We start from the raw sequence: 71,082 nt of genomic DNA on the forward strand, positions 1-71,082 counted from the left end.
CAGCATATTCCTCAGCAGTTCGGGCTCCATTCCCGAAGACCGAAAGGCAAGACAGAGTGCGCAGTACAAAAAACGTTGAAAGATGGCGCCAATTGTGGACGGAAGCAGAGGGATTGCTAGGATGTGAACTGATGCATTACGGGCATTGGGACAGGACCCAGAATGCCCCACCCCCTTCCTACAAGCCACAGCGCCAGAATGGGAAGAGGTGCTCTGTGGGATAGCTGCCCACAATGCACTGCTCTCAATGCCGCTGCAAGTGCTGCAAATGTGGACATGCCAGTGCACTTGCAGCTGTCAGTGTTGACAGACTGCAGCGTCCTCCCTAGCGCGCTCTACGAAGGCTGGTTTAACTCAAAGCACTCTACATTTGCAAATGTAGCCATGCCCAAGCTGTTTCTTTTGCTAAGCTATCTGCTGACTTTTTTTGTCCTACATCTGCCAAACCATCTTTTACTCTCTGTATTTGAAATCAGAGAACCTCTTAGCCCATTTGGCTCAGCTTCAGATCAGACCTTGCCACATGGCCCATTGTTTTGGGGGGTGACTTTTACTCTTTCCAGCTCAAGAGGCTTAACTGCTCCTTTCATTTAGGGTGAAAGAAGCGTCCTGTATTCATCCATCAGCTCTAAGCAGGTCTTTGAATATCTACAGGTAAAAGATCCATTTCATGGCAGCCATTAACACATTCCAACATAATACTGTATTATATAGAATAGAATAGTTTAGATTATGGTGACAACTTGCTTCTCACTTTCTCAGAGTGAGTTGGCCTGCTTTCTCATCTTCTGTTTCTAAATTTCTCTTCTTGTCAAGCTGACAGCGTCTTTGATGGAAGCTGTATTCAGAGTACACTTAGCCAAGCTATCACACATTTCTTCCTGAGTTTTCTCCCTGGCTTCCTGCCCATTTAAAATGTTGCAATAAGTATTGCTTTATTCCTCTCTTACAAAGCCAGTAAAAACCACTGAATAAATCTGGCCCACTTCAGAGATTTCCCACAGCGCTGCTGCTGACAACTTCCTTTTCCTCCCTGACTCTTTTTAACCTGTTTAGTTCTGTTTTGTTTAATTTTTAACTAGCTTTTCTTGATTGTTCACTTCTCAAATCAGAGAATAACCTAAATGATTGTTCCAAAGTTCCACACACACGATTTTTTACCTTAGTTTTAAAATGTACAGATAATTCTGCCAATAAAATTACTAGTTCCAACCTATCAATATTGTGTCTGAACCCATGATGGCAGAATGAAATCGAGTCCCATTTGGTTTTCCATCTTTCTGGGATGAAGATTTTTCTACCTCACTGGGAAGGAGAGTAATCTGGAGGTTTGAAAGAGGGGACCTGAGTGAAGACTCCTGGGTTCTATTCTAACACTAGGATGGTGGCTTAAAGGTTAGAGCAAGCAACAAAATTGAGACTCCTGAATTCTGTTCCTGGATCTAGTGGGTACATCACATAGGGATCTCCTGCATTCTAATCCTAGCTGTGCTTTTGACTCTCCATATGATCTTGGAGATAGGATGGAAGCTACCTAGAGACAAATTACTAGAAATGGGAAGTGAGAGCTGGGAAGAGGCCAGGAGGAAGAGAGAGGCAAAAAAGAATGCAGAAATTGTCCAGATGGAAGAAGGAAAGAAATTGGGGAATGCACTTTGTTGGTTGGGCATCCAAGATTGTCTAGAGTTGGTATAAAGAACAGGAGTACTTGTGGCACCACAAAGTACTCCTGTTCTTTTTGTGGATACAGACTAACACAGCTGCTACTCTGAAACCTAGAGTTGGTATGGAAATCATGTCTTGTTCTTCTTACTTTGTCCCAACAGGAAACATCATCCCATTCAGGCTGGCCAGTGGGGAGATTTGACATCAGTGCATCAGTTTCTGAAATGTTGATTTCCTTACAGATCACACAGAGAATTACAAAATAGGCCTTGTCTACAGTGGATATTTGCTTGGGTTACCAGTGCAAAACGCTAGTGTTGACAGGCAAAGCTGCTATTTGCATCACTGATGTTTACTTTGGTTTCAACAACCGAACAGCAAGGGAAGAGCTAAACTGCATAGGTGCACATCATCCTTAGAGTGATTTGGGCTGGGATTTGCACAGCCACAGCCACAGCCCACACTCATCATTTGCCACCAATGTCTACTGTGGGAATTTCAGCAAACATTCTTTTTGGTATCACTTGGAAGTCTGCTGGGCATGTTATCTGCAGGGAATTTATATCTGCCTGGAGAATGGGAATTATTCAGACAACTTATTTTAAAGGGCCAAATGGCTTATACAACTCCTGGATAAGCATTTGGTGCTTTCAGATCCCCGATTAACCCTATTGTGCAACTTAATGAGCAGCCAATGTGTTTCAGGGAAATAAAGAGTTCAGTGGAAACATTTTAGCCCTCCTGGCCAGCACTGGGAAATCTGAGAAACTCTACCTAGCCAAACTGGCACCTCAGCAAGGGGAAGTTTTCTGGGGTTGGCAAGGGCACCTCCTTCTGAACAAAAGTTGAAATATGTGTCGTGCAGACCCTTCCGTTAGACTCTAACTGCAAAACTAATTACTGGGGAGCTGGGAAGGGGAAGCTTTAAACAAAGAGCTAAATTGTGTCTTGGAAAGGCTGCGGGGGGGGGGGGGGGGGGGAAGGAACCTACAATTTGTAATGGAAGAGAAAAAAAGGCAGAGCAAAAATGTTGCTGCTCTCATCTTTCCTAGTTAACAAGCCAAGAAAGTCTCAGGAAGATGCTTGGTGCATCTGAGCTGCAAAAAACACACAATGCAAGAACAGACTCAAAATAAAGCAATACACTTTCACCCACAATTTTTTTTACCCCATACATTGAGAGGGAGAATTTAGACCCAAATCTATCCATATAGGTACTTATTCTGTTCCCATAGTATCTGAGCAACTCAGATTTTATTTTCACAACACCTCTGTGAGGTAGGAAAGCATTACACCTTTTTTTTACAAATGCCAAACAAAACCACAGTGATTTACTCAGGGACGCTGTGGCTGAAGAAGGAATTAAACCCAGATTTATTGAATCCTAGCCCAATGTCCTATCCATTAGATGATTTGTCTTACCCTAAAGTACACATGAGTACTCTCTCCCACTCTCATTTGTGTTCATGTGATGTCTCCCAAGCCATAAACATTCCAAGAAGCAGCAGTCCTGCAGTCTTACTCCAGCGCATGAGGGGCAACTGGAGACATGGCACTACCCAGCAGACAGTGATGAGCAGAACAAGAGTTTTGTCTGTTGTGGGCACAACCTGTCTCTCCCCTATTTGACAGAGATTCCTCTGAATGGCTTGCCAACTACAGAACCAGTTTCTCCTCCCTTGGTTTTCACACCTCAACTACTAGAACAGGGCCTCATCCTCCCTGATTGAACTACCCTCGTTATCTCTAGCTTGCTTGCTAGGATATATATACACCTGCCCCTGGAAATTTCCACTACATTCATCTGACGAAGTGGGTATTAACCCACGAAAGCTCATGATCCAAAACGTCTGTTAGTCTATAAGGTGCCACAGGATTCTCTGCTGATTCCTCATAATGTCTCTCCTTGATCTAAAGCTCAACACCTGGTTCCCATCAGACGTATTCTGTAGGGATGCGGGAATGCGAGCACATGGCATTTGTAGTGCCCAATCCCCTGGGGCCATGGTTTACATTAGGGAATTATATAGTTTTTGAGTTTTATAAGGCAAAAATTTAACAACCTACCTCACTCTATCCCCCCTCCCAGTCACTGACACCCCCTCCCCCATGTTTACACAGAGCAGCTGGGGAACCTTTCTTCCCAACAAACACCGCACAGCAGCATGGTCCGGAGCTCAGGAAAAAAGATCAGCCTCTCGGCCACTCTGGTGCGGCACGAAAGCCCAACGACAGCACCGGTCAGCGCCGCGCGCAGCAGCAGTACCTGGTGCAGTGAAGGAGCCGGGCCGGCCTCCTGTGGACTTCATCGCGACACCTCCCTCCCCTCGTTTCCCTCACCCCTACTCCCGCTCTTACCTCCCTCCACCTCCCCTTCATCTCCTCCTACTTTTCTTCCCTCTCCTCAACTTTCCCGCTATTTTGTGCACCGGCGCAGGCGCCCCAAACCAGCTCTCCGGGGAGGGGGGGGTTGGTTCTCTCTTTTTACGCATGCGTAATATACTCGCGGCAAGGTCTGGCGTTCTTTCTCTCTCTCTCTGCCGTATGCGTATTGCGGGAGTGTACGCCTCTGCGGTAGCGCATGCGCATTGGTGACACAGAGAGGGGGGAGGTGCGTATTTTCTCCTCAACGCATGCGTAATTATTGTCAAGCGGCTGAGGGGAGGGATGGAAGGAGAGGGATAGGCAAGCTGTCCTTGGCGCTTGCGCAACCTAGGATAGGCGGGGTGAGCCGGTAGCTGCTGTCCGGCGCTCGGCGCGTGCGCACTGGACGGCCACACGGGCCCAGGCGACGGAGGGAAGATGGCGGCGGTAGTACAGAATGTGGTGAAGCTGTGAGTGGTTCCCCCCTCCCCCGTTTTACTGCCCCCCCCGAACGCTCCGCGGAGCAACTGGGCTCCCTCCCCTCGGGAGAATCTAAGCGACCCGGAACGGCGGTGGCGCGGAGGGCTCCTGCTCTGGGGCTTTCATTGTTAGGCGCAAAGTTTCTCAGCCCGGCTCCTCAGGCGGAGTGGGGCTCCCGGCGCACAGTGGGCCCGGGAGCGGCCCCTGGGGGTGGGAATGAGGGGAGGAGGCCACCCTCACAGGATGGTCTCAGTGGGATCCCTGGGGGGTGGGAATGAGGGGAGGAGGCCATCCTCACAGGATGGTCTCGTGGGATCCTTGGTGGGTCGGAATGGGGGGAGCAAAGCCCCCATTTACACCATGAGGTAGGATTATCATTCTCCTCAGGCCATCACCAAGAATAGCAGGGAGATATTTCCCCCCCCCCCCCCGAACTGGGAAGAAGACAGTTCCATTTATAGATCTGCCGTGGGGAACAGGGTCCTCCACAAGGCTTAGGCTAGAATAGGGGTTGCAACTTCTCTTTCCAGGGATCTATATGGGAGCACAAACTATTGTTCCCGACCCAGGTGCCGAGAGCTGGAAAGGCTGCAGTTCCTTTGACCTTCTAAACCAGCAGCCCTGCCCCCTTTCCTAAATTTTAGGAATAAGGTAAGGTATGAGAGGGGTGGCTGCAAGACTGCCCTAAGGGTAAGGGCTACATCTTCCTAACCTCACCAAGGTGTGAAAAGGGCCAGTTCCCCAGATATTCTTGATAAACCTGGTGTGAAGGAGCAAAAGTACTGTTTTTAAAACTGGACTTGAAAAATCATGGTGATTCAGCCAGCCAGCATGCAGGGTTTAAATTGAAGAGGGTTTTGTGATAGGTAGGATAAAGATGGTATGCCTTGACAGAGCTGGTTGTGTGTAATTGTGATGACATTGCTTATAGCCTCTTGAGGTTATAAGCTTACAGTCTGCTTTGATTCTCCAGTACATCATAATAAAGGCTGTCATGTGGCAGACTGTGGTCAAGAAGCAGTATTTGGGGTTAAGTCCAGGTGTGTGATATGATTTCCATGCTTCTGATTGAGTTCCTCTTTCTTTCCTCTCTGGACATTGTCAAATCTTTGCTATCTCTAAACAAACTTGAGAAGAGCAAAAAAATGTTATCTGGAACACACTACACAGCAGGTATTCTTAATAATTCCTTGGGGAAAGGATAGTCTTAGCAACAAGGGCATCACTTTCTTTCTGCAAATCACACCATTTGAGCCTTGGGCAGAGGGAGAGAAGGGTGGTCTTGGACTCAAGGCAGTGCATTGGACCTCAGGTACCGTAGGGTGAATTCTTGTCTCAGTCATGCGTTTCTCACGGATCCCTGGGTAGGTCACTTAATATGCCTTGTGCTTCAGTTCTCCATTTGTAAAAAGCAGATTGTCCTTCCCTGTCTCTTACGGAGGTTGTGAGAATAAAATCCATTATTGATTGTGAGGTGCACAGGTACACAGTAATTAGGGGCTGTATAGGTCCCCAGATATCTATAAAGATACACTATCAGGTGTACAGGTATTGTAGAATAGTAGCCCAAAATATAGAATATATTTTATATAGTGTTTTTTATCACTAGATCTCAAAGCACTTTACAAAGGAAGTTAGTATCGTTATCCACAGCACTAAATGCTACACTGCACCAAAATGTTACTACAGTGTAATTGGATTATTACTGTAGAGTATTGTAGTAATATGCTTTTAAATAAGGGATTACTGAGCCAAACATCCTCCTAACCTTCCCTGTTCTTCTGATCTGTATGAGGCTTTTTGTACATTTTCTGTTCTTAGTTCAGTCTAAAAACAAATATAAGTATCAAGTTATCCACTTGTCACATGAGCATGGAATTTAATTACTTTTAATGAAAAGGGCAGTTGGGGGGGGTTGATTTTTGTAACATAAAATGTAAATGAACAGCTGTTTTTAAAGCCTAATGGTGGGTGTTTAATTACCACTGTGAGTGTTGGCTAAAGCTGTTTTAAAAATAGATATTTTTAATCATGGTTGGTATAGATTAGGTTAAATTTGAGAATGTGGACCCAGTGTGCTAGGCAGTGTATGTAGTCCCTGCCGTGAACACTTTATAATCCAATTAGATGAGACAAAGGGTGGGACAGGAAACAGAAGGAGGAACTAGGTTGCTAAAGGTCATGGAGCTAGGAAAAGAACTTGGGTCTCCTGGGTCCCAGTTCAGTTCCTTATCCACTGGACCATACTGCCTTTCCAGTAGCATTTTAATACCATTTTAGAAAACAGGTTTATAGACTTGAGGTCAGATCCCATTGTCAGTCATGCCAGGGTAAATCTTGAGTAACTCGATCAAAATCTGCAGTGTTGTATTTACTTGTGTATAACTGAAAGCAGAATATGTTCCTATATCCTGTAGAAAAATGGTTTATCTCAGTGGCTCCTGAATTCTTTCATGTTGTGACCACTTTTGGGCTCACATCTGTTAACATGACCCCCAAGGGCAATGGTGCAAATTCAGATACTACTTTTGGGGCTGAAGCAGACATTCTTACATCCAGCGCTGGTCCACCCCCAGGTCTCAGGGGGGAGTTGCCATTGCAGGCCAGAGTGCATGGATTGGGCATGCATGCCTCAGTGGGGGTTGGCAGCTCAGGCTCCTCCCCTTTCCTCCCTCCTCTGCACCACAGCTCCCTGTCATCCTGGGAGTGGTAGTGTCTCATTTCAGCACTGCCAGCCTTTGGATTTTGCTGCCAGTGGCAGGGACCAGCCTCCACATAGCCAGCTCTGTGCATCTCTGCCTTGCAATGGGACCATGAACAGTCTCCCTGTCTCCCCCTCCTTGTTGATATGAGGCTTCCAATGGCACTAGGAGGAGCTGCCATGGGGTCGAGCAGGAGGGCCCAGCAGGCAGTGCAGGACCTAGGACCAGCCAAGCTCCCTTCAGATCTCCTGCCTTTCCTCACCCTGCTGTTTACCCTCCTCTCTGCTGGCTTGATGTTTCAAGACACCCCTTCCCCTCCCCCGCCTTGGGAGTCATGACTCACAGTTTGGAAAATGAGTCTACATTGAGCAGGGAAATCATGTTGAACCTGTGTTAGCTCATTGGTAAAAGTGGATGGATCCAATAGGCTATTATTTTTCTCTAGTATGGACTGAACCATTGGGAAGGGATTAGGTTGGATATTGGCTGCAGAGCAAATTTCTGGTCTGCTTTTTCAGAATAGAAGCAAAGACACAGAATCTGTTCTTTTTTTCTCCTCTTGGATCAAGATAGTTTTGCATATGCAGGATTTAGCCAGAAATCCATACAGTTTTTAAAAATCTTTTGCTTTATTTGATATTTTGAGTCTATTTTGAGTCTGTGTTTAAATGCACAGCAATGACATATCAATACAATCAGCTTGTGCATTAAGCTCATACATCTAGGTTTTAATTGTATCTTAGAAATGTGCATTATTAGATTGAACTGTATAAAAGTATTGGTATGACTTTAATAAAAAACTAGGTTATATATTTTAAAAAGAGAATATCCAGCCATTTGTCTGAGGAAAAATTTTCACTCTTCCGTTAAGATGTGTTTCTCTCCTGGTTTTGATTCCTCCATCTCCTGATCTTTGGCCCACTCTACAGTCCAAACCATGTTATCTGCTAAGGGGAATCCTATTCTGTTTCTGGACACCTTTAGGAAAATTTTTCCATCCTGAAAACTGCTATAATATTTAATGCTTATATAGTGCCTTTAACCCAAGAGACTAAGGGCATGTCTACATTTGCCATTTAAAGCGGAAAAATTCCCTTTTTTGCTCAAAAACTGTGAGAGCGTCTACACTTGCCAATGAGTTTTTTTGCAGTGAAACTCAGAAGCTTCACCGGAAAAAGAAAACCACCTCCACGAGCGGCGTACAGCACTTACTGGTGATGCTTTTGGCGGTGATGTGAAAATGAAGACACATTCTTCCTGTTTACAGAGCTTTTAGCCTCCGGAGCATATCCCACAGTGCCTAGATGACCACTCTGGCCAGCATCTCTGCTGCTCTGATGGCAGGAAAACAGACATCCCCCCCGCAGCCTGTAAAGCCGAAGGAACTTTGAAACTTCCCCTCCTGTTTTCTTGGCAAGTGCTCACTTATCATCTGGCCAGGTGACAATGACTGCTCTAGGGACCAAAGATCCCATGCTTGGAGCAATGCTGAGCTACTGGAGCTGGTCAGTGTTTGGGGAGAGGAGGCTGTGAAGAGACTCAGGATGTCCTGCAATCACCGCCCCCTCCTATCTGTCAAAATGGAGAGAGCTGCACTGTGGGATAGCTGCCCTATGTGCGTGCTCTCGTGGGGGAAGTGCTGCAAATGTAAACACTCTCTGATGTCTGTGGAAGTAAGTACACAAACCAGGGCTTTTCTTTCACCAGTTCACTATCACCGGTGAAACTGTCAGTGCAAAAACTCTACAAGTGTAGACATAGCCTAAAGGTGTTTTACAAGGGAGGGTAGTTGGTGAAATTATCCCTGTTTCAAACATAGGGGAAAATGAGGCGCAGAGCTGTTAAGAGCACTCTGTGTGAGTAGCAGAACTGGGAATAGAGTCCAGGTCTTTTAACTCAGAGTCCAGGAGGGCTCTCTCCAGTGGCCTTGATTGCTTCTAGAGACTGAAGTGGAGAAGAGACTTGTTTTGACAATAGCATCATTTACTGATCAGTTATCAGTGCAAAAGATTGCTACATGCACTGATCGGGGAACTGTCCTAGCAAGTGGTTGAGTGTTTCATCTGTAGTATGGATATAGCTTAAACTCCTGTCTATGCTACAAATTTAGCTGTAAACGGGGATATGTGCAAATCTATAGCATAGCTGGGGACATGGCTAAAGCATAGTGAAATTTGGTCTGCTGCAACACAGAACTATGCTTTAACAGTGTTGGTTGACAACAGTACTGTAACTAGGACCTCCTTACTCCACTGAATTTTTAAAAACAGTGTGACCTATGCCACATACTGCTTTGTGGTGTTGAACTTACTAAGGGGTTGGCTACACTTGGAAATGTGCAGCGCTGGGAGTTACAGCTGTGGTCGTACAGCTGTATAGGAACAGCGCTGCAGTGTGGCCACACTGACAGCTACCAGCGCTGCAGTGTGGCCACATTTGCAGCATTTGCAGCGCTGTTGGGAGTGGTGCATTGTGGGCAGCTATCCCAGCGTTCAAGTGGCTGCAATGTGCTTTTCAAAAGAGGGGGGTGGGGTGTGACAGGGAGCTTGCGGGAGACAGAGAGAGTGGATTTTTGGAGCAGACACTGTGACAGCTCCCTGCCTTGCAATTCTGGCCATTTTCCCCACCAACTCTCTCAATCACTCTTAAATCAAAAAGGCTTCAGACCAAGAAGCAGCTTCTCTGAAGGACTCCTCCCCCCCTGTTTCTCTCCTCAAGCAAACACTCAGCTGTTCTCAGCTCCCTGCCGTGCACAAGTTCTAAGGGAATGGAAAATACACAACAGCTACCTTCAATCATTTTAAAAGTTTTGATCCTTCCCCCACCCCTCTCTTATTCACTAAATGCAAATTATGCACTCCTAAATAGCCTTCAGACCACATAAGCAGCTGCTCAACAGGGACTCCCCTCTCCCCTCAAATAAACAGCTGTGAACATTCCAAAGCAATTCCCCTGCCTCCGCTCGCTTGCTAGCAGGAGCAAAGAGCAGCTGTGTTTTGTTTTTTAGAGCTCGTCATTCAGCCATTCTTCCAGTTTGTTGCAGACAGGAATTCTGGGATACCTCTTAATACCCTGGAGGCCAATAACAGTGCTGTTGGTGTCTACACCTGATGAGCAGCGCTGCGTCACCAGCGCTGGGATTGCTACACCCCAATCAGACCAGGTGTACAGCCAGCACTGCAGCCAGGGAGTTGCAGCGCTGGCTGGGCTTTGTAAGTGTGTACACAGAGTGAGTTGCAGCGCTGTAACCCCTTCACCAGCGCTGCAATTCTCCAGTGTAGCCAAGCCCTAAGATTAGTGCTAACCTGACAATCAGAAACCCATAGGGAGAGTGGCTCTCTTAGTTGGTCCTGTGGATCATTTTATCCCTCACATAATCTTGTTTGTAAAAGCAGAGTTTGTAATCTTGTTTGGCTGTGAAATCTTTCTGTGCTGTGCATAAACAGTGAGGACGATGGATGAAACAGAATCTTTGTTGTGCAGGTGTGGAGCTAGGGAGGTTCCATTTCCATCTGAAATGATATTAATATCTTCTTATTTTTGGAAAGTTTCCCTCTCAGTTAATGGGGTTGGTTCTCCTTTAGCTTACATCAGTTTTCCTCCGTATAACTCCGCTGACTTCAGTGAGTTAATCTTGTTCTTCACTGGTGTTGGATCAGAACCGGGATTGAGATATTTAAATCTCAGCTCCCCCATCCCAAGCGTGTGCCTTTGTTCTGCATTGTGTCCAGCAAGATATTTTGCATGAAACATTATGTGAAAATTCTCATGTGTTGCCTGAAGGACACAAGCTCCCATGTGTCATGTCTTGTTGTTCATCCGGTTAAACTAGCAGCTTCCTTGCTGTGTATGTAATTACTGAGTTGTGTTATGGAGCCAGCCTGAGTGCCTTTCCTCTCTGACTCATGTTCTCTGGTTTGATGTGGTCATTTCAGCCAGTATTGAAGTGTCGGGGGTGTGTGTGTGTGTGTGTGTAAACAAAGGGATGTTGTGCTTATGTATTAATTTTTTTTTTCTTTTCTTTCCTTTCCTTTCCTGGCATCAGACACACAAAATTCTCTTCTTTAGCAAGCTGAAGCCACCAGATTCTCTGCTTTCCCTCTCCCTGCTACTTTGTGGCAAGATTTTACCATTGAAATTACTATAATTATAGCTCATTCAATTAAGTGAGTCTTTAGTGCTGCTGTAGCGCGCAAAAAAAAAAAAAAAATCCTTGAAGGGGGAAAAAAAAATTAGATTTAATCTGAGTCTTGTATTCTTCCTGTCAGTTCCTGACTTCCCTCTGATGTTTTTGCTAACCTGATTACCAAGCAGAATTGGATTTTTTGTTCTCTCTAGGATCTGTATATTGAAAATGTGCTTCAGAATAGCGTAACAATATAAAAAGACTCTAAGTAGGGGGATCATCAAATCAATGTTTTACTCAGAGGGTAAGGACATGAACATAGCATGTAGGTAGGTCACCTGAATTTTGAGTGTGGGGATGGAAATACAGCTCTTGGCATCACTCCAAAATGCTACTCCATATTTTTGTGGCAAATCTATGTCCATTATATTTTTATTGTTGTGTCTGTGTGGCAAACTTGAGATCATTCTGCCTTCACAGTAGCAGAAAGGGAGAACTCAAAGCCTCCTTTCAAGATACATGCCTCCAACTCTTGATCTAAATGAGAATCTCTGTTAGCACTGCAGGGTTTTTGACATATTTAAGGACTTCTGAATCTGTTCAGAGGTTCACATGCATTACAAATTCCTTACTCTGGAAAGCACTGCATAAAAGAATACCCCAAAAATGCAATTACCCCACTCATCAATTAAAGTCCAACTACTTCTTGGTTGGGTAATGACAGCCCCACTTCACAACAACTTAGGGCAGAAAATGAAGGAGTCCTATATCCAATTCAAATGGCACAATATACCGGAGTTATAATTTGCTTAAGGCCGTTGAGCAGGAAAAGGGCTGTGGGCTTTTTAATGACTGCGAGTGACTTACATTTCACCTGTTAATGGAAGGCAAGAGTTTAATTACCTTATTGGTATTTCCAGATGGTAAAAATTGTTTGGCGAAAAGGAGAGATGTGAGAATATTTTGAGGATAATGCCCCCCAAGAAATACATGCTATGTTTTTGTGTGTATAGGATATGTCAAGCAGGATGTGTGTCATTTTGCACATGCTGGATATCATCTTTTGGGTTCTTGTTCTGTGCAACTGTTAACATGTTCTCTATAGTAATATAGTAATTTTACTATCACTAACATTACTGTTAGCACATGATACAGAACCCTTCAATAACAAGCAGTGTCTCTTGGTTTCTTCCTGGCTACAACAAAGTTTTTTAAACTGGGGGTATAGCTGCTGGGGTGAAATAGAGGCAAGAGGGAAAAGTCTTAAAAGTCAGAGCAGAATAAGAATTACTAAATGCTGATTGGTTCCTTTACTCAGTTCCACTTAGGATACCCACCTTTTTAACACTTAGAAACCAGAAATTTGGTACAAAATGTAGTTGAAAACCCAAATATAAATCAAGGTAATGGTCTTGTATGAAATAGTGAATTATTTTTGGAGAATTGTAGCTTGGAACCCATCTGTTTTAAGACCTCTGTACATAGTGCATCATTCTGTGATATTTCGTGGAATGATATTTAGGGTGAAAGATTGGTTGCTCAGGGAGTTGGCAGCTGGGTAATAGAGGCTTTCAACTCTGCCATTTGACTCCAGCCGGGGTTAGCAATGCCTTAAAAAATCCGGTATGATGGCTGTCTGATAGACCTCCTAGCCAGTTCTCAGCAGGACAGATATCATTGATTGGCTCCCTTGCTAGTACTCTTGGCAGAAATGCCAAGGATTGAAAGAGCCATGGAGACTTATCTCCCTCCCCCAAGTTGAGCAGCGGTGATTGGCTCTGAGCAGCTTCCATTACTCATACTCTTGGTTAACAGGGCTTCAGATCCAAAGGGTGTCAACGTGGTCCTTTGTTCTCTGCTCTGTGTCCCCATCTGGTTCACTCATTATGTATCTTTTGACCTTTATCTCCATTCCTGTTTTTTCACTTGTCCCCTGTATTCAGTCAATTTCTGGGTCCCATGGGACTTCCCTCATCTAGAGGATGGGTCCTTTGTTCTTGGTGGGTTCTGTCCACTATTCCTGAGGATTCAAATAGACTGGTCTGGGGTTCTCTGCTCAGCATTCCTCTAGACCCTTCATTTTCACCCTGTGAGCTGCCTTTCTTACTTAGTACCCTGTAATCAAGTAAGTGCTGGGCTCTGTAGCATGTCCCTCATCTGACGGGGTGGGCCTTTTACTTAATCATGTTTATTATGGTAGTGCCTAAGGACCAACCAAGAATGGAGCCCTGTTGTGCTAGGCAGTGCACAAACATAGGGTACTATTTGTGGGTACTGGGACAAATGAGTCTAGACCTGTCCAGAATTAAAAGCACCCTCCCCATCCCTCCAAGGAGGGAGGAATCACTAGGCCGAGGCCACAAGTGCGTGCATGGGACTATGAAGGAGACAACAGGAATGGAAGTGAGGTCAGTGGTTAAAAATCAGGGAATCAGAGGGGGACACCAAGGAGAGAACCCCAAACAATGCCTGCTGCTCCTCAAAGGTGTGTAAGGAGGTAGTGGACACTCCCTAGAGGAACTGCGCTCAGAGACAATACAGAATAGCAGAGGGTTCCTGACTCAAAGAGCTTACAATCTAAATAGCTCAAACAGGGGAGGATGGGAAAGGGAGTATCACACACACAAGCAGAGGAATTGGTGTGATGTCAGCAAACAGCATGTTCCACGGTTTTTGGTAGGTGAGTTTGATTGTAGAGAGGGAGGGAGGGTCATCTAAATGAAAAGTGAAGGGACTGAGGGGTTCAGGGCAGGTGTGGAGTGAAGCTGAGAGAGTGGGCAGGGAAGGAGAGGGTTGGAGCCAACAGTGGCTCTGCCCACCATTCCAGGGTTTAAATAGGCTGGTTACTTGCACCAGCATTAAATCCACTCTCATGAGATTTAGAATGCTATGTAACTTGACAACTAACAACAATAATAATATTAAATAAAATAAAACACTAAAAATTGCTTTCCTAAAAATTAATAGGAAGCCTCTGTGGTTCATGCAGAACATTGTTTAGTGTAAACAGCTTTGAGAAAAATATGCCAAAAGCTTTCGGAGAACTGTCTGAAATCCTTACTTTGGAGGGATTGGTGTGTATCACAATTGGAGTAATTCCAGATCCCTGAAGAACCCAGCTTCCTGGAAGGTATCTGATCTGTATGGGTCATTGGTCCGTTCCCTAATGTTAATTCTAACTAAAAGTCTGATTGGGCATGTCTACGTGGTGGTGATGGAATGTCAGAGGGTGCAAAGTCTCGAGGTAGGTGTTTCTAAACAGAGTGTTCTGAGAAGTCCTCCACTAGGGATATAAATCCCCAAGAGCAAAATATATCACAATGGTTTGTTTATGTCAGTGGTCCCTAGTGCTTGGCTCCAGCCGTTCTGTTGTCTTCAGCGTTGGCTACAGATCTTTACAAAGGCATAGCTCCAATATTTATGTTGGTACATCCAATCCTGCCAGAGCGTCAGGAGAGTGTTAAAACAGATGTTAGAAAGTGCCAGGAAAGGCAAGCAGCAACAGCAGCTAGCCAGGGAATCCTAATAACTAATACACGGTGTCTGTTTCCTCAACCCACAGCCTTGGAGAGCAATATTACAAAGACGCAATGGAGCAGTGCCACAACTACAACGCCAGGCTGTGTGCTGAGAGGAGCGTCCGGCTGCCTTTCCTAGACTCGCAGACCGGAGTGGCACAGAGCAACTGCTACATATGGATGGAGAAGCGTCACAGAGGCCCAGGTAGGGCCTTTTCTGCTGTTATGGTACAATAGCGTATGCCAAACCCAGCACCAGACTTCCCCTCTGCCCCAGCTTACCCACTCCTGTGTAAACTAGCAGGCCAGCTCACCAACCAGTGTGTCAGTGAAGCTCCCTCCAGTGTCTCAGTATTTAATTTCCTTTTCCCAGGGATGCATTAATTTTTCAAACAGAGTTCAACATCAGTCAAGATAGGCCTGCCCCTCCTGAGGCATCTGCTGCTGCCTGCACAGGAGGGGTATCTAGCCAAGTCTTTCCCCTAGCTTGTGTGGCAAACATATCTAATAAGTCCTTTCCATGACCCATGGTCCTTTAGTTCTCCGTATGAAGAGAACTGCTTGTTTCTTGGCATTTTACCTCTCCAGCTGAGAGGCATCTGAAAAGTCACAGGTGGGGGCTAAGATGAAATCCCTTAAAGGGCCAATTCACCCTGTGGTACATGGGCATAACTCTTGCTGTGCTTTATAAGTGTTTAGGTGAGGAAGGAATGGGAAGGCTATTTGGTTTTGGTAAATGATGGAGAAGCTGATTGCCTCAAAGCAACAGGAGTACATTTGTTTTACAGTTCACTTATCATTCCTCAGCTGCTTCTGCACCTATCTTTCATCATGCACAGCGCTGAAGACATACCTGTTTATTGTCTTGCATAAATAAGTTCAGCAGCCTTCTGTATTCAATGGAGTATAGTGGTTAGAGCAGGGTAGTCAGGACTCTAGTCACAACTCTGGAAGGCAGTTGGGTCTAGTTATTATAGCAAAGTGAGTGGGAATTAGGATCTCTGGGTTCCCTTCCTGTCTCTGAGTAGAGAATGTGACTTAATAAACCATGGCAACTGAAAATAGGGGCTACTGGTTTCTGCCTGACTTTGGTACTAACCTGCTATGAACTTGAGAAAATATTCAGGTTCTCTGTATCCTGGGATCAGAGCTGTTACTTAGGAGCTCGTCAATACATGTGGGATCAGTGTGGCCTAGTGGCTAGAACGCTGGATTGGAACTCGGGAGACCTGAGTTCTGTTTCTGGCTCAGCCACTGGCTTGTTGGTGATCTTGGGTAAGTCATGTTCCTTCTGTGCCCATCTGTAAAACGGGAATAGTAATATTGACCATCTTTGTAAATTTGTTATTTTATACAGCTCTTTGACAATACAAATTTGTCATGAGGAATATTGTGTTGGAACATTTAGTCTTAAAACCTAACTCTGTATTAGGAAATGCAGAGAAAGCCCTGACATCCCCTAACCTGGAAAAGGAAATATGTGAGATGGTGTTTATATGATACTACCTGTGGACTACAATCAAGAATCAGGGCCCCATTGTGCTATTCCCTGCGTGGACAAGCTGCAAAGATAGCTCCTGCTCCAGAGAGCATACCCAGATTGTATCACAGGACAAAACAGACAAAATGAGATGACGATTGATTGGAAGAATGGCTTATAAAAATATTTCAGTTGGAAGCTTTTTGGGGCAGGAACCGTTTTTTTGTTCTACTGTGTACAGCACCTAGCACCATGAGGTCCTGGTCCATGACTGGTGCTCCTAGATGCTACTACAATTTCAATAATAATGTGAACAGAGGTAGCAGAAATCTTTGCTGGCCTAAGCAGTGCTAGACAGCAGTGTTTTGTAGGCGTCTCACAGCCTTTTTCAGTGTGTGTGGGAGGAATGTGTGGGATTGCAGCTTTGAAGTTTCCTCTGACCATGGTTTTAAGAAACAAAATGTTGGTTGCAAACATGCAGCTGCTGGTAGAAGCTTCCTCTCAGACCTTTCATTCAGGAGTTCATCTTACCACACTCTGTATGTTATGCATTGATATAGACTGAACCTCTCATACGATGTGGAATGGAATGCTGGCTCTTAGCAGCGAAGTTTTGCTCCCAGTATCTATCCCATTTTACAGTTAGGCAGTGTGATAGGGGCTCTAGACTGGGAATCAGGAGACATGGGGTCTATTCCTGGCTTTGCCAATGGCCTGCTGGGTGACCATGAGCAAGTCACTTTGCCTTTCTGTACCTCAGTTTCCCCCTTCTACCATGTATCGTTTTAGGTTGTAAACTCTGTGGTGATAAGATCTCTCTTGCTATATGATTGTGCCAAACACCATGGGGTCTTGATCTTGGTGCTACTGTAATACTAATAATAACTTGAGGTCTTATCCTGAGGGGTACAGGGGTAACCCACAATCCCCATTGATTTGCAAAGGCAGTGCCTATACTGATCGCTTTGTGGCACCAATTTGTCAGAGAATATCAGGTTTCAGGCTTTCTATTGTGTTTTAAAGGTTTAGCCTCTGGCCAGCTCTACTCCTACCCAGCTCGCCGTTGGCGGAAAAAACGTCGTGCGCACCCTCCTGAGGATCCGAGGCTTTCCTTCCCTTCCATCAAACCAGGTGACACTTCCCCTCCTTCTGATCTCTGCTCGCAATGCAGTTATTAGGGGAGTGGTCTCAAAGACCCAGGAGGAGATCCCTTCCAGTTCTGTGTTCATATGTTTCTCTCTCAGGTTGACAATGCAGCCTCACCCATGTCACATCCATACTCTGCATAGAGCATGGTCAGAAATAACCTCTTGGCACTGCTGAGCTCCATAAATGCCACAGTTACACCAGCTGGGGTAGAAATCACCCATTGTTGGCACTGTGTCGGTTGTGGCATTTGTGGCTGAGCTCTACAAAGCGAGAACTTGAGCAGTCAGCTGCTAGCTCTGCTCGCCTGAAGCTGCTCCTGTGGGCAGCTGATTTGGGGCCATTGCAGGAGCAGGGAGGGAATGTATGTTTGAAGAAGCTGCCTGTGGCTGTACCCCACATAGACACCTTTTCAGTGGGGAATTAGAGTAAATCAGTGTTCTGCAGCTTGCCCCAGTTTTTTACCTCATGGCTCTCTAGACCAGTGTGGTATCCCCCAGGTTTGGGAAGCACCACGGTAGGATAAACATAAAGATCCATTGTCCTTTGGGATGTAAGCCAACTACTAAGCATCTGGTCTTGGGGAAAATTACCCCCCCACACCCATAAATGTTGTTGCAGAATTGCGTATTTTGGAGGGAGTACCTCTTCCTTAGGAACACCTGTTGATGGCCAGTATTGGAGAGATGATACTAGTCTAGATGGGCTCATTGGTTTTGTCTAGCATTGTGGGATAGGGGGTGGGGTACCAAGCTAGATGGACCTATTGGTTTGATTCAGCATTACAGAGAGTAGAAGGGTAGCAGGCTAGACTGATCCATTGTTCTGATCCAGTGCAGTTGGATGGCAGAGTAAATGGTTCTGGGCATGACAGGTAGATCGTGCTACTGGACTAGAAGAACTGTAATGATATTTTCAGAGTGCCAGTGCAGTTCAGGGTCCCATCTGTGCTACAGAATCAATTTTATTGCAGGACCCAGTTGCAACATTCCTGATACTTGATACATGATAACTCTGTCCCACAGTGTAGACAGGTCCTAACTACATCTCCAAATTGTGCTAATGCCTTGGGTGTGTTTTCTCCCTAGCATACAGTTAATTGATTTGGTGGTGTAGCTGTGACCTAGTAGCACAGAGAACCCACTTGACTTCTGCTTTTTTTTAGCTCTTGACTATTGTTTTCTTTCCCCTTTCTACAGACACTGATCAGACCTTAAAGAAAGAGGGGCTGATCTCCCAGGATGGCAGCAGCCTGGAGGCTCTCCTGAGGACTGACCCCCTGGAGAAACGCAGCCTGCCAGACCCGCGCAACGATGACGACAGCCTCAGCGAGTTCCCTGTCACCAACAGCCGTGCGCGGAAGGTACGGCAGAGAGAGGGCGTTCTCCCCTATGTTGCAAGAGGGAGCTTCATGGTAAAACACAAATGGCTCACTTTTAAAGACAAACAAAACACACTCCTCCCCCCCACCCCATTTCTCTCTTGTTAGGCCCCTCCTCTCCAGCTGCTGCTTTTGTGGTTGGGGGTGTTTGTGTGTGTGTCCTTTTGGCGGAGGATGAAGGCCTGGATCTAGGAGGGAACCACAGCACTCAAAATTTTGAACCCCTGGTGGGAGCCTGCCATTGGGTGTGGGGAGCAGGAGGTAGCAGTGGCAGACCAGGAAGCCAGGAGTGCAGTGAGCTTTTGGATTTGCTTTCTGATGGTAGAAAAAGAAAACTTTCATTTTATCGGGACCCCATTTTGACTTAATAGAGAGGCTGCATGGGTAGGGCACTGGATGGGGACTTGGGAGACCTGGGTTCTGGTCTTGGCTCTGCCACTGATTCTGCTCTATTAGAGCTAGCTGCCGCTATTACTGTGAATGTATTGCTGCTGTTGCCCTGACTACTGTGGAGGAGGGAAGTATTATAAGAGCAATGTGGACTAGTGGGTAGAGCACTGATCTGGGACTCGGGAAGACTGGGTTCTGTTCCTAATTCTGAAACTGGCCTGCTGGACAGCCTTCAACAAGTCACTTCAGTGCTCTATGCCTCAGTTTTCCCACCTATAAAATGGGAGTAGTGGTACTGACCTCCTTTGTAAAGTGCTTTGAGATCTGCTGATGAAAAGCGCTATAGAAGTACAAAGTGGTGGTCGTAATAATTCAGCTGTGTTGTTTTGCATTGGCCCAAAGTTTTAGCTTACAAGTTTTTAGCCCCTAGCAGCTTGAAAGAAAAGTGGGGTAAGGAAGGAGCTGATTTCAATTAAAGCACACTATCATGATCGATATCATGGACCGTACCATGCTGTGACTTCCCCCCACTGCCTTTTGTCTCCTAAACAACAAAGTTTCAGTACGGGGAACCTTGCAGTGATTTTTTTGCTCTGTTTCGTAATGTCTGCAGAGAAATAAATGTTCCCATATCCTGAGAAATTACAAAGCACCCTCTAAAAAAATCTGTTTAAAAAATTTCCATTGGTAACAATCAGAGCATGCTGCAGAGGAAGATGAAAACCTGAGGTCCCTTCCTGTCTGTCCTGGGGGAAGATGCCTTCTCAACCCCAAATCTGATGATTAGTTAGACCCTAAGCATTTGTGTAATCTGCAGTAAGAGTGGAGTTGTAATTTTAAGAGATCTGCAAAAGGACAATAAGAACTGTACTCATGAGGCGCTTTTTTTGGCTGTGTTATGATGGAAAAAGATCCCTGAAAGGGATTATTTTTTGCATTACTAATTTGGGTGTGTATGTACTTACAGGGCCCTCATCATCATCAGTATCAGTTTGCCCCAAAGAACTTCATACTTAGGTAAACAGCAGGTCTGCTCTTCCTTGTTGGATACAGATAATCCAACTGACAGTCTAAATTCCCGTGCGGCTGCATAGCTGCCTATTAAGTCCCATGCAGGGGCTCAGGGCCACGGTGGGGAGAGGTGCCCCTCCCAACCGGCCCCAGCATGGAGCTGCCGCAGCAGGGAGAAGGCTGGGGGGAGTCCTCTTCCCTCACCGTAACCCCTGGGCAGCCTGCACCCCAAACCCCTCATCCCTGGTCCCAGCCTGCACTCCCAGCCAGAGCCCTCTCACCCTGTCACCAACCCTCTGCCCCAACTCTGAGCCCCCTTCCATACCCTGAACCCCTCATCCCTGACCCCACCACATGAATTTTGTTATGTGCACCAATATGAAAGTGATATGTCACAATCACCTCCATAGTGGTGCACATAATGCATTCTGCACATGGATGTAAAAAATTAGAGGGAACACTGCTGACAGTAGGGCTACTGCCTACTTCATGATACTATTTTTTATAATTGATAAAGAGCATGTTCAAAAGTAATTAGGCCTTTTAGTCATGTGTTTCCCAGGATGAAGTAATTGGAAACCACTTTCCATTCCACCTCTGTTCTCCCTTTTATTCCTTTTGGAGCCCAGGTTGGTGATTTGTTGTTTTGTGTGTTGTCTCAAGCAGAAGCCCTGTGACTGTAGTCACTACTTTACTTCCCACCTGTGGGCACAAGTTCAATCTGCAGCTGATTGCTGCGGTCCTGACTAACATGGCTGTGGTGCAACAGGAATTAATCCGACCTTTGTGGTGGCATGAGGATGTTCACTTGGTGCTTACGTTGTTTTCTTTCTTGCAGCCTTATTTTATGGGGAGCCATGTGTACTTGGTTTTATATTTATAGATACTTGTGCAGCCAGACTTGTTCATTTCTTTTGAAGTGAGTTTTTTGGCTTGGAGCTCGTGCACCTTATGTGAATTCTTCAGCTGATTATTCTTGATCCAAGTTTATGGAAGCCCTTTACGAGAGCAAGCCTTCACTATACCCATGTAAGGATAGGCAAGAGGTGGCTATGTTGTTAATAATAATATCATCTAGTTCTTACATAGCACTGTGTTCACTCCTGATCTCATGACAACTCACTGCCGGGTCCTTGGTTGGGTGCATAAAGGTTTCATTTAACAGTCGCCCCCTTTAGGTAGGGCATTATTTGTACTATTCTTACTCAGTACCCAGAGGCAAGACAGGTAGCAAATCAAAACTGTAGTCCTGTGTCAAGCCTACCTTTCTTCAGGGAGGTTCTGGCAGGCAGCCATCTCTAGTCAGTTCCTGGTCCCAGCCAGACTTCTCTGACAGAGTGAGAGCTTGGAGGTCTGCTCTCCTTCCCATCCAGCTCCTAACAGAGCTGGGCTTTTCCCTTTTAACTCCTCCCTCTGAGACTGACACCTCTTGCAGATATAGCAGAGGGGGCTGACTGAGCCTATAGCAGCTCATTAACCTTTTCCTGGCAATGTGGGATTTTTGTGCCTCATTGCAAGCAGCTGTCGTCAGTAGATCACAAAATGGGGTACTTTCAGCCATCCCTCACATGAAGCCATCACTGGGATGGAATGCAGTGGCTGTTTACAAAAGTTTAGAGCGGGAGCAAAGAACACTGTATCCAAATGAAGCTGCAAGGGGATTAAGGGAGGCAGAATGGAATTACCCACGTTGGGATTTAGCCAGGATATCACCCTTGTTGTTATACAAAATTCCATGGGACCTGTAATGCCCATAAGCAATGGGAATTTTATTTTCCTTGTCATCTGAAAAATGGTAACTCTGTGCCTCCTTCTGGGGAGGTTGGGGTCAATAGCACTAATGTGGAGGAATACCCTCTGCTGAGTCGCCCACACTGTCCCTTTCACCCAGCACTGCCCTGGTATCTTACTGAGGCACTGGGGTCAGCACTGACTTGGAGGAGGGCCCTCTACTGAGTTGCCCTCACTACTCATTGTAGCACTTTGTGCTCACTGATGTGTCCCTCACTGCTGTATCAGATACGGTGTTTCTATGCTTTGGAGCGCAACTGTTCAGGTATTACCCTTGCTGATGTAATCTGGTGCGCATTCGTTCACTGCGCAAGATGGCCAGTTTATAAAAACCTTGGGATTGGTTCTTCTGTCTGCCTCTGCAAAAAGGAGGTATGGGGTTCAAACCTTCCATCATAGTCTGGGTTGATTGATTCCACAGCTGTGGTGTGATGCTGGGGTTTATGAGCTGGTGCTCATTACATTACATTACACCAAAGTTCTTTTCTTCCTAATTTCTGCATCATCCCTCACCTCTTCGAGATGAGGATACCAAGCCCTGTGTCCTAGCACATGCTCCCACTTGCTGTATAACATGTTAAACATAACAAAAGTAATACCTAGCTCTTATATAGCATGTTTCATCAGTATTGCTTTACAGAGGAAGTAAGTATCATTATTCCCATTTTACAGGTAGGGAAACTGAGGGACAGAGTTGCAGGGACTTGCCCAAGATCACCTAGCAGATTGGGGCAAAGCTGAGACTGGAACCCTGAGTCTTAGTCCAGTGCTCTATCCACTATGTGGCTCTGACCAGAGTCCAGGGCTGCCTGTGAACTGTGGCAGCATGTGTAAGGCTCCTCTGTTAAACAATGCTGTATTTAATCCTGCTGTCATGTGAAGTTAAGATCCTGGGAATCCTAGAGACTCCCTTTGTAAAACATCAAATATTATTCTCTTTTGTTAAAGATTTCTCCCCTTCCCCACCCCAATTGCAAATTAACTTTTGGCTTCTAGGAACCTTTTTCCCATAAGGGACTTGGAATTTTCTGTGAAATGTAAATGAGGCCCTCAGAGCCACAGTGGACTCTGCTCTTCGTCGTCTCCTATTGAACTGCTGAATCTATATTAAATGTATTGGCTGACCTCCAGGAACATCTCACATACCAGGGCCCTACGAGCCTAGTAAGGATTGGAGCTGAATGGAGAAAATGTCTTCAGCATGCATTTTGTTCTTATCCTTTACCCTGTTGTTACACTAATTTTTCTGGAAGAGGGGTTCGGGGTGGGAATTTTCCAGCTGAAAATTTTGCAGATTTACATGTGTAAAACTGCTTCCACTTCTGCCTGGGTATTTTCTTTTGCATAATTGTCTTGGGCATTCCTTTGTGATCCCATGAGAGGGGATGGTTTAGTGGATTGAATATTAGGTTGGCAATAACTTTCTTGGTTCAGTACAGATGCAATGCATTGCTGTAAATGTTCCAGTTTCATGGGTCTTGGTTACCAGAGCAAATTGTAGTGATTACTACTAGTTATTTCGGTTGCTGTAGGCCAACTAAAAGCTTGACCTCACTGCCATGCACTGAGCAAACATACAGAAAGTCAGTTGCTGCACTGAAGAGCTTAAACAGAGGCATCAAGTGGGGATGAGGCTTGTCCAAAGTCACACAGTAGGTCAGTGGAATAAGACCACAGGTCTCCTGATTCCAGTGCTCTATCTATTAGGCTCCACTGCAGAGCAACTATGTTAAACAGCCTTAGAGGAAGACTTGCTGGAAGTACATGTTAAAATCCTGGGAGGGTTGGCTCTGTTCTTTTATCCTTCTCGGGCAGATAAATTGAGTTGTATACAGTTTGTTGTGTGTAGGACCTTAAATTCCAAAATATTTTCTGGTCACAAAATATCCCATGGCTCTTTCCATAAGAGTTGAGGTCTTTGGTCAAAATCCAATTCTTCCTCCTGCATTCCCAGTACATTTTCAGGCAAATGCATTCTTACTCTTGTCCTAAACTGTTGGGGTTGGTTAGTGTAAATTAGGAGTAACTCCAGATGAAGTTGGTGGGCTGGTGTGAAACCGATATCATAGTAACCAAGGCAACTGCACTTCTGACTCCTTTGTGGCCTGTCCTAGGACATCTCCACTCAGGTCCTGACCCACTACCTTTCTTGGGGCAGGAACCTGCATTCCTCTCCCTTCTGTCTGGAAATTTTAAGCTGCAATTTCCTCCTGAAACTCACTCTGATTACCATAGCAAGCTGAAGTTTAGTTCAGCTCTTGCTGTCCTGCACTACAGAAAAAACATCTTGAAAACCATAAATACCTTGTACCCATGCTTTTTTACGAGGTGTTATCCATCTTCCACATGGAGACCCTGGTATGTTTCAACCATTCATCAGGGTTTGTTCCTCTTGGGTCCAAGAGCTGATGTGAAACTATAATCGGTAAGAGTGACACAACCCCCCCTCCCAAAAAAAACCAAAAAACAAAAACCAGGCTGTCTGTCCATTCTGTACATTTCTCAGTTCTTTGTCTGCTGGTTCTCAGGAACCTGTCAAAGCCAGTCTCTGCAGTTTCCCTCTATACTATGGGGATCTTTAGGGAATTGCAGTAATTATCTCTTGATGTTGTTAGTTTCTGATAGTTCATTTATGCTTAGTGACTTTCCCTCAGTCACTGTTCTGCTTGTCTTTTTTCAAGAGAAAAGTTTAACCTCTTCAGACCCAGTAGGCAACAATATAAGGTGAGAGGGGAAATTGAGTCATACATTCTTTGAAAAAATAAATCAGAAGTTTCCCAGTTCTCCACAATCGGAGTCTGCGTTCCATTCCACAACTTAGTGTTGCATGAAGCAATCCCCCTCTGTGTACCATATAGGGACAAAAGGTGCTAGAGAAATGTATTATCAGAGGAACTTCAGTGTAAACAATGTTTTTCTTTCCAGGCATTTAAACGGCACTCTTTACTATGGTGTCTGTGTTATATATCCTTTGCATGGGACTGATCCCGTCTTCCCCTGTATCACAACAGCATCTGGAGGCCTCATCACGGCCCCATTCTCTCAGGCGTTGTGCACATATTGTGTTAGGTAATGGGACAATCTCTGTTTGAAAAGTTCTATGTAGGCAAGACAGGCAAAGGGTTGGGTCGAAAGGGAGAAAGTATTATACGCATTTTAATGGTAGGGAACTGTGGCACCAAGAGATTAAGGCCCCAATCTAACATGTGCCTAACTTTAAGACCGTGAATAGTCTTATTTAATTTGTCATGTAAATAGTGCCTAGGAGCCCGTTGTGCCTGGGCCCTGTACAAATATAGAGCAAAGAAATGTCCCCTGCCCCAAAGAACTTAACGTCTGAGTGTAAGACCAGAGAAAACAGGCGGACACAACAAACAGACTAGGGGAACACAAGCAAACAATGAGACCATGATGGATGGTGGTCACAGTAACCCATAATTAGCCACCATTACTTATCCTCTGTCTGCCAGTGTTAAGTACTTTGGGGATAGCAAAATCTGCTACACATCCCTACTTCCTCCACCTAAACATGCATTAAAGGAGAAGGCATCGCTTCTGTGTCTCTTCCTCTTATGATGAGAATTGAGAATCTGCTCCATAATAATTAATTTTTCTCTTCTACTCTCCTAGCAGGACCTTTTGTATGACCTTTCCCAGTAGCTCCCAGTTTGGGATGAGCAGTGTTGCTTGGCTTTGCAGTTCTCTCATCAGTGAGTCTGTTCTGCAATAAGCTTCTTGGCTATGATGTTTTACGTGCTCCTGGATTAAATTCCTGCACCTTTTAAAAAATAAATAACTACTCAGTACTTAGTTAGCCACGCATTAAAAGTTTCATGTGGAATTGGGGACTGAGAGACTCACCCAAGGTCCGTAGTGGATCCAGGAGCTTAGGGCCAGGTCTCCTGAATCACAGCCTCATTCTGTAAATCACAAGACCAGCCTTCTCTTTGGTGTGGTTGGGAGTAAAATGTACCTGAAAATTCCCACTTTCTCATATATGCCACATACTCCTCTGTATGTGTTTGTAGCTTCTGGTGGACATCCCTCAGCCAATTTCTAACATCTCTGTCCATTCTCCATTTTTTTCTTTCCCCAAACCATGCCAAGTTTTTTTTCCCCCTACAATAAACCCTCTCCCCTCTACAGCGAATCCTTGAACCCGATGACTTCCTGGATGATCTGGATGATGAAGACTATGAAGAGGATACGCCAAAGCGACGAGGCAAGGGCAAAGCCAAGGTAATGCCAGCTGGATGAGAGTTATGGTGCTGTGGATTGTCCTAATGACTGTGCTGAGTCTACCCTATGAATTTCTCCTGAAGACTGATACACCAACGTTCACTGTAAAGGCCTGTCACCATTAATGCTTGTGATCATGTTTTAAACCATATTCAATACTAAATATATCCACAGGCAACACGGTTACAGAACGTGTTCCCACAGTGTTAAGAAATAGGGGCTGGGATTTCCAAAGAAGCCTAGGGGAACTCAGCTGAATTTCAGTGGGACTTGGGTGCCTGGTTCCCTGCTCTGAAAACCCTAGCCTGGTTACCCAATCCTTCCCAAACCTCCCTCTCCCCCTACTGTCTCACTACCACTGGTACTAGCAATGCCAAGAGCTTGGAGTAGACAGCACCATGTGCAATTTTGCCATCATGCATCATCTAGACCCTATCTGATGACAGCAGCTGAAATGTTCCCTGGAATTGCACTGACATAGGCAGCAAACACTTCCTACAGTCTCACAGTAGACCAGTCAGGAGAGCCCTGAAGCAGTTGCTCGAATGCTGCTGCAGTGTTGCCTGGAAATAAATTAATGAGAATCCACCTGTGGATTAGATCTTCTGGGTGATTACTACTGCTGGTTCACTACTTTGTCAGTTCCATAGACTTTAAGGCCAGAAGGAACGATTAGATCATCTAGTCCGTCCTTCTATATAGCACAGGCTATTAAATTTCAGCCAGTTACCCCTGCAGTGGCCACATTGACTTCAGTTAAACCAAAGCATTTTAGTCTTCAGGAAGCTAAACTGTTGTATGTTCCAGGAGAGAGGGAGGTGCCACCAATGCTTAATGATAGGGAATTAATTAGGTGAGACATGTCCAGATAATCCTGGTAGATGATCCATACCGCATGCTGCCGAGGAAGATGTAAACCTGAGGTCCCTTCCTGTCTGTCCTGGGGGAAGATGCCTTCTCAACCCCAAATCTGATGATTAGTTAGACCCTGAACATTTGGGCAAGACACATCAGCCAGGCGTGAAAGACACAGGATCCTCCGAACCATCTCAGAGGCCCAGTCCACCCCAATGGGTGCCCTCCAGGGGCTGATCTCAGAGAAAGATGGAAGAAAACCAAAATAGATAATTGTGTATTGAGGGGAAAAAATCCTTTCTAATCCATGCAGGGCTGAAGCATGAGATTAGAGAATAGTCATTATTGTATTATCAGTCTGTCTCCTGTGTTCAGAAAATGGGAGAAATTTCTCAAGGGATAGTCAGTCTCTTGTAGCTGGGCTGGGTCAACTGGGTAAATAACCACATCATAGTTCACTTTAATGTGGTTCTTTGAATTTCCTGAGAAAATCTCTATTTTAATCTGAGACCCACTTTGTGTTGGCCTCCAAGGCCAGTTCTCGCCTGGCATGTGATCTACTTGGATGTATAAATAGAGGAGTGTTGAGTAGGAGGGAGGTGATTTTATCTCTCTGTGTGGCATTGGTGAGACCAATACGGGAATACCGTATCTAGTTCTACACTTCTAAAGTGTCTACACTTTAAAAAGGATGTTGAAAAATTGGAGAGAGTGCAGAAAAGAGCCCCAAAATGACTTGAGAGCTGGAGAACATGCATGGAGAGACTTAGGGTATATCTATGCTACAGTTAAGCACCTGCGGCTGGTCCAAGTCAGCTGACTCAGACTTGCGGGGCTTGAGGAGTGGGGCTATTAAATTCCAGTGTAGACCTTCAGTGGGGCTGGAGCCCTGGTTCTGGGACATACTCTTAAGATGGTAGGCATACCCAGTGTAGATGTGCCCTAAAGGGTCTGTATAGCTTATCAAAAAGAAGATTTGGGAAGTGAATTGATTAGGGCAGGGGTAGGTAACCTATGGCATGTGTGCCAAAGGCGGCACATGAGCTATTTTCAGTGACACTCACGCTGCCCAGGTCCTGGCCATCGGTCCAGGGAGGCTCTGTATTTTAATTTAATTTTAAATGAAGCTTTTTAAACATTTTAAAAACCTTATATACTTTGCATACCACAATAGTTTAGTTATATATTATAGACTTATAGAAAGAGGCCATCTAGAAAAGTTAATGTATTGCTGGCATGCGAAACCTTAAATTAGAGCGAATAAATGAAGACTCGGCAGACCACTTCTGAAAGGTTGCCAACCCCTGGCTTAGGGTGTATACATCCTTTACAGGGAGAAAATCCCAGTTTACTAAAGGGGTCTGTAACCTAGTAGAGAAAGGTAGAACTAGAACCAAGGCTGGATTTTAAAGCCAGATGAGTTCATATTAGAAATAAGGCACACATTTTTCACAGAGAGTGGTTAACCGTTGAACAAACTCTCAGGGGAAGTGGGGGATTCTCCGTCTCTTGGTGTCTGCAAATCCAGACTGGATACCTTTCTGGAAGAAGCTTTAGCGAAACCCATGGACTGAGCCCACTAACTTGTGTATTTGGCCAGAATTCTTCAGCCTGAGTTACACAGGTCAGACTAGATGACCTAATGGTCCATTTTGGCCTTAAAATCTATAAATTATCTCAGGCAAATGCCACTAAGGGGCGCTATTTGATTGACTTTATTCAAGCAGATTGGTTATTTTGTTAGCTTAACTACAGGCATGCGGCAGCCCCTTTGACTTGTCCCTTATGGACTGTCGGCTAGTTTGGTGGCATAAGAATTACTAAATTCTAGAAGCAACTGTCTTGTTTTACAGCAGTTTACTGATATGATTTCTGGTTCTCAGGGTAAAGGTGTCAGTGGTGCTCGGAAGAAGCTGGATGCAGCCATATTAGAAGATAGAGATAAACCGTATGCCTGCGACAGTGAGTATGAAAAGCGCTTGTCTCCCTGTAGTCTGTACTCTGGGACCAAGCTGTCTCCAATGTATTTGCTTTTGGAGAGAGGGGTGAAGGGAAAAGTGTTCCAGGATCCACTGGGGGCAAGATGGGATTTTTGCAGAGGTGTGATAGTTATTCAAAATGGAGGTGGATTTGAGAATATTTAGAGGACTTGTAAGTTTCCCCCTTTCTTTGTTTTTATTGGAACTGTGGCCCTAATCCAGATCTGTCATTTTTGCTGGGTGTGCAGAATCCAGTTTTTTTTGTTGTTGTTTTTTTTCCCCCCTGGAAGGGCACATGCAATATCTGACATTGGGGGCAGGTTCTCCCACTCCAGCAGAATCTTCACTAAGCAAGGATGCCGTTGCAGATGTCTGGACTGCATGAAACAGCTGGTCACTCGTTTGCATTCTCACAACACTTGGCCTGCACCACAGATGTGAGCGGCATTTCTGGCAGCAGAGCCAACATATTACTTTTTTGTTCAGTTGCAAGGAGCTGTCAGAGCTCCATATTAATGTCCAGCGAGGGTCTCTGAATCTAATGGTGAGAATTGCCTCTTGACTGTATAGGTATGGGTAGTGGGAGAATGAACACGGAGGTCTCATTCCCACTAACCAGGCTTCCTGTCTTTGATTTCTAGGTTCAGTCTGTTTTATGGGCCTGGAAAAGCCCAACCCACTCTTCCCTATGCTATGCAATACATGACTCAGCTATCTGTTTGCTGCAGGGTTTGTGGAATCCAATTACTTTGTCCTCTCCCTCTTCTCAGACCTCATAGTTCAACTGGAGGGCAGGGATCAATTCTGTCCTACTGGAGATATAGTCGCTGCTTTGCTGATTGTTGTCTTAAAGACCTTTTGGTCCATGCTCTGGCCACAAAACATGGGTTTTATGCTACACTTGTGGTGTGGGAGAGCTCATTTATCTCAATGGGATTCAATTTCAGTAATTTTACTGGCAACAGAAAGGCATACTAGCCCTGCTGGGAATGAATACATCAAGCGCGTGTCTAGGGCAAGTAAATGGGATTTCTATGATGTCTCTATTGTGCCTTACTCCGTTTCTGATTTGGTAGCAGCCACTACGTCCACCAAGAACTCATCCCATGTTGCCCCTTGCAGAGTTCTATGCTGCTGTTTCCTTCCTTGCTGTCAGTGGCAATGCCACTGGAAAAGCTTAAGCAGCCCAAGGGAGTGGCTATTCCTGTGATTCTGAACTTTAAATTGGCAAAAGAATGTACAAAATCCTGAGTTTTTTCAGTTACTTCTCTCTCCTTCCTACTGTCCTGGTAGAATTGTCACTAGTTTTTTAAGAAAACTAAGCAGTTTTTTTTTCTAATTTCTCCTTTTTAAAATCACTTTGCTCTCTGTTGCTTGCCATGTGTGTGACCTATGGTGTGTTCACCTTTTTTCTCATTATTCTCTTTCTGTATTTCAGATAGTTACAAACAAAAGCATACCTTGAAACCTCCCGACCGAGGTAGTCCATTCTCTCTGTCTGCTTTTTTTATTTCCTCCTGACTTTGTTCTCCTGGAATGTTAGTTTTAAAGACTCTTTGAGTGGGGTCGCGATTCAGAGCACCAAGAAAAATCAAACCAAACCACCACCACAGTTGGCACTCATTGGCTCTCATGCTGCCTGAGAGACCATGGATTGAACGTGCCATGGAAACTGAGCTTCTCCTTTCACTTTGGCCATGGTTTTCAAACGTGACTGTTAATCTTGGGTTGCCCATCCTGAGAGCCCTTATTAAAGGGACCTGATTTGCAGAATATTACACTAAGCAGGGACTGGATTCAATGAACCAAGAGGTCCTTCTATCTCAGGCAGCTCTATCATGTTAGCCTGATCATAGATTATCAAGTTCCCTCGTCAGACTAGTTGTTTTTCAGAAGGTGGGCCCACATGCTGAAAATCAGGCCCCTCAGTGATGTCTCAAACAGGGCACCCAAAATTGCAAGTTGCTTTTGAAAATCTTCCCTCTTGCCCACAGTGCAGGGAGAAATTTGTCCAGCTGTTCCTGGTGCTGTGGATGCAAAGAGGCCTCACAGTCTTGGAATGTCAATCTGGCCCTTTTCGCCAGCAGTAAATTCACGTGACAAATTCAGACCCACTCTGGAATGGCCGAGGGATGACTTTTTTTCGTTCAAGGAATGCCGAAGTGTATTGCTACTGGAATAGGCACTGTGCTTTTGCTGTCAGAACCTGGCCATGTCAGACTCTTTATGAGGGTCAAAGGTTATCAGCTGCCATTGAGATTTTGGCTCAAATATATGTACTTAAAAAAGCATGATTTCTGTCCTTCTGTGATGATGCTGGCTAGGCCTCCTCTGAAACATAAGGACCTTTATTCTATGGGGTCTGGGTTTTCACAGGGGATGCCTTTTGGGAAATGGAGACATTATGGGTCCATTAAAACTGCAAGATGTTTGAATGAATGACATCATGGGGGGTTGGGGGTTTTGACCATTGTTCTCAAAATTCCAAAGGGGGTGGGATGGCTTGAACCAGTCCCTGTTGGCTGCTGTAGCAATGCCTCCTGGCCTGGCAAGGACACCAGTGACACATGCCCAGCTGATAAATGATGGTGTAATAAGAATCAGATTGGTTTTTCCTTATGCTGCCATTCCGTCTCTTAGGTCAGACTTAAGGTGGCTTTTTCAACTCACTGGGCTCCTGTGCCTCCTAGCTAATATGCTACCCCATCTCACTTAAGCTGCACCTGCACGGCTCTGCCAAATGCTTCCCTTTTCTTCCACAGCTGGGATTAGATATTAATGCAACACCAGGTCCAAAAGGCTCTTGGGCAAGCCAGTGCATTGGCTGGGGCTCTGGAATTTGCAAGCTCTGTTAAATATTTGATGGGCAAAGTTATGGGTCTGCAGTTTTCTGCAACAGTGCATACTTCAGTGACCTCATTAAACTCCTCACATGGGGCCTAATCACCCATCATTTGTTACGTGGCATCTGTAGTGAAGAGAAATTCAGTGTATGGGCTCTGCTACCCATCCCCAGCCACCTCGTTGCTAGTCCTCTGCTGCCTCTGTTCTCTGTGGTGCAACAATATTGTCTGACTCTCAGGTCCTGGCTGTAACCAGAACCCTTAAAGCTCTAGTCCTACCTCCAGGAGGGGTGAGTGGTGGTCTAGTGGGTCGGAGTGGGGAGGGGAGGAGAAGTCAGGCTTTCTAGCTCCAGGAGGGGAGTGGTGTGTATAGTGGTTAGAACAAAGGGATGGGGGTGGAAGTAAGGACTCCTGGGTTCTGCTTCAGACTCTGCTTCGGAGATTCTGCTTGATCTTGGCAAGTGTCTTAATTTCTGTTATCTATAAAGTTGTGGATAAATATGCCCCTTTGTCAAGTGCTTTGGGGTCTTTGAATGAAATACACAGAATAAGAATAGACATTTTAATTCTCATTGACTTGACTATTAAATACCTAAAATGTGGTATCGCCTAGAGTAGAGGCAAGCCGTCAAGAAGCTAACCATAACCCTGGCTTTCCCAATGACTGCTCAGAATCCAATTCCATTCCATCCAAGTCAGTATGTGCAAGATCCCTGCCACGCAGAAGTATCCAGAGAACAGTGCTGCTGGAGGAGCTAGCCAGGCCTGGCTTGTACTTGTGTTTACACAGAGCTAAGAGAGCGATAATTCCCTTTGGTAAATAGGCTTTTCAGTCGTTATGTAAATTGACTGTGACTTAAAGTGGTTTTAGAGGGATTTGTCTTTTTTTTCCCCCTTTCTTTGCTAGATCCAAGTCTTCAGTTAAATAACCAAGAGGCTTGGGATTTCGCTTTGCTTTCTGGGCAAATCTTGGCAAGCCCGAATTAATCCATCCCTCTCCAAGACCCAGGTTAAGCTTCATCGCTTTCCCTCCCTGCCTCTCTCCTCCTTGTTATCCAGCCAGGACTCCATTCCCACCCAGTAGGAAGCTTGGGTGATAGGGATTTTGAGTAAAGTTATCCAAAACAACTAAGTGACTTAGGAGCCTAAGGCATGGCCTACACTGAAAAGTATTTCTGGCATAGCTATGTCCATTAGAAGTGTTACCCCTTAACTGACAAGCTGAGCCAATAAATCCTAAGTGTAGATACACTATACCAGCAAAAAAAATCTAGCTTATTTCATTTGAGGACTTCGTGTAAGTTATACTGTCAAAAAAACCCTTTATTTTATTTTGTGTGGTGGTATAAGGTGCATCTCCACTAAAGCCCATGTCTACGCTGGGAGTGCTTTGCTGGTATTCTTCCACCTCCCCAGTTTTGTTTCAAGCAGAATGTAATAGATATAATTCACACCAGCTGTCTCAGAGTGGGGCTAGGATACCAAACCCCTTACCACCAGTTTGAATCCAGTCTGGGTCATTGTGACTGAAAACAGTCCTCATCTGACTGTGGTTGGGAGGCCAACGTATGAAACAAGTTGCGTGGTTTTCAGTCCATGTACTACACTGACAAATCGCTCCTAGCGTGGACAGCACTATCCCAGCACAGTAAAACCAACATGTACACCCAGATTTCCCCTGAACTGAACAAAAGCTGTATCAGTAAAAGTGCGGCTTTGCTGGTTTGATAACGGTAGGGACTTCTGCCAGCACAACTTCGTCATTCAGTGATCTCTGCTGTTTGTATCGCTGACTGACATAGCTATTATGCAGGTCAAAATCCCTAGTGTAGAACTGGCCTAGGGAGAGGTTGCTGATGTAGCTATACTGATAGAGTGGCTCTAACAAATCCTTTATAGTGGGGACAGTGCCTAAGCCCTGGTTCAAAAGTGACTTAAGGAAGCCAAGTTTCATTGAAGCTCAGTGGGATTTAGGCTCTTCTCAGAACTCTTCTGAACATTTTGCTCACTGCCCTTCTGTCTCAGCTGTGTGGCATTAATAAGTGGGATTTGGGGTTTTTGTCTCACTGGGTTAAGTGGGCCAAAGCATGAAGGCGAAGTTAGGGATCTTTGCATGCAAGGAAGATCCTCTAGTGTGGCCCAGCTTCCATCTCCAATGCAAATGAGAGCAGGCTGGGGGAATGCTCTAATTTGCACTAGCTTGGCATGATCCCTGAGGAACCATGTGCCAGCTGGGGTTGGCAGCAGCACATCATGCTTCAGCCACTCAGACAGACCCCTGTGCTGGAAACTGCAAAGAGGGAGGCATAAGAGCCAGCTCTGGCTGCTGGGGGTTTCCCTGGCAGTGACACAAAGGGAGTGGATTGCAACAGAAAACCTGTTGTTTGTCCCTGCCTCCACCCCCAGTTCTGTTTAAGCAGGATGTAATTGCTATAATGGGTATCGGATGGCTCAGAATGGTGGGTAGAAAACGAGCCCATCACTGCCAGCTAAGCAGTTCGAATACAGTCTTGGTTGTTTGGTGATGACCAAAAGCAGCCACCATCTGACTGCTGATTGTTTGCTAGTACATGAAATGAGTCAGGTTGGTCTCAGACCCCAGTTCCCAGTAGTGTCCACCTCTCAGAAGCCCTTTGACACTGAGAGGCCAGTGATTATGCCATGAAGACTGACATCTCAGTTTGCCACCCCACAGCGGTGGGGAAGTCCCTCCACAGTAGGACTTGTCCTGGCTGTCTTGTGGCCAGAGGATGTGGGAGAAACTTGCGCTGATGCTGTCTGCGCTGTGCCCATTCTGTGGGCTTTGGTCTCTGAGGCTGCCATTCTGTTAACCAACAATTTCAGGGGTAAATGGTAAGAAAGGAACGCAGACTGGGGAGGTGGCTTCTGATTCCAGGGGCATCATGCTGTCTACTTCCAGCCCTGCAAGGGAGGTTGGTTTATTGCATGGAAAACAGGCCTTTTCTCTACCCTCTGTGGCTGTAAAGCAGCTGCCTTTTAGGAACACCAAAGCAGGCAGAGGCAACAGAAGTGTGTGTAGGAGAGTGGTGATAGTGTGGTGTTTGCTTTCTGGGAGTCTGTGTGGGATGCCTTCAGCTTGGTTCCAGTGTCTCTTGATCCGAGAAACCATGCATCCAAGGAGACACCACCTTTAGGGGGCTCAGAATTTCTTAGTTAGGCAGGTATAAACCCAAGAGAAGATGAGAATTTCCTTCTGTGTTTCATGGCTTGGATTGTTCAGGACAAAGCTTTCCCATCCCCATGAAGATCTGCTGGGCAAGCAGGAGATATAGGGGAAAAGTAAGAGGATTTATGGCTTACGGTCAGCAAGGGTAGAAACGCCCATGGCTTCTCAGGGTCTGGCCAAACCATGGTCTGCTGGCTTTAAAGCAGCCTCCTGAAACCATATTGGTGGCTGTACACTGGTAACTGCTGTGTCTTTGGGAGGAGGGTGGGTTGGGAAGGGCTGTTGCAGGGAGCTGGGGGGTTGCATGTGAGCAGTGGTGTGTGTGTGTGTGGCTCAAGTGCCTGCCAGGAGCTCAGACCCATCCCCACTTTCTTTTGCAGTCTGTGGTAAGCGTTACAAGAACCGCCCTGGGCTCAGTTACCACTATGCTCACTCCCATCTGGCTGAGGAGGAGGGGGAGGATAAGGAAGATTCGCAGCCCCCGACGCCTGTCTCTCAGAGATCCGAGGAGCAGAAGTGTAAGACCTTTAGCCACTCTCTTGACCCCGTCTCCTGCGTGTCCTGGCTCTTTTGTAGCCTTTGTTAGAAATGTAGACATAGGGCTCTGCAGAGTGTAGTGGTGAGGGAACCAAGACTATATCTGGGACTCCTGTGGTCTTTCCCCACCTCTAGGAGGGAAGTGGAGGGGGTGGGGGTCTAGAGAGCTTAGAACAAGAGGATCTGAGAGTCAGGACTATTTGGTTCTGTCCATGGCTCTAGGAGCCTAGTGCCTTAGAGAAGGGAGCTGAGACACCTGGGATCCATGGGAACCAGTGTAATCTAGGTTGGAAGAATTAGCAAAGTGGTTAGATTAGCCAGCCTGCAACTCAGGGTTTCTGGATTCTTTTTCTACCTCTGCCCCAACTAGCTGTGAGTCAGGCGAAATGCTTTCACTCTCTGTGTCTGTTTACTTTTGCATAACACAGGTAAAAGAACAGTTACCTTTGTCACATGCAGAGTTGAGGCATTTGTGTTTCTAAAGTGCTTTGAGATCCGCAAATGAATGGCACTGCAGAAGTGGATAGAGCCCTGTGCAGATACAAAATTTATATCCGCTTTTTACCTGTGGATATCTGCAGAGTTGCAGGGCTCTAGCAACAACAAGTGAAGCCAGCGATGAAAGCTAATACACCTTTACCCCAATATAACGCTCTCCTTGGGGGCCAAAAAAATCTTACTCCGGTATAGGTGAAATCACATTTATATCGAACTCGCTTTGATTGCCGGAGTGCTCCGCGCCCTCCCCCTGCCAGCACTGCTCTACTGTGTTATATCTGAATTAGTGTTATACTGGGGTAGAGTTATATGTGAAAGTGGCTTGCACGCTCTTGGATAGGAGATGCACACTGCTGCATGGAAGGGACTCCTGTCCAGGAGCGTGCAAGCCATTTGCACACACTAGCATGACCAGGGACAGCTGTTGGTGAACTTCATGCCTGCCCCAATGGTCAGGGCTGGGCGCAGTACAGCCATGCTGGAGGAGCTGCCAGGCTGGGCGTTGGCTCCTGTGAGTGGCAGCCCAACATGCTGCTGCTTTCATTGCTGCCGTTCCTGCCCTGAGTCGCTAGCCGTGGCCCTGCTGGTCTTGCTCAGTGTCTCTAGAGCCCTTCATCTCCGCAGATATCCGCTTTATATCCGTGGATATAAATTTTGTATCCACACAGGGATCTAGAAGTGGATACATTGGCTACAGCGTGACCTCCTCTCTGCTGCATCTGGAAGCTTATGTGGGCCAAAGTCCCTGCAGGAATCTTGTTGAATATTCTCCTTCTAGGTGTCATTGCTTACTCTAAATAACCTTTTCTCTGTTTGGTGGGGTGGGGTTGGCTCTTCTCCAAACAGCCAAGAAAGGTCCTGATGGCTTGGCTTTGCCCAACAATTACTGTGACTTCTGCCTGGGAGACTCAAAAATCAACAAGAAGACTGGGCACCCGGAGGAGCTGGTGTCATGTTCAGACTGTGGGCGATCAGGTACTTTGATTTGTAATACCTGCATTCAAGAGGCTGGATGCCCATGATCCAGCATGGAGTGTTGCTGCTGCTTCATTTCACTGAGTTGGGGTTGTTCTTTATGCTGGCTGCCCTCTTATTTGTCCCATGGGTGGCTGCAGTGATGCATGATGGGAAGCTGATGTGTCTCTTGCCCAGAGCCAGGAGCATTTCTGCTCTTTTATTTAAGGCCAGTGCAAGCTTTTGGCTACCTGGTTTCTTTTGTAGCAAGCTGAGGGAGGAGCCAGGGGACTGTGAGTCAGTGCTTCTAGGTTATGTTCTCAGCTTTGGAAGGGGAGAGAGCTCTAATGGATTAGAGGAAGAGGAGACCTGGGATTCAGGACCTCTATATTCCATATCCAGCTGTAGAATGAGAGAGGTTTTTAGTGGTTAGAGCAGCGGGAGACTGGAAGTCAGGACTCCTGGGTTCAGTCCTTGGCTCTGCCACTGTCTGGCTGTGTGACCATGAGCATGTCACTTCCCCCTCTCCATGCTTCAGCATCCCCATCTATCTGTCTCTTTACCCTGCTCTCCTGTTAGCTGGAGAGCCTTCTCCTCTGCTGCTGTCCGGAGCAGCCTCTCTGTATGTTTCTACTTCCTTCCTTGTCTAGCACTGCTCCTTCTCTATTTCCCTCTCTCTGAGGGCAAGAGCCATTACCATTGCAGTTGCTGCTATTGGAAACAACCTCTGTGTATCTTCCTGCCTCCCTGTGTTTCATGTTTCATTTCCATTTCTCTTGCTTCTCTGAACTCTTTCCACTTGCCCAGGCCTGACGTGTCTAACATCCATGTGTGGCTTTGTTTCACTCACTTGGCAGGGCACCCTTCTTGCCTCCAGTTCACCCCAGTTATGATGGCAGCAGTGAAGACGTACCGTTGGCAGTGCATCGAGTGTAAATGCTGCAACATCTGTGGCACCTCGGAGAACGATGTGAGTACCTTTTGGTGCTGGCAGGATCGACTGTGGCAGAGCAAGCTTGACACTTTGGGCATCCCCAGCTACAAATGGGGACCAGCAAGCCCTGAGGGGTACATGTCATTTGTGTCCAGAAATTATCTCCCCAAGTATTATCTGCCTACATCTTGCCATGCTGCACAGCAAGAGCAGCAGCTTGCACAGTTTTGGCAGAGACAGGAGAATAATCTTTGGAATGGAGTTTACTGTGGGAGTTTAAATTCTGAATGGAGACTAGCTAGGAGGTAGGATTATGGATAATGCCTAAGGCAGGCTCTCAGGGAGTGTGTGTTCCAGGATGGAGTAATGCAGCTTGAGACCTTAGGTGTATCATCACAATGCCCTCTCCCCTTATGTCAGGGGACCTGTTCTACTCCAGTTGGGCAATGTGGCTTCCTCACTGGTTCTAATCGTTGCTTCTCCCATTACCTAAGGATCTCTGCAGATACAGGGAGGCTGTATTGGTTACACATGTGACAGCTCCATTCTCAGAGCAATTAATTGGCTCTCTGCAGACTCAGGCAGGTATCACTACATTAGTCACTTATGGAGAAGCTCCATCCTCGACAGAGCTAATGTCTCAGGCTCTCTGCAGACTCAGTCAGATGTCTCTGCATCACACTGAGGTCACGCTATCAGACTTTGTTTTGCAGTACCAACGGGCAGAAAATTGAAACCTGAAATCCTGACCTTTTAATATGAATCTAAGAGCCAGGACCCTAGGCATGTGAGTATGCCTTGATCCAGCACTGCAGGTGTTACACGGACTTCTTCAGTGGCTGTTCCACATGGGAATCTACTACTGCTATCAGCTATTGGAGTTACTCCTGTGGCTGGAGTGGTAGAGGCTTATGCTTTTAGTGTTAAATGTGGCAGATCTAATCCTGAGGAGTTGGTTAGACTCACATGTCACTAAAGCTCCCTGTGTTCTTTGTGGGATGGCAGAATTGTGCAGTGATTTGTAAATAGAGCCCCTTTGTGAAGCTGTGTTGAATCATCCGAATTTTCCTTTATTTTCCTCCCCCCTCTGCTTAGGACCAGCTGCTCTTCTGTGATGATTGTGATCGTGGGTATCACATGTACTGCCTAACTCCACCCATGTCGGAGCCACCTGAAGGTAAATGGTAGCGCTCTTTGAATCATTCCTCGTCTGTCTCTTTAGAATTCTGATAACTTACGTGATTTTGGTCCTATGCACTAGTAATTGATAGTATTGGGCCATGGCATGGCATGATGCAAGCAGGAAATGTGCAGCTTTCTCCCATACATCTCTGAATCCCGTATAACATCCCATACTATTCTGGATCTGGTTTCCCTCCCCACCCAGAGCTCTTCTAAGGTCCCTCAAACTTGCTGCACAGCCTTGCTTGCTATTTCAGCTCTGAGCTCCCTAGCACATGTACCTCTGCTGATCCCCTATGATCCTAACCCACAGATCCCTCTGCTGCCCAAGTCCGTCCCTCCCCCACCCAGTGCCCTACAGTCCTAATTTGCAGCAGCACCCCCTCTCACTTACTCCAGTCCTGGGTGCCACTTAAACTGAGAAATGTGCTAAGTGGTGTGTGTAGGATCTTGTGGTGAAGGGAACACTGTACTAAGTGTAGGGTTAGGTTGGGACTCTTATTCATACTGTGGATCTCCCCTAGGAGGCCCAATCATGGGATAGAACCCCATTATGCTAGGTGCAGCACAAATGCTCCAAGTTCCCCATAACTTTCCTTGGTTTTCTTAGAGTCAGATTCCAAGACCAGAAGGGACCACTGTGATCTAACTAGTCTGACCTTGTGTATATCACAGACCATGGGACTATCCTGAATTAGTTGATGTTTGAGCTGGAGCAGATCTGTTTAGAAAAACATCCAATATTGATTTTTAAAAGGGAGGATTTGGATACAAGGGCCAGCAAATTCAGCCTTGGAGGAAGCAGGTGCAGCTCCCATTGAAATTGATCACGGATGTTTCTGCTTACATCAGAACCTGTGAAATTCTTCTGTCTGTGTCATGCACAAGATCAGTTTAGATGAGGTCTGTGGACCACCCTCCCTCAGCCTGCTGTCGAAATAGTCAGATACACTTTCTCCGGGCAGTGCCCTCTCCAGTAAGATCCTCCTGGTACTAAATCATCACTTTCGCTGTGCCAACTGGGATGTGGTAGGAATGTCATTAGGCATCCTGAGGAAGGAAGTATTGGGACAGCATCCTGCGAAGCATGGAAACATTTCTGCCTTGGTAGCAAAATCAAAAGTACAATGACAGAGTCCAGATTTTCCATCAGCACCACCTTTCCTTGCACAATGTGCTGATTCATGGTTTCAAAGCAAACTGGTTACAGTTGAGCAGCCAGAAGCAATCTCTGGTCTAGATTCACCCATGTTAATTTTAAATCACATTTTAATTATCTCACTTAACATTACCTAGATGGAGGAATATCTGAAGATCTTGGGAGCTTTGTTTCCCAGTGTACCGGGAGCACATAGTCCTGGATTAACACCTGCTGGGATATGTTTAGGGCCCTACCAAATTCATGAAGAATGCATCACAGACTGTGAAATCTGGTATCCTCTCATGAAATCTGATCTTTTGTGTGCTTTTACCCTATACAATACTGATTTTTATGAGGGAGACCAGAGTTTCTCAAATTGGAGGTCCTGACCCAAAAAGGAGTTGCAGGAGGGTCACAACGTTATTTTAGGGAAATCATGGTATTGCCACACTCACTTCTGCACTGCCTTCAGAGCTAGGTGGCCAGAGAGTGGTGGCTGTTAGCCGGGAACCCAGCTCTGAAGGCAGTGCCCTGCCAGCAGCAGCCACAGAAGTAAGGGTAGCAACACCATACTATGCCACCCTCATTTCTGCGTTGCCTTCAGAGCTGGATAGCTGGAGAGTGGCAGCTGCTGACTGAGGGCCAAGCTCTGCAGGCAGCAGTGCAGAAGGAAGGTGGCAATGCCATGCCATGCCATCCCTAGCTCTGTGCTATTGCTGGCGGCGGCTCTGCCTTCAGAGCTGTGCTCTCAGCCAGCAGTTGCTGCTCTCCAGCTGCCTAGCTCTGAAGGCGGCAGCCGCCGCCAGCAACAGAACAGAAGTAAGGGTAGCAATACCATAACACCCCCACCCCTCCTCTGGAACTCTTTTTTGGGTCAGGACTCCTACAATTAAAACTTGGTGAAATTTCAGATTTAAATAGCTGAAATCATGAAATTTACTATTTTAAAAATCCTGTGACCATGAAATTGACAAAAATGGACCATGAGTTTGGTAGGGCCTTATATATGTTCCAGAGACAAGAGCATGAGGCTTGTGGACGTAATTGGGAATTGGGCAAGGACTGTAAGAGAAGATCAGTACTGCCTAGTAGGCTGTACAACTTTCATCTTGTTTTGCTTTTAAAGAAGCCACTGGAGAGTGGGAGGGCTTAAAGGGTTAATGCCTCCTTCATATTTACTGCCAGCTGGAAAGGGACTGAATCTGTGATCTATATGTTGCCAGTTCACTTTCTCCTAAGTCATTTATTAATATGACCCGTATTCCCTATGAGCCTTGTTACTGTATGTGCGCTATTGATAATATCATGGCAGCACCTTGGAGGCTCAGCCAAGATTGTTAGTAGTACGGTGGTAGCGGTTGAAGGCCCAAAAGAGATTGGGACTTGTTATTGCATATGCATTGTTATTAGTAGTATGTTCATATCTAGAGGCCCCAACCAAGAATCTGGAATAAACTACTGGCATGAGGCACCAGTATAACTGTTTTCATACTAGGGGGTTGTGCCACTTTAGCTATACCATTTTCAAACTGGTATAGTTTAAAGCAGTATGAACACTGTGTGAACAAACCCATAGTGAGGCAGTTCCTGACCCAAAGCGCTTACATTCTAAATAAACAAAGGCTGGGAGAGGAAGAAGTGACTTGCCCAAGGTCACACAGTAGGTCAGTGGCAGAGCTGGAAATAGACCCCAGTTTGGCACCCTAGATAGCATTACCTGTTAATCTGTTGTTCTAACATTGCTCTATTGTCCTGTTAAACAGCTGCTGTGTTCTACCCCGGAGTTGGCCACATTTCAGCAGCAGGCAAATTGCCCCCTCACACATATGCAGTGCACTAAGCATTCTGGGAAAGCCTAGTTACTGAGTGTTCACCTCTTCTTGCAGGGAGCTGGAGCTGTCACTTGTGTCTGGATTTGCTGAAGGAGAAAGCCTCAATCTATCAGAACCAGAACTCCTCTTGATCCGGTTTTGGGTTGGAGGGCAAAGTGTGGCTCAGTAGAGTAACCTCCAGTCATTCATTACATACAGGGCTCTGTTACTTTTTCTGCCCCTGCCCCCCCCTTTTTCTTTTTTTTATGGTTTAACCTTTCCCGTGTTTCTTTGGGTTCCTTTTTGTTCAATTTCTCTCCTTCCCAAAGCAGATTGGACTCCGCCTGTTACCAGAAGATCCACCCTGGCCTGGGGTTAGAAGTGGATCCACTTCCCCCACCATATCAGGTGAAGTCTTGTACTCAACGCTCTCCCTTGGTTGTTGCTGTGTTTCGGCCTCTGTCTAGGCACTGTTCCAAACATGCATAGCATGAACCAATGCTTGACCCTCACTGAAGGCAAAACCAATCCTAGCACGCAGATGAGATGCAACAAACAGGAATCTCCTCTCTGTATAGGAGGGAGAATCGCCTTATTCATCCTGGTGAAAGGTGTCTCTTGGACTGTCCAGTTCAGGAACTGCAGAAAGAAGCGCCATAGGAGAAAAGGGTCTTACATCCTCGCTTAAATGACTCCTGTTCTTGAGTCTGCTTTGCCATTCAGCATTACTGAGTTAGCAGCCATCTCCAGGCCTCCCGTCATCCACGCTCTTATGCTGCAAGTCTGTCTGAGCAAACTCAGCCTGTCAGGTAAAGGGGAATGGCGCCAGACATTCTGCGTGTCCCAAATCCTCCTCCTCCTCCACTTACTCTAATTAGTGGGTTTAAGTCCACACACTTCTCCTAGTGTAGACAGGGAGCAGTGCTTGTCCCTGGTTGATAGTAGGGTATCAATCACTGATCGCCCCTTCCTTCCACAAGTTGAAAGTGGTTTGACTGGTATAGGTGACAAGACCACACTATTTTCAACACCGCCTGCTAGAGAATTGATTCCAGTACTGGTCATAAGGGATCCAGTGTGTGGGTGAGGATGTGGTATCCCTTGTTCATCAGCCAGTGTCAATCATGGATCAATATCCCAGTGTAGAGAAGGCCTTTGATTGCTATCTGAGTCAAACCAGTTTAAATATGAAGCAACTCCACTGTCTCTTGGCGTATGCTGGTCTGACTGAGATCAGAGTCAAACCCATAGACCCTGCAGTACCTCAGCTTGATGGTGTTTACACTTGTCCTGTAAAACTACACTCAGCATCCCATAGTTCCAGGTTCTAATGGTCACACAGGGTTTAAAATTTCACCAGGTTATTTTGGAAAAGGTCTGCCCTGGCCTTCTTTACAGACTCCATTCTTGAGAGGAGAAAGGGATGGTCCTTAGGATTTTTCACTGCTGCCTTAACATAGTCCAGATGCGTAAGTTGGCCCTTCCCATGTACATCCCCTGCACTCAAGCATTTTAATGGAGTTTTGCTTATTATATTTTTAACCTACAAAGTCTGTTGTCCTGGCTTTGGTGATGGTGCAGATTTTCATATCATTAGGATAATGAAACTACGGTTGGGGCTTTCATCCAGGACTCTTGAGTCCCATACAGAAGCTGGTTGATCGCCATCTCTGCAAGAGGCTTGAGTCCTCCCGTGCTGTAGCAATGGCAGCACCGTGCCTCCTCGTAGGAGAATGATGGTCTGGGACAAAGGGTTTAGAACAAGGAGAGAACTCTGGTGTTTCCGTGGAACAAGGTGTGGATGGACTAGTCTTTTGATTTGCAGATCCCTTTGCCACTCCAATTAATGTGCCTATCCAAGGGAGCTGCATGCCCAAGACTTGGGAGTGCCTGTTCCAGCCAGTCAATGGGTATGAATGCATGCCAGCAGGGACCCATCTCCCCATGCCATGGTGTGTTGTTAAAGGCTGAGCTGGCTCGTTTCAGGACCTTGCGCTGCTTGACGATGGAGGAAAAGAAACCAGTTAAGCCAGTTGTTGTTTCTCCTCCCAGCTCGCTGCTGCACGTTCCCTCTCTCGGAAAATAAGGATCCCTCTCCCTCCCTCCTCGCTATTTTTGTTTCTGCTCTGCAGGAATCTCATAGAATCATGTGACTTGGAACCCACTGGTGACCTTTTGAAGCCCTCCTTGCATCACTGTTTTCAGTAGCAGGGGTCAAGGTCCATGGGACGATTTTTGTTGTACAGCCCTGGTATAGGATGAAGCATCTTTCGAAGGGTAACACAAAAGGGTTCTGTTGAATAATGTGCCTGTTTTTTCTAAATCGACTTCAAACCTACCTCCAAAATCCCTTTTTACGTTCTTCCTCACTCACTAGAAATGCATTTAAAAGAAAAAACACTTCACCTGTACAAAAGGGGCTGGATGGCTCAGGGGATGGTGAATGGGGACACTCTCATTCACCACTAGGTCACTGGTTCAAATCTAGTCCGAGCTGATAGCAATCAGAAGCCATTGTATGAAATGAGTTTTGTGGGTCTCAATCCACAAAAATGCCAGGATCAAGGAGGCCATGGAGACTGGACATGGTGGCATAATGAAGATGCTTGCCATGCTGTCTCTTATGTGGCTAAAAGTAGACTGTCAGTCCAGACCTATTCTGAGCATTACTTCAGATGGAAATCATGAAATAAAAGACCCCACTCCCATCACACTTGCACAACAGTGACATGTCTGCATTTATTTGAAATCCTATATCCACTCAGCAGTGGCTGTGGTTGGAAGCCACCTGAAAAGGGAAGCATAGCTTTACCCACTTCATTATGTTATCCATTCTTATGAATGACTGTCCAAGCTGAAATGGGTGGGGATTCAATGCAGGGAGAGGCAGAAACCCTTTTTGCCTCTGATGCCATCCAGAGCCTCTTAATAAATGGGGCTCAGTTCCTGAGCAAATCTTTCTTGCTTGGGTAACTGGGGAGCTGTTGCCTGAACTGAAATTGGCCGTTCCCCAGCAGCGCTCGCCAGCACTGCAGGGCCCTGTGTGTCTTGTCTTGGACAGACCACAGTCCTCTGCAAAGTATCACATGTGTGTCTTATCCCGCCTACCCCAAAAAAAACACCAAAACGGCTTGTTAAAACTCCGTCACTTTGGGGTGGGTTACTTTTCTTAAATTTCCGTGTAGCTCTCCTTGCAATGGGAATTCAACGCTCAGGTCAGATGTGTCCCCAGATACATTGGTTTCCCATAAGGAGGCTCTTTAGGGTTGGGTTGGGGAATATTATATAGCTCATTTCTGTGCTTTCACCTTGTAATGTTTTTCAGGGTGTGTGGTAGGGGGGATCAGCTTGATTTCCTCTACTCTTCTCTATGATGCTGCTTCTTCCCCTGGCCCTTCTTGGAGGAGAAATGTCAAACAGTTCTGAGAAGGGAAAGCCGCCTGCTGCTGAGTTAGTTTTCTTCTTTGACTGACTTTCACAGCTTTTCCCTCTGACTTAGCAAGCTGCCTCCCTCACTCCCACACACATGCATTAACAGCCAACTATGTGTTGAGAATAGTGGACTTGTGTTTTTCCATTTCAATAACCTAATTAAATCACAACGTTTCAGAAGCAAATTTTGGGTTTGGTTTTTTAATTTACAGAGTAAAAAACAAATGGGAATTTTTTGCTGCTGTTAAGATTCCTTTTTCCCCTTTTCTTCCCACTTTAATTGGAGCCAAGGTGTGTAATTTTTTTAAGGTACTGTATTAAAAAAACATTAGTAAATAAACATTTTTACACAGATCTAATTTTAAGCTGCCTTGTTTGTTACTGATACAGATTCTGTGAGATTAGATGCTGGGGGTGCTTCTGAGTTTACTATGCAGTTCTCCAGGGAAAGCTGTTCAGGTAAAAGTATGTATTGCATCTTTCTACTTTCCACATCCCTCTGTTAGGTCCTGATTCAGCAGGGTTCTTAAGCTTGTGTCTAACTTCTAGGCAGGAGAGTGGTCAAAGGAAATCATTCTCATAGATTTTAAGGCCAGAAGGTCCTATTACATCACCTACTTTAACCTGCATAACACAAGCCAGAGAACTTCATCCAGTGACTCTTGTGATCCCTGTGACTCGTGCTTGGCTAAAGCACCTTCCAGAAAGGCCTCCAGTCTTCGTTCAAAGATGTCGAGACGGAGAATCCACAGCTTCCTTTGAGAGTTTGTTCCAATGGATAATCACCCTTGATAGTGCTTTATTTCTAAGTTGAGCTTAACATTATAAGGCCAGAAGGGAGCATTGTGATCATTTGGTCTGACTTCCTGTATAACACAGGCCAAAGGACTGCCCTGCATTAACTCCTCTCTTAACTAGAACCTGGCTTCAAGTTCTGGTGTTTGGTTCTAGCGTTTAACACTGTGCCTTGCTCTGCTAGTTTAAAGAGCCCTTCAGACCCTGGTATTTTCTCCACATGAAGGTACTTAATCAAGTCACCTCTGTTTCCTTTTTGAGAAGCTAACCAGAATGAGCACTTTAACTCTCCCAGCATAAGACTTTTTTTTTTCCCATCCCTCAAATCATTTTGAGGCTCTTCTCTGCAACCTCTCCAATTTCCCATCATACTTAGATATCTACCTTGCTGAATCTGGGCCATCCAGAGTATTAGAAAAAGTTCTCTTCTTTAAAAATAACGAATGGTCTAGAATGGCATCTGAAGCTGCTATTTGTATTGCAGTTACAGACCAGGGGCTGCTTGTGCTGGGTGTATACAAATGCAGAACAAAGAGATGGTATCTGCCCCCAAAGAGTTTGCATTCTAAATAAGGTGAAGGAAGGATTATCATTTCCCATTTTACACATGGGGAACTGAGGCCCAGAGAGAAGTATTTTCGCAAGGTGTCACAAGGAGTCAGCCACAAGAGCTAGGACTTGAATCCAAATGTTCTGAGTGCCAGGCCAGTATCTCAGTTCAGCTCCAGTGCTGGAGCACAATTGGTGCAGAAGGGAAAGGCATGTTGTCAGAGTTCCCTCCCCACTCTGAACTCGGGTACAGATGTGGAGACCCACATGAAAGGCCCCATAACCTTATATTCTACCAGCTTAGGTTAAAAACTTCCCCAAGGCACAAAATCCTTTCCTTGTCCTTGGACGGTATTGCTGCCATTCAGGGACAAATCACTTGGAATCCCTAGTTCCCCAAAATATCTCCCTCCATGGCCCTTCACCCCCTTCCCTGGAGAGGCTTGAGAATTATATACCAACCAATTGCCTTTAAATACAGACCAGACCCTTTGTCTTTAGGACACTAAAATCAATCAGGTTCTTAAAAGAACTTTATTATAAAGAGAAAAGTAAAAGAATCACACCTGCAAAATCAGGATGGAAGGTAACTTTACAGGGTAATAAAAAGATTTAAAACACAGAGGACTACCTTCTGGACTCAGCTTCACAGTTACAAAAACAGGACTAAAACTACCTCTTGGTATTGGGAAAATTCACAAGCTAAAATAAGATAATCTAATGCATTTCCTTGCCTTCCTTACAGTTTTTGTATTCTTAGATGAATCATTTCAGGTTTGTTTTCAGGAGATGTTGTTCTTGCCTGGTTTCTCTCAGTCCGGAGAGGGAACAAACAAAAAGCACAAACAAAACTTCCCCTTCTCCCCCCAGATTTGAAAGTATCTTCTTTCCTTATTGGTCCTTTTGGTCAGTGCCAACCATGATATTTGAACTTCTTAACCCCTTACAGGTAAAGATTCAGTACAGCTGCCCAGGAGAGATTTTATGCTATCCTTATCTGTGTTTATGACCCCACCCCTCATCACAGACGGTGCTGGACAGCTTGTTCCACACTGGCTGTGATTTTTTTTTTCCCTTGGAGCTCTAGGAGAAAGCAAGAGTTAATAAGACAAATGCACCTCTAGACATACTACTGATTGTATAAAACTAAAAATATTTTCCACCTGTTAAGGACGATTTTAACCAGTTGAGTCTGGGAAACTTTCATGGGAGAGTGCATCAGCTACTTTGTTAGAAGCTTCTGAAATGTGTTGAATTTCAAAATCAAAATCTTGGAGAGCTAAACTCCATCGAAGAAGGTTTTTTTTTTTGTTGTTTTCCTTGATGGTATGAAGCCACTTTAGTGCAGCATGGTCGGTTTGCTGATGGAAACACTGTCCCCAAACATATGTGCGTAGCTTTTCCAGAGTGTATACAATGGCGTAACATTCCTTTTCCGTGATTGATCAGTGGCTTTCCCTCCCAGTTTTTTGCTGAGAAACATGACAGGATGGAATTCTTGATCCAGTCCTTTCTGCATTAAAACTGTTACCACACCGTGCTTGGACATGTCTGTGGTTACTTGGAAAGGTTTGTCAAAGTCTGGGGCCCTTAGCACAGGGTCAGACACGAGTGTCGCTTTAAGCTGGTTAAAGGCCTTCTGACACTCTTCAGTCCACTGAACTGTATTTGTCTGTTTCTTTTTGGTCAGGTCTATCACTGGGGCAGCGATTTGGCTGTAATGTGGTACAAATCACCTGTAATATCCGGCCAAGCCTGGGAAGGATTGGACCTGTTTGTTTGACTTTGGGACAGGCCACTTTTGGATAGCATTCACTTTCGCCTGTAGGGAGTTGACAGTTCCTTGACCCACCTGGTATCCAAAGTACGTCACTCTGTTTAGGCCTATTTGACGCTTTTTAGCCTTAACAGTTAGTCCTGCCTCCCTTATGCGCTCAAAGACTTCGTAGATGCTCCAGGTGTTCTGCCCATGAATTAGAAAATATGGCCACATCGTCAAGATAGGTGACTACAGATTCTCCCAATACTGCTAAGAGACTATCTACAAGTTTCTGGAAGGTGGCAGATGCATTTTGCACCCTGAAAGAGAGCACATTAAATTTATACTGCCCCTTATGGGTGATGAAGGCTGATCTTTCCTTGGCGGATTCATCTAACGGTACTTCCCAGTACCCCTTGATTAAGTCTGTTGTAGAGATGAACTGGGCACATTCCAGTTTTTCCAATAGCTCATCTGTGTGTGGCATTGGATAGTTGTCTCGGTGCATTACAGCATTTAGCTTACGGTAGTCCATGCAAAAGTGAATGTCCCCATCTGGTTTGGGAACTAGAACCACTGGAGATGCCCATGCGCTTTTAGAGGGGCAGATTACACTCATCTGTAGCATGTCCTGGATCTCCCGTTCTATAGCAGTTTTGGCTTGAGGAGTCACCTGGTAAGGTTGGGCTCTAACTGGGTGAGCATTATGTGTGTCAGTGAAGTGCTATACCCATTTGGTTCATCTTGGGGTGGCTGAGAACATTGGCATGAAGCTAGTGCCCAGCTCCTTGATCTGCTGTCGCTGCATACGTCCAAGGGTCATGGAGAGGTTCACCTCTTCCATGCCACCATCACTTTTTCCTTCATAGTAGACATCTTCAGGCCACTCAGCGTCCTCTCCTCCTTGGGCTGTAAACTGACAAACCTTTAATTCTCTGGAAGAAAAGGGCTTTAGAGAATTAACATGGTACACTTTGAGTCGAGGTGGGGGATGCTATGAGATAGTTAACAGCTCCCAGGTGCTCTTGGGCCATAAATAGTGCTTCCCACGATGCTTCCATCTTACGGGCCTGGAGCACCTTCACCACCATGATCTGGTCCCCTGCTTTGAAGGAACGCTGTCCACCGTGTTTATCATACCAGGCCTTTTGCTCTTCCTGAGCATGTTTTAGGTTTTCTCGAGCAAGGACTAAAGTCCCAGAAGGTGTTTTGTAGGTTGTTTACTAAGTCCAGAATGTTAGTTCCTGGAGAAGGCGTAAACCCTTCTGCTTGCTGCTTCACCAACTGTAATGGCCCCTTAACCTTGCGGCTATACACAAGTTCAAAGGGTGAAAACCCCAAACTGGGATGTGGTACAGCCCTGTAAGCAAAGAGCAACTGCTGCAACACCAGGTCCTAATCATTGGAGTGCTCATTTACGAATTTATGTATCGTGGCCCCAAAATTTCTCCACCAGGCCATTTGTTTAGTGGTGGTAAGGGGTGGCAACCAAGTGGTTCACCCCATGAGCTTCCCAAAGGCTTTTCATGGTCCCTGCCAGGAAATTCCCAAATCCATAAGGATATTGGAGAGCCAGCGTACCCTGGCAAAAATGTCTGTTAATGCCTGGCGCACGCTTTTATCCCTGGTATTGCTTAGAGCTACTGCTTCTGGCCATCGAGTGACAAAATCCATGAAAGTCTGTATGTACTCCTTCCTCTGGGTGTCTTTCAGGGAAAGGACCCAAAATATCCACAGTTGCTTGCTGAAAGGGAACCTCAATTATGGGGAGTGGCTGGAGAGGGGCTTTGACCTGGTCTTGGGATTTTCCCACTCTTTGGCATACCTCACAAGACCGGATATAGGTAGAAATGTCCTTGCCCATTTCCTCCCAGTGGAATAACCTTCCCAAACGGTCTTTGGTCCTGTTCACCCCAGCATGGCCACTAGGATGATCATGAGCTAAGCTTAAGAGCTTTACCCGGTACTTAGTTGGAACTACTAACTGTCTTTGAGGATGCCAGTCTTCCTGGTGCCCAGAAGAAAGAGTTTCTTTGTACAAAAGTCCTCTTCTACAACAAATCGGGATCGGTTAGAAGAGCTGAGAGGCGGTGGGTTGCTCCGTGCTGCTGTCCAAGCTCCCTAGAGGCTTTCATCTGCTTCCTGCTTGGCCTGGAACTGTTCCCTTGATGCTGGAGGCATCAGTTCTTCACTGGATTGTGGACTTGGGCATGGTCCCTCTGGAAGCAATGTAGGTGATGGGGTTGTTTTCGTTGACTGTGAACTGCTCCCCGCTGGTGCACTAGATAGTGTTTCAGGCTCCGGCTGAGCTGCTTGTGCAGGTTTAGCTGTTGCTGCCAGTGGAGGCTTGGTAGTGTCCTGTGGCGTTGAAGTTGCAGACGGGGTTGCAAGCACTGGATTCGGTGCTGGCGATGGTTCTGGTGCTGGTTGCTCTACCAGTTCTGGGACTGGTTCTGGTTGGGTCTCTGGGACTGGATCCACTACTGCTATTGCAGACATTGGCATGGGGTCCAGTTCCACCACCTCAGTCTGGGTCTCTGGTAACACAGACGGGGCCCTGGTAGAAGGCTCAGGAACAGGGATAGACATGAAGGCTTGCGTAGCCTGGCTGCGGGTGACCATTCCCAGCCTCTTGGCTAGCTTCACATGGTTGGCCAAATCTCCCCAGCAGCATGGGAATGGGATAATTGTCATAGACTGCAAAAGTCCACGTTCCTGACCAGCCCTCGTACTGGACAGGCAACTTGATTGTAGGCAAGTTTAAAGAGTTTGACCTGAACGATTGAATTGTCACTTGGGCCTCTGGGTTGATGAATTTGGGGTCCACTAAGGATTGGTGGATAGCTGAAACGTGCTGCAGTGTCCCTCCACGTGATAACCCCTTCTTTCTGCCCACACTCACAGTTTTCCTTTGCTCTGAGGGTATCTGGGATGCATCTGGGCCTGAGGACCTTTGGTGTGATTCCAGGGGGGGAGGGGCAGGAACAGCTTGTGAATTCCCTTGCTATAGCTTAATTACTCTGCCCTCAGGCAATGAGGGGAAAAAAACCTCTCAGCTTAAAAAAAAAAAAAGTGTCCTTTTAAAATCCTGAGGCCTGTGCTTCTGATTCAAAATGATCCCATCGCACTGCCATCATGTCAGGGTTCCGTCCCCACTCTGAACTCTGGGGTACAGATGTGGGGACCTGCATGAAAGACCCCTGAGTTTATATTCTACCAGCTTAGATTAAAAACTTCCTCAAGGCACAAATTCCTTTCCTTGTTCTTGGATGGTATTGCTACCACCACCAAGTGATTTACACAAAAATTCAGGGACAAGTCACTTGGAATCCCTAGTTCCCCCAAAATATCCCTCTTCACCCCCTTACCTAGGGAGGCTTGAGAATAATATACCAACCAATTGCCTTTAATGTAAGTACAGACCAGACCCTTTTATCTTTAGGACACTAAATCAGGTTCTTAAAAGAAGAGCTTTATTATAAAGAGAAAAGTAAAAGAATCACACCTGCAAAATCAGGATGGAAGGTAACTTTACAGGGTAGTAAAAAGATTTAAAACACAGAGGACTACCCTCTGGACTCAGCTTCACAGTTACAAAAACGACTAAAACTACCTCTTAGCATAGGGAAAATTCACAAGCTAAAACAAAAGATAATGTAACACATTTCCTTGCCTTACTTACAAGTTTTGTAATCTTAGATGAATAATTTCAAGTATGTTTTTCAGGAGATGTTCCTGCCTGGTCTCTCTGTCTGGAGAGGGAACAAACAAAGAGCGCAAATAAAACCTCTTCTCCCGCCCCCCCCCCACATCTGTACCCCAGAGTTCAGAGTGGGGAGGGAACCCTGACATGGTGGCAGTGCGGTGGGATCATTTTGAACCAGAAGCACGGACCTCAGGATTTTAAAAGGACACTTTTCTTTCAAAAGGAAAGTATCTTCTTTCCTTTTGATCAGGTGGCAACAAGGTTATTTGAGCTTCTTAACCCCTTACAGGTAAAAATTTGGTACAGCTGCCCAGGAGAGATTTTTTGCTACCCTTATCTGTATGTTTATGACACATGTACAGGCTGTGCAAGCTTCCCATTTTCAGGTATTCAGCGCTATTTTATAATCCGTTGGTTCCACATGAAATATGAGGACTTTGGCGCATCCATCAAACACACCCAAAAGACACTGATAGCACTAAATTGGATGCATCATTGAGATGAATTGTCATTAGGCTGGCAGATCCTTAAACATGTGCCTATTGTACTTCATGAAGTTCTAGTTACAGCATAATATATGGACACTTAACGGACAGTGAAAAGTATTAAGGTGGCTCCAAACCATGGTACAATATGCTGTGATTTGTCTGTGGTGTGCCTCAGATGCCCAGGAAGGCATTATCAGAGGAAAGAAGTTTTTATCAGAGGTGCTTGTGCAACCTTATTGATGGAAGTCCTCTGGGTGTGTACTGCAGAGATAGTGCATGTGCACCCCGTACCCTATGCCTAGCCACTAGACACCCACTCCTTTCCCAGAGCTAGACATAGAACCACAGAGTCCTGGCTCTCAGCCTTCCTGCTCTAACCACTAGACCCCATTTCCAGAATCAGAATAGAACCCAGGTTTCCTGTCTCCCCAAGTGTGTGTTACTGCTCTGAGAAGATTGAACTTCCTAGCACTTACTGCTGTCTGTCCTGCTCTCACTGCTAAATGTTCAACTTCCTAGAACTATTAGAGGATGCTTGTCTATGTGTATAATTCTTTTTTTCCAATTGTTAAAAATAGGATCATGTCACTGTTGGGGAAGGGTGTGTGTGTTAATACAGCATGACCTTTCCCTGTAATGCTAGCTGTCACCAGAGTTTTGCATCCTGGTATCTTAATGGCAAAAAGCAATAGCTGCAGGTAAGAGAGGGTCCAAGTATTCAGTCTAACGGGGATAGAAGAAGCTGTGACGTCAGTGTGCAGGGTGGGGAAAGTGGATTTTATTAACTCATTCTCCCCTTCACCTCCTTTGTTCTTTCCTTGTGCTGTAATGCTTTTAGGACCAGATTTAATTCAAACCAAATCATGCACTGCTGCTCTTCATAGTCCCAACACCTTCCACTAAAAATATTTTATCTGGCCATTGTGATCTGGATGGCAGCATGGCCCACTGGCACTGTACAGGGACTTAGGATACATGGGTTCTATACTCAGCTCTGCTGCGTTTGGCCTTGGGCAGCTCCCTTCCCCTCTGCTTCTGTTTCCTTTCCCATCCTTTGTCTACATCAGTGGTCTCCAACCTTTTTACGCACAAAGAACACTTTTTTGAATTTAAGCGAACCCCAGGATCTACCATGCCCTGCTCACTCCATGCCACCCCCCACATCACTTGCTCTCCACCACCCTCACTTTCACCAGGCTTTGGTGGGGGTTGGGGTTCAGGAGGGGGTGCTGGCTCTGGGCTGGTGCTGAGAGGTTTGGAGTGTGGGAGGGGGCTCTGGACTGAGCCTAGGCAGGGGTTAGGGTGCAGGATGGGGTGCAGTCTCTGAGAGGGAGTTTGGATGCAGGAGGGGGCTCCTTCTGGGGAAGAGTGTTGGGGGGGGCAGGAGGGGGTACGGAGTGCTGGCTCTGGGAGAGGCTCCCACTGGGAGACACCTTGAACAGGGCTAAGGCAGGCTCACTGCCTCCCCCAGCCCTATGGTGCTCCCAGAAGGGGCCAATGTGCCCCTGGAGGGGGGGCACATGGCTCTGCACACTGCCCCTCTTTGCAGGCGCTGCTTTCGCAGCTCTCATTGTTCCCCGTTCCCAACCAATGGGAGCTGTGGAGGCGGTGCTGGCAGGCAGTACCAGTGTGCAGAGACCCCTGCTCCCCCCATCTCCCAGGACTGAGAGGGTGTGCTGGCTGCTTCCGGGAGTGGCGTAGGGCTGGGACACGCAGGGAGCCTGCCTTAGTGGCAGCCCTGCTATGGCCAGAGACGGTGATAGACTGGGAGAGTCTCCAGGATCGACAGGTTGGTGACCACTGCTCTATATAGACTCTAAACTCTTTGGGGTAGGGACTATCTCTCACTGTGTCTATACAGTGCCTAACACAATGGGTGCTGATCTAGTTTGGGGACCTGTAGGCTCTACTCTAATGTTAACCTTCCATCACCTAGAGAGCCTAACTCAGCTTGAGGGCACCATTGAGCAGGGTGCCATAGACACATGGTGAAAGACAATCCCTGCCTTAAGGAATTTACAATCCAGGGCCTGATCCAGGCAAGACTGTTGCAAATGGTTCACTTTATGCACTGTCAGCATTCCAAATCTGGGGGATTTACCTGCAGTGTGTAAAGTTAATGTACATAAGTCTTTGCAAGGTTGGGGCCTAAATAGAAAAGACAGATATGAAGTGGGAGAAGGAGAGGATTTTTTCCCCCCCATTTTACATGTGCAGAGAAATTAGTCACACATGGAGTTTGTGGCAGAGCTAGGAATTAAACCCAAGTTTCTTGAGATGAGAGCTAGTTGGGTATTTTGCATTGAAACAGCTTTTTGTCAGAAAATTTTAAACAGCCAAAAAAGAAACTTTTTTTTGTGGGAATGTATCTGCTTCAATTAAACCTTCATTGAAAGAGGTTTCTCCAGTCTGAGATGGAAATGTGACAGAGCTCAGAATAATCAATAGCCCTATCTAAGTGTGGCAGAACAGGGACCTGAAGCTGGGTCCCCCATATCCCTGCTCACTACTGGGCCATTGACTGCTCTGGAACGGGGGGTCTGTCATGTGCTCTTGCTCTCTTGGGCTGGTTTTTACAACAATGCCTTGGTTTTGTCCCAGTACAGAACGGGAAACATTTTTTAAATGTTCATGAACCAGGAAAACAATTTCCTTCCCCACCTAATGTAGTGCCATAAGCCCATTCTTTCTCGGCGGGGAAACATGCCTCCTTTTAAATGATGTTTTCCCTATAATAATGTTATACACAACTGGCTGGAATCAGATGATCAGATTCTTATCCTATGTATGCAGCTGTAGATCTGGAGCAAGGTTCCATTTAACTCAAGGGAGTTAGCCTGCTTTTACCCAGCTCCAGGTGAGATCAGAATATAGCCCTCATGATTTTAAATAACCATTCACTACTTTCAATTTAGGGCACAAATCAAATGATGGCAACATGCTGTATTGGGATGAGTTCCAGTCATCTACTGCAGCCATGGAGATATGTTACAGGGAATTCCAGGAAAGCAACAAAAGATGATTAAAGACCTGAGATTTTCTTAGTGCCATAACAGTGTAGAGCAGGGGAGGACTGCAGGAGAAGATGCCCTGCTCTAGCACGATGGGGCCTTGATTACAGTCAGGGCCTCTTGGTGCAACCATATCTTAAAACAAAAACCACTACTGTAAAGCAATTTTGTTTTCCTTTTTATTTTTTCAACCAAATAAATATGAAGAACATTGACATGAACACCAGTCCAATTGGACCCTGCATGAGGAAATGTCAATATGTACAGTCCTGTGTGATCAGGGTTTTGCAGCTTTGCCAATGCTCATGCTAAATGGAGTTTTCTTTCAGCTCACAGCCCCTGAAATTATGATTACGTGGGACTCTGTTTACATAACTTTTAAAAAAGTTTCTAGTGAAAAGCTTGAAAATGTGACCTCTAAAGGCTCAGAAACCAGAAGGAAAATATGAATCTTTCCCTCCTCGCTCCCCCCAGTTTACTGTTTGGCTTAAAATCATGAGATTTTTTTTTTTTTTAAATCTTGTGATTTTGGAGCCTGACTTATGATTTTTGCATGCTCGGGGTTGGTAATGCTGGGTTTGTAACTCTCATAAACATGGTTTGGTCAATGATTTATTCATATTAAACATTCAAGAGTCACTAGGCTAACGAAAGGTTGGAATCATGGCACAAAGAGGAAGTGGATTGGAGGACTATCCCTGACTTCCTGCTGGGACATGTTTTCTCCGCTGCTGGGACATCTTCAGGAAATAGCACTTAGATTGATGTATCTTTTCTCCACTGCCTGCCGGCATGTTGTTCCCAAGAGTGTCGGTATGAGTTCGGAATATGGAGACTGCTTATGATCATGGTACAGAATAATTCATTCTTCCTACCCAGGGAGCATGAGAGTCCTTGCTGTCTCTTCCCCAGGGGAGAATGGATCAGAGGATCTCTGGGGGAGGGACAGGCTGGGTAGCTCAAATATATCCATTCATGTGAGGCATAAAACTGTTGGAGCTATACTGCTGCTTGAAGACTTTGTGGCAAAAAGCTGTGTGTGTACAGGATGGAGCAAGGAGTAATGGCCTCTGCAGCAGATGGCTAGCTCAGGACTTCGCATGGTAGCCTGGGATTTGAGACCCAAGTTCAGTTCCCTACTTTGTTGCATGACTGGGAGCAAGTCACTCTGGCCTAGATCCTCAGAGGTATTTAGGTGCTTAGCTTGCATTGATTTCAGTGGCTAAGTATCTTTGAGACTGGTCCATAGTCTCTCACTGCCTCAGTTCCCACTTTGTAAAATGGAAAAATGTGTTCCTACTGCACAGGGTGAAAGGAAATGTATTAAAATTAGGGCTGTCAATCACAGCTAACTCAAAATTAATCAAGATTAACTTTTTAAATCACAATTAACTGCTGCTTTAATCGCATTGTTAAATGATAGAATACCAATTGAAATTTATTAAATATTTTTGGATATTTTTCTACATTTTCAAATATATTGATTTCAAATAGAACACAGAATACAAAGTGTACACTGCTCACTTTATATTTTTATTACAAATATTTGCACTGTAAAAATGATAAACAGAAGAAATAGTATTTTTCAAGTACTGTAGTGCAATCTCTTTATTGTGAAAGAGCAATTTACAAATGTAGATATTTTTTTTTGTTACATAACTGCACTGAAAAACAAAACAATGCAAAGCTTTAGAGCCTACAAGTCCACTCAGTCCTACTTCTCATTCAGCTAATCCCTAAGACAAATAAGTTTGTTTACATTTATGGGAGACAATACTGCCCACTTCTTATTTACAATGTCACCAGAAAGTGAAAACAGGCACTCACACGGGACTTTTGTAACCGGCATTGTAAGGTATTTACGTGCCAGATATGCTAAACATTTGTATGCCCCTGCATGCTTTGACCACCATTCCGGAGGACGTGCTTCTATGCTGATGAAGCTTGTTAAAAAAATAATACATTAATTAAATTTGCGACTGAACTGCTTGAGGGAGAATTGTATGCTTCCGGCTCTATTTTATCTGCATTCTCCCATAGCAGTCTCAGATGATGACTCAGCACGGTTGTTCATTTTAAGAACACTTTCACTGCAGATTTCACCGAGCACAAAGAAGGTATCAATGTGAAATTTTAAAGATAGCTACAGCACTCGACCTAAGGTTTCAGAATCTGAAGTGCTGTCCAAAATCTTAGAGGGATGAGGTGTGGAACATGCTTTCAGAACTCTTAAAAGAGCAACACTCTGATGCAAAAACTATAGAACCCGAACCACCAAAAAAGAAAATCAACCTTCTGCTGGTGGCATCTGACTCAGATGATGAAAATGAACATGCACTGGTCTCCACTGCTTTGGATTATTATTGAGCAGAACCTGTCATCAGCATGGACGTATGTCCTTTGGAATGGTGGTTGAAGCATGAAGGGACACATGAATCTTTAGCGCATCTGGCATGTAAATATCTTGCAACACCAGCTACAACAGTGCCATGACAACACCTGTTCTCACTTTCAGGTGATGTTTTGAACAAGATGCGGGCAGCATTATCTCCTGCAAATGTAAACAAATTTGTCTGAGTGATTGGCTGAACAAGAAATAGGAGTGAGTGGACTTGTAGGCTCCAAAAATAAAACGGTATGAAACTTTAAACACATTTTTTTGTATATAAGTCTACATTTGTAAGTTCAACTTTCATGATGAACAGATTGCACTACAGTATGTGTATTAGGTGAATTGAAAAATACTATTTCTTTTGTTTTTTACAACGCAAATATTCGTAATAAAAATAGTGAGCCCTGTACACTTTGTATTCCGTGTTGCAAATGAAATCAATATATTTGAAAATGTAGAAAACACCCAAAATATTTAAATAAATGGTATTCTATTATTGTTTAACAGTGCAATTAATCACAAATAATTTTTAATCACTTGACAACCCTATTTAAAATATTGTGAGGTGGCCAGATATTATGGTAATTGGGCCTATATAACCCCCTTAGAGAGATGGTCATCCATGCCCCTCTATACCACTCCAACAGGGACTAGAGAAGAATTTCTCTACACTAATCCTTGTGAGCAGGCCAGGGACAGAGTGGGTTATTAATAGTATCCTGTGTCCATGTGGTTGAATGGAACACTTTAAGACCCTGATGGGAAGAATGGGGGTGCAGCTACGCTTACTGTCTTTCCCCACTCCAGATGTCATCTTTCCCCATGTTATCTTCAGTTTTCATCTTTCTTAGTGCAGTGCAATGATACTCTGCACCTCACTGGCACCAGTTTACAAAGTGTTTTCTAAAACTCAACCTATGAAGCTTTACCACCCACGATTGCCCAAGTTCACAAGCTCTGAGAACGGAACTCCAGAGCCCAGACACCCCCTGCTTTAATCACTAGACACCACTCCCCTCCGAGAGCTAGAAATAGAATCCAGGAGTCCTGGCTCCCAGTGCCACCCTACTCTACCCGATTAGACCTCCCTGCCCCCTAGATCTGATTCCCAGTCTCTGACTCTGAGCTGGGAAATAAAAGAACTCGGGAGTCCTGTCTACCATTCTCCTCTGCCCTAATCACTAGACACCACTGGCCTCCTAGAACTGGAGCTGGAATGCCAGAGTCTTCCCCTGGTCCTGGCTCTAAGCACTAGACACCCTCTGTCCTCCCAGCCCAGTCTCTAACCACTAGACATGCTCCTCATGAAGAGCCAGGAGTCCTGACTCCCATTTTCCTGGTCTAAGCAGTAGGATGGCTAGACTGCACTTGTCTCTGGCTGAATGGGTGGAAGGTCAAGTGTCCTCTTAGTCAAAGCATAAAGCCTGGAAAGAGCTGAAAATCCCATGAGGTCCTGTCACAACCATGAATCACTGGTTTCAATGGCCCTGTCGCTTAGATTTTAAACCAGGTTTTAAATTAGTTTATCTCAACCACTGAGCACTAAATAAGCCAGCTTTGTCCATTTGTTTTCCTTTTGATACATCCACATTCATCAAGGTTTTAAGAAAGGTCACTATCTGACAATGAGTTCAAGATTACAATAATAAACGGTGGCATGGTGTTCCGGAACCTGCCAGCTGTGTCCTCACCCAGACCCCAAAGCCTGGGTTCATGGCTGTCTTGGAGGAATTCCCCTTCTGGCATCACAGCCAGGTCTCATTCTTCCACTGCAGTGCAGTTTGCCTGACATTCTTCGTCCCAGCCCAGGGATTTAATCTAGGGGGGAAAGGCAAGGAACAGCAAATTGAGACGCTTGTAATATATTTGCTTGTTATATCTTGATAAGAGCTGCTGGCACCTCAGCTTCCAGTGGCAACACAGCCCTCCCTGAGCTGGGAATAGAATTCAAGAGTCCTGGCCCCTAGTACTGACTGTTATAACCACTAGAACCCACTTGGTTCCCAGAGCTGGGAACAGAACCCACAAATCTTTGACTCCCACTTTCCTCCTGCTCTAACCCACCAGCTCCCACTCCTAGAGCTGGCATAGAGCCCTTTTAGGAAAGATTTGGTCTAGTGTATTAATTGTTTTCACATGATGAGTTCCTAGGGCCAAATTCCACTCAGCAGTGTCCAGGATCTGCATTGTCCCACCCACCATCCATGCTACTTCCACCAAGTCCATTCATCCTTCAGCAGGAGGCAGTGGAGTCCCCACTCTTATATTCATAGACTGAGGCCAGAAAGGACCACTGTGATCATCTAACCTGACCGGCTGTATAACGCAGGACATAGGACTTCCCTGAATAATAATTCCTGTTTGAACTAGAACAGATGTTTTGGAAAACTGTCCAATCTTGATTTAAAAATTGCCATCAATGGAAAATCCACCACAGCCTTTGGTAAGTTCTTCCAATGGTTAATTCCCCTCCCTGTTAAAAACAGGCACTTTATTTCTTGTCTGAATTCATTGGTTCTTGTTAGACCTTTGCTAGTTCGATGAGCCCTCCATTATCAAATTTCTCTTCCCCATGTAGAGAGACAAGGTGGGGGAGGTAACATCTTTTATTGAACCAAGTTCTGTTCGTGAGAGAAACAAGCTTTCAAGCTTACACAGAGCTCTTCTTCCCCAGGTAGATACTTATAGACCCCTTAACTTTCTCTTAGATGAGCTAAATAGACTGAGTTCCCTGAATCTTCCACTATAAGGCATGTTTTTTACTGGATCCTAATTGTCTGCTAAACTGAAGAGCCCTCTATTATCACATTTCTGTTCCCCTCGTAGGCACTTAAAGTGATGCTGTTTACTGCAAAGTGCATGCATGTTTGCAAGAGCAGAATTGTCCCCCTCCATGCTCTTTAACAGTGCTGGCCTTAGCCACAGCTGATGACGCAGGGATACCCTATAACAGTGGCCTCCAAACTATTCAGGCTCATGCCTCCCCCTTACTCCTGTGCACGCTCCCCCTCCCGGGGCTGGGGCGGGGGCGGGAGGGATGCAGACCAGGGTGAGGGAACCAAGGCTGGGGCACGAGGCTGGGAGTGGGCTGGGAATGGAGCTGCGTCCAGGCCAGCTGGGGGCAGAGCTGGAGCAGAGCAAGGCTGGGTGGCACTCCTTCCCCACCTCCTGTGGGGGCTGCTCCCTCAATCATTTTTCTGTATCCCCCTGGGGGGGGACACCCCACAGTTTGAGATTTCTGCCATACAGTCTCAACAATTCATGGCCTGATTCACCCTCCACTTCCCACCTTAAAAGCTAATTTGCATTCTCCTCCCCGCCTCCCCTGCCACCACCGCCACATTTGGCTCCCAATACTGGCTGTGCCTGGCTCACCATTCTGGAATTCACCCCACACCTGCTCAGTGTGCTGGAGCCCTGTGGAAGGCCACCACGTGCTTGGGTATCTTCCCCCACCTCCTCTTGTCCCAGCGGCACAGCAGCAGCATCTTAAACGTATTGCGAAAAGACTTATTGCACAGGGCATAGCACATGGGATTGACAGTGCTGTTGACATAGCAAAGCCAGTAGCCCAGCTTCCAGAGGCTCTTAGGAACGCAGTCCTGGCAGAAGGTGGACACCAGCACCATGATGTTATAGGGTGTCCAGGTGAGGATGAAGGCCAGCAGGATGGCACTCAGTGTTCGGGCTGCTTTCTTCTCTTTAATCAGGGAAAGGGTCTTCCGTTGGGAGAGCTGTTTGCTCCTCTTCCGCAGATGGCTTTTGGCAGTTAACACCCCCTTCTCCTTCATTGGTGATATCTTTTTGTTTGACGGCTTCTTGGTCATGTTGGGGGACTCAGTGGCAGCAGGAGACTGGGCTAGGATTGTGCGCAAGCCATTCTCCCCTGCCCATGGCCCTCCAGCCACCTTCTCCCTGTCCCCGGTTGACTTCTGTGTTGGCAGAGGTGGCTGCGCTACACTGCCAATCATAGGCAGCCGGATCACTACCGAGCAGACACTCTGAACCTCAAAAGGCTGCTCCTCTCCCTCAGACGATGTCAAAGAATCAGGGGAGCCGTCCTCCTCTTCCTCCTCCTCTGTATCGATCCAGTTCCTATTGCTGCTTGGCTCCACATATAGCCTGGTCTTCTTCCAACTGGGGAAGCAGAAGGCTTGTGTGTGGGCTGTTGCCACAGCAGAAGAAATCTTGATGGGTTGGAACTGCTCAGAGCTGCTGTTGCTGCCTACACCACGTCCTTTAGGCCCATTGTTGGGGATTGGCCTGACAATGCTTTTGCTCTCTGAGCCTTGCAGGCAAGCCAGTTCTCTGGCCCTGTTCTCAGTCTCCCGGTAGATCCTCCAGTAGAGAATAATCATGATGGTGACTGGCAGGTAAAAGGCTGCAATGGCCGTGCCAAAAGTAATGATAGGCTGAGAGAGGAACTGGAGATGGCAGTTTCCTGAGGGCACTGTCCGCTCCCCAACAAAGTACTGCCAGAACAAGATGGCGGGTGCCCAAAGGATGAAGGAGATGGCCCAAGCTAGGCCGATCATGATGGCCGCCCTCTTGGGAGTTCTCTTGGCCCGGTAGGTCAAGGGCCGTGTGATGGAGAAGTAGCGGTCAAAGCTGATGATCAGGAGGTTCATGACTGAAGCATTGCTGGCTACATAGTCAAGGGCCAGCCAGAGGTCGCAGGCCATGTTGCCGAGGGCCCAGTGGCCCATGATGATGTAGGTGGTGTAAAGGTTCATAGACACTGCCCCAATGATGAGGTCAGCACAGGCCAGGCTGAGTAGGAAGTAGTTGTTGACTGTCTTCAATTCGCTGTTGACTTTGAAGGAGACCATCACAAGCAAGTTGCCCACCACTGTGACCAGTGAGAGGATCCCAGTCATCAGCACAATCAATACTACCTGCCACAAAGAATGGCCCCCATACAGGGTAGGCCCGGGGCCTCCCTGGGAGCCATTGAGGGCTGGTGGGACATTAGAAAGGTTCATGGTGCTGGGATGGGGTCTCACCTCTCCCAGAATAGTGTACTGGGTTGACATTGGGGTCCCACCACTCCAAAGCCCCTTGGCTGGAAGAAGAAAGGTGAACAGGGGTCTTCAGTCTGAGGACACCTCCTGGAATGAGGAAAGAGACTTGGCTGAGCTGGGAGAAGGGTCAGATTTAGAGCTGGATGAAATTTTTTCAGACTTATTTTTCCTTGAAAAATTTAGATTCGGCAACACTGAGATGTTTTGTGAGTTCATGTTGGTTTTGCTGAATTGTTCATTTCATAAAACCCTCAGCCCCCTCCCTCCCAATCATAATGTTACATTTTCTAAATGAAACATTTCAATTTTTTGGTTTAAAACAATTTTTATTCAGAAATTTCCTTCAATTATTTAAAAAAAATTCAAAAATGTTAAATGATTCAAATTGAAACAAAACATTGAGCCAAAATATTTTTTTTTAAAGTTTTTGGTTTGCCAAAAATGTTGAAAAGATTTCAGTTTTAGTTCAACTTGACATGAAATTTCCCCCCAAGTGCTGAGTTGTGAGGGCACTGAGGTTGGAGAGTTGGGTTCATTCCTGGCTTGGTTGCTCTGTGATCTTGGGTAAGTTACAGTCTGTGCAGAAAAGCAGTTTTGTTTAATGGATAGGGCACTGGGCTGGGGCTTGGGACACCTGGGTTCAATTCCTGACTCTGTCATTAATCTTGGTCTAGTCATTGCCCCTTCCTGTGCCTGTTTCACGTCTCACCTTTGTCTATTTAGACAGTGAGCTCCTTGGAGCAGAGACCATCTCTTACTTTGTGTCTGTGCAGCGCTTGGCATGATGGGGGGCCCTAATCTTGGCCGGGGTCTAGGCGGTTCCCTACACACCACCATGCAAATGATAAGAAGAGGGAGCCAATAGGAAGGTTGGATCTTGGGGACCCTGGAGCCTGTTCCCTGGAGTGGCAAAGGAGATCACAGGATACTCACCTCTCTATCAAGATTGTTTCTTTGAAACTTCATGTCCCTTCTCCAGTTCAATGATGTTGCCGTGGTAGTAGGGCACTGACAGACACATCTAAGATGTCACATTTTGGAGGCCACCTGTATCAATGAAAAGTAGTTACTTTTTCACGGCTCTCTGACACTGCTAGGTAACCCTCAGATGGCTACATTTAGACCATGACCCTGTTTTCACTCAAGACCATATCACAACTCCTGTTTATTTCAGTGATGCAGGTTTGTGTCCTTAACCTTATAGGGCCCCTAGTGTAGAGCTGTTCTGTCTCTGGTAGAAGGGACAGGTTCAATTTTTGCTCCAAGCAAACTTTGACAGCAGCTGAGTGTCGTGGAGCTCCACAGAGGGTAGGGGGAGGAATCTACCCTAATCTATCAGTGTGCAACCTCATGCAAAAACCTCTGTCCTTGTTGCATCCAACCTTTGTCTTTTGTGGTCCAGTCCATATGGTTGCAGCTTCACATCCTCTGAGCTAGGTGATTTGTTGGCTTGTTGCATACAATTCCAAGCTGCCTCCATCTAACTGCAATTAGCAAGGCTATTACAAGGTACTTTTGCCTCATTGCAGTTGACAAGGATGTAGCTAGGAGCTTTCCCAGCGGCACAGAAGGAGCCCCCAGAAAACTTGGCAGCAGTAGAATTTGAAAGATAGCAAATCAAGCTCTCCTGCTACCCTGGTAGGAGAAAATGCCTGTTTCCCTGGTCACTAGCCTCTAGAACTGTCAAAAGCCCAGGACAAACACAGTCCAAAAGTCTTGAAATTGACTAATGATTTTGAATGCATTGTTTTTTCAATGTGTGTAACAGGGAGATCTACCCCTTTATAGGCTGGAGGGTTGGGATCATCCACCTCTGTTCTAAGGCAGAGTGCCTTTAAAATCTCGTGTTTGGGTTGATCAGACCCAGCTGGCAAGGTGTCAGATGATTATAAAAGCCAGCAAATTACTCAGGTGTGGCAAGAGCTAGCAGAAGCAGAGAGAATCTGGCAGGATACTGCTGGGGCAAGATGGGGGAGGGGAAGAGCGATAGGGAGCAGGGTTACTCTCAGGTAAGTGGCAGGTAGAATAGGAGCCTGTGACATATAGGCCTTTGCAGAAAACCCTGGCTCAAGGGAAAAGAGGTGATTTCTATGCTGAACTGCTTTATTTTGCAGTTTGCTAAAAGTGACTGCAATTAATAAATGGTGGCTTGATGAAAGGCCCCAGGGCCGCCTGGAGCATTCAGGGGCCTGGGGCAAAGCAATTTCGGGGGCCTCTTCCATAAAAAAAATTGCAATACTGTACAATACTATATTCTTGTGGGGGCCCCTGTGGGGCCTGGGGCAAAGTGCCCCCCCTACAGGCGGCCCTGGGAAAAATAAACCTTCCTCACCTTGGCACAAACCCAGTTTTGAGAAAACGTCTTTACAAGGTATCACTGGTTCTCAGCATCAGCTAGTGTTAAAAGGCACTAAAGCTCATTAAAAGGGTTGGACAAATATTTTCCGTCAAAACTTTTTTTGGATCGAAAACTAGGGGTTTTTAAAAAACAGAAAAAAATCCTGGATAATGTCTGCTTTCCTTCAAAATTTGTTGTGGTTTTTTAATTAAAAAGCTGAAATTAGTCTGCCAAAACCTAAACATGGTTTGGGGTTTCAGAAGTGTGTGGCCAAATATTTGCTGCTTGCTGTGTTTGATTGTTTAAAGAAACAATAAAAAAAATTCTGCTTAAAAATATCCAAAACTTTTGAACCACCTCAGCTTGTGACCAAACACCTGAGCCCATCCAGTCAGAGATTTTTTTCAGGTTTCTGATACTCTGCTGGCTTCCTTGGCTCATATCTGTCTCCATAACTTTGGGTTCATTTAGCTTAGAAACATAGACATTGCCATACTGTCAGACCAAGGTCCATGCAGTCCAGATCCTGTCTACAACCAATGTCCAATCCAAGTGCCCCAGAGAGTGAACCTAACAGGTATGATCACATGATCTCTTCTGCCATCCCTCTCCACCCTGACAACAGAGGTTAGGACACCATTCCTTTACCATCCTGGCTAAATAGCATTAATGAACTTAACTCCATGCATTTATCTGTTTCTAGGAGACTGCTCCATGGAGTCCCTCACAAACTGAGACAGTTACGTGGGTTTGTCTTTACGTACACTTGTTACATACTCCACAAACTGAGCATTTGAGCTGTTCCAAATCTGGGATGACCCTATGTTGTGAAAACTGAAATGCTCAAAATAGCACACATGTGAAGACATGGGGTGCTAATTAAATAACCCAGGGTTCAAACGGAGTCAGGACATATTAGGGGTACCAGTTATTACTGGGTCTTCAGCTCACCTCAAACCCGCTTTTCCTCCAGCATTAAATATGTTAAATATATAAAACAGCGGTTAATTTATAAGGGGTTTTCACTCAGAGGACTTGCTATTGAAAGGGTACAGTATACAAATTTGAGAACCACTGAATTAACTCACCTAAGCCTCAGGGAATGCGGGGAGGAGTTCCCTTAGTAGAGTGGGAAGAGGAGTGGATATAGATATTGCTCTTCTCATGTGATCCTCCCCAGTGCTAATTTAAATGAAGCTACCCTCCCTGACATGAATCTCCCTAGGCAGTGAAATTAAATATAGACTAATTTGCATTTGAAAGTGAAATGATGTAGCCTAATGAAAAGCTAAACAGCTGGCTCTTCTGCAAGCCTCAAACTGCTGAATGGTTTAGCGTAGGAAGGTGCCTCCCAAACAGGCTGGCCTGCCCTATCCAACCCCCACCCACTTCCTGCCCCCGACGCCCCCCAGATCCCCGACCATCACTGCTCCTTGTCCCCTCACTGTCCCCCAGAGGCCCCCCACCACCACCCGGGATCCCACCCCTGCTCCCTGTCCCTTGACTGCCCTGACTTCTATCCACCTCCCCACTGAGTCCTGACAGACCCCTGGAACACCCATGATCCAACCCCCCCATTCCCTGTCCCCTGACCGCCCCCCACACCTCTGCCCCTGGGACTCCCTGCCCCTTATCCGACCCCCCTTTCCTGGAGCTTTGGTGTGCCACATCCAGGAGCATCCCTGCTCAGAGCTGTGTGGTAAGGGGGCGGGTCTGCGAGCTCCATCTGGGCCTGAGCATCCTCCGCTCGGCCTGCAGCTCGCAGCCTCGCCCCCTTACCATGCGGCTCTGAGCGGGGAGGAGCTCAGGCCACACCGGAGCCACACTGCACCGCTGTCCGGGGACGCTCGTGGATGCGCTGAGGCTCTGGGCAGAGGCGTGGTAGGGCTGGGGCCAGGGAGGTAGCCTCAGCCATTCTTGTGGGGGCCCCTGTGGAGCCCAGGGCCTGGGGCAAATTGCCCCACTTGCCCCCCCACTTTGAAAGGCCCTGAACAGATCCTAGGCATCGCATTAATCCTGGGCTGGGGAGACAAGCCAGCCACCTACAAGGTACAGTTTGAGACACCTTCAGAGCATCAGCTACCTGCCCTTTGAAAATCAGGCCCATTTGAGGTATCTGAAGTTGGACAGTTCCCCTGCCTCCCCCTCCCCAAATGGCACCTGAAATCAACTGTCACTTTTTAAAACCATCTCGGCCAAAATACCAGAAGGAAGAGAGTAAAATGAACTGTTAATGGCTGGCCAACTAAGATTCCGCTCTGGAATAAAACAAAAATCCTTGGGAAGAATCTGACTTAACATGGTCCAGCTTTTGAAGGACACAAGTGAAATATGCTTAGACCCTTTTGCCACTGCTCCTCCTTATTATATGTGCTATGGTAGCAATTGGGAGCTCCTACCAAAATCAGGGCCCACTACAGCAAGAGCGCTTGTATTCTGGACAGACAAAGGGTTATTAGCCCTGTTATACAGAGGCGGGAAACTGAGGCACAACGCACTGACTTGCCCTAGGTCACACAATGAGTCTGAAGCAGAGCTGGTAATTGAACCCAGACCTACTGAATCACAATCCAGAGTTTACCACCACAAATCCCTTCACCCAGTGCCTAATGTTTCTCTAAGATCTGCCAGTGGCTCAGAATTTATTGCATAGTAGCAGCAGTAGGAGCAAAATATACTCACTGGAGCTGATCTGTGAAGTTGTTTAGCTTCTGTGTGAGTAATGCCCAATTCAGGCTGGGAAATGGGACCAATGCATATATGCATGTGCACATGCACACGGAGGTGGAGTTGTGCAAACAGGAGGAAATGCAAATATTCTCATGGGGAGACACACCCCTCCATACAACCAAACACCAGATGCCTGGAAATAACTGATACATTCTTGGCACGTTTAATAACAGGGATTCCTAAGAAAGAGAGAAACCTGTTTCTTGTCTTTGTTTCTGATTCTGAGTGTCGGTTAACAGAAGAGACAGCTGTGGAGTAAGGAAGGAGGCAAGATAGTGAAAAGGTTCTCACTTTGCAAAGGAAACCACAGCCCAGTCCTAGGAAGGTATTAAAGCGAAGCACATATAATCCTTGAAAAGTCTGCCCAGGGGGCAACAGTAGGCTTAAAATGGCTATGTATGGCATACATCTCTTGGGAAAGACAAAGCGCCAACCCACCAGGGCACTGAGCTGGGACTTAGGAGACCCAGGTTCAATTGCTAGTTCTGCCACTGGGCTGCTGGGTGACCTTAGACAAGTCTCTTCCCTCCTCTATGCCTCAGTTTCCCCATCTATAAAATGCAGATAATGATATTGACCTCCTTTGTAAAGTGCTTTGAGATCTATGGATGGAACATGCTATGGATGAACTAGATATTTTTATTAACACATGTTGTGCCCCAGGGCTGGCTGAAAAATACTAATTTTTCACCAGAAATTTAAAAAAAGATCACTTTCCCCCTTCAAAAGTTTGCAGAAATTTATTTTTTTTTCTTTCCCCAATTAAATATTGGAAACCAAATGTTTTTGGTCTTCCTTACAAAATTTTCATTTGTAGAAAACTGACATTTTAATGAAAACATTTCTATTTTCATGTTCTTTTGTTGTTGTTAGGGGGGCAGGAGACAGGATAATTTCGATCAAACCAAAAATGAGAATATCTGTTTTTTATTTAAAAAGTAATTTTTGGTTGGGGGAAAAAGGTTGTTGACTCCCTCTATTTCACCCACTTCCAGGAACAGAAAGAGAACCAGACCTCCCAATACAAAAAATAACTCAAATATTTTTCTCTTTCGTTTGCCGTGTTGCAGCCATGTTGGTCTCAGGATATGAAAGACAAGGTGGGCAATGAGTGAGATAATATCTTTTATTGAACTAACATCTGTTGGTGAAAGAGACAGGCTTTCGAGCTTTCAGGTGAAGAAGATCTCTGTGAAGCTCGAAAGCTTGTCTCTTTCACCAACAAAAGTTGGTCCAGTAATAGATATTACCTCACCCACGTTGTCTCGCCAACATTTTTCTAGTTTTATTTAGTGTATATAAGTTTAATAATAATGAATCTAGCTAAATTCTCATTATCTAATCTAGTCTTATTTGTTTTATCTAATTTTATAACCCTCAATTTTAAAAAAAAACCTCTAATTTTATTGTAACCTAATCTTATTTTTGAAAATTGGACGGCATCCCTCTCCACATAATATTTACTGTATCACAGCGGCTCCTACTAGCCCCAGGTGATCAGGACCCTGTTGTGCTAGTTGTTGCTCAGGCACACAGTGAGAGACAGTCCCTGCATATAAAGGTCAGGAGGGAAAACAGAGACAGAGGGAGGGGAAGGGACTTGCTGAGGGCCATACAGCTGGTCAGTGAAAAAGCGGGGTATAGAACCAGGTCTAGTGAAACCTAGCACTAGCTGCTGGGCCATTGCTAAGTATCCTAATGAACTACCTTATGTGTGCAGTATAAATGGATGGAATCAGAGCAGTGTAACTGTGCATGTGTGTGTAATTTTATTATCTGTACTGGGATAGTGCCAGGGATAGACCAGGGCCCCATTGCTTTAGGTGCTATACAAACACAGAACAAAGAGATGGAAGCTCCCTGCCTCAAAGAGCTTCCAGTCCAAGTAAATCTACTATGATGATTAGCGTTGTCTTATGCCCTATACTGCTGCTGGTTTATGGAGAGTCTTAGCTCAAGGGCTCTAGTTTTGGAAAAGATGTAGAAGGTCATGCTGCTTTTCAAAACAAATTTAAAAAAGTTTAAACAAGCAACCTGTTTACCCCTGGCTGTTTCTTGAATCTTGGAGCATGCTCTGGTGAAGGTTTTCAGTATCTCCAGCTCCCCCAGTGGCAGCAGGCAGGACTACACTGTGCAGCACTTCAGCCACATGACTCATGTTCCTGGAGCATTGCCCACTTCTAGATTTCTTTATCAAGAACGTGATTTTGGCTGGGGTTGGAGCCCATCATGCCATGAAGTGAGAAGCACCAGCTTTCTAGTGAACTTGAGTCATCCAATTGGTGATGTGCCCAACTTGTCTGCCTCCTGGGGCAGACTAACCAAATAGAGCTGCTGCAGGCAGAATTCTCTTCCCCTCTCCCTCTGCCTCCTGCTCCCCAAGACCCCACAGCAACCCAAAGCCATACCCACAGGAGGGGAGGAGGGAGCTAAAGAGCCCAGCAGCTCGGGACAGCTCTGCCTTCCCCCACCCCAGCAATTCAGACACGATGGTGATTCTTCTCCTTGCCCCCTCCTCCCTGCCTGTAGCACTCAGCCTGGGAAGGGGCAGAGGGGGTTAAAGAGCCCTTGGAGCTGTCCCCCAGCCAGGAAGGGGTAGGGAGGACCCCACTGTGCTCCCCAGCTAGGAGATGGGAGGTGAAAAGCC

The 71,082-nt window shown here is 45.9% G+C and overlaps 2 protein-coding genes across 6 annotated transcripts in view; one reads left to right on the plus strand and one right to left on the minus strand.

Moving 5' to 3' along the window:
• Positions 1-4,406: 4,406 nt before the first annotated feature.
• DPF2 (double PHD fingers 2) lies at positions 4,407-46,000 on the plus strand. 3 transcript variants are annotated; one of them, XM_032804279.2, is made up of 12 exons: positions 4,407-4,499; positions 14,900-15,060; positions 17,359-17,466; positions 18,681-18,844; positions 26,201-26,293; positions 29,032-29,110; positions 30,566-30,607; positions 35,538-35,675; positions 37,039-37,167; positions 38,004-38,116; positions 39,176-39,257; positions 42,290-46,000. In XM_032804279.2, the coding sequence occupies exons 1-12, from the start codon at positions 4,468-4,470 to the stop codon at positions 42,364-42,366; spliced, it is 1,218 nt and encodes a 405-aa protein (XP_032660170.1). In that variant the 5' UTR covers positions 4,407-4,467; the 3' UTR covers positions 42,367-46,000. The 3 variants fall into 3 exon arrangements, with proteins under 3 accessions (XP_032660170.1, XP_032660172.1, XP_032660175.1); XM_032804281.2 differs by lacking the exon at positions 30,566-30,607; XM_032804284.2 differs by lacking the exon at positions 26,201-26,293.
• Positions 46,001-58,025: 12,025 nt separating this feature from the next.
• The window catches only part of CHRM1 (cholinergic receptor muscarinic 1), a 49,386-nt gene continuing 36,329 nt past the window's right edge, over positions 58,026-71,082 (minus strand). Inside the window, exons 2-4 of one of the 3 annotated variants that reach the window (XR_004376988.2) lie at positions 64,301-64,414; positions 63,350-63,454; positions 58,026-60,164 (exon numbers count right to left, since the gene is read on the minus strand). Coding sequence is in view for 2 of the 3 variants with exons in the window: in XM_032804277.2 (XP_032660168.1) it covers positions 61,748-63,379 (1,632 nt within the window). In the remaining variant the exon portion in view is untranslated. Of the gene's footprint in view, positions 60,165-61,512; positions 63,455-64,300; positions 64,415-68,387; positions 68,701-71,082 lie in introns of those variants that run through there. The other 2 variants (XM_032804277.2, XM_032804274.2) reach the window with 2 other exon arrangements.

The sequence above is a fragment of the Chelonoidis abingdonii genome, chromosome 17, assembly GCF_003597395.2.
Source record: "Chelonoidis abingdonii isolate Lonesome George chromosome 17, CheloAbing_2.0, whole genome shotgun sequence".
In the NCBI taxonomy this organism is placed as follows: Eukaryota; Metazoa; Chordata; order Testudines; family Testudinidae; genus Chelonoidis; species Chelonoidis abingdonii.

Bases quoted from the DNA above. Each gene is read 5' to 3' on its own strand.
- DPF2 (XM_032804279.2), top strand. From the start codon at position 4,468: ATGGCGGCGGTAGTACAGAATGTGGTGAAGCT. The intron at 29,111-30,565 runs GTGAGTATGAAA...TCTGTATTTCAG, and splicing joins TAAACCGTATGCCTGCGACA to ATAGTTACAAACAAAAGCAT. The intron at 30,608-35,537 runs GTAGTCCATTCT...TTTCTTTTGCAG, and splicing joins CTTGAAACCTCCCGACCGAG to TCTGTGGTAAGCGTTACAAG.